The following is a 72,089-nucleotide window of genomic DNA, read 5'->3' as shown; positions in this document are numbered from 1 at the left end:
ACTTTGCAGACAAAGGTAGAGATAAGCTCCTCACTGTAAGAGAAGGGGATGCTGATGATTACCAAGTCTTGAAAAGTGCACTGATAGATGGGTTTGGCCTAACCACTGAACAATACAGGTTAAAGTTCAGGGATACCCAAAAAGCACAAAATCAAGACTGGGTGGACTTTGTTGACTGTGCTGCTAAGGCTCTGGAAGGTTGGTTGTTGGGCAGTAAAGTGTGTAACTTCATAGGATTGTACAATCTGATAATGCGGGAGCAGATTCTTAATAACTGTCAAAATCAGCTGTTGCACCAGTACCTGGTAGACTCTGATCTGACCTCTCCCCAAGAATTGGGAAAGAAGGCAGACAAATGGGTCAGAACCAGGGTGAGGCAGAAGGTACAGAACCAAGGTGGTGACCCAAAGAAGCAAGATTCTAAGAACTCTGACAAGGGTGGGGACAAGGTTAGAGACCAGAAGTCTTCACAAGGGCCCCAAAAATCTTCTTCAGGTGGGGATTCACAGTCCAACAAAGGGAAAGGCCAAAAGAAACCATGGTGCAAAGTCTGTAAGCAAAAGACACACTGGACCAGTGATTGCACCAAGTCCAAAGAGAATACTCCAGCCCCCACCAATGCCCCTAAGGCACCCACCCCCTAGTGCAGTTACAATTGGTGGTGGGAATACACAAGCCAAGGGTTTAGTAGGGTTGACCCTGGGTACTGAGTTGGGCTCTGGCCTAGTCAGAGAAACCACTCAGGCTGTTCTTGTCTGCGATGGGGGCATGGATATGACCCCCTCTGTGAGTCCCAGTAACTTGGGCAAGTCCGGGCAACAGCCTTTAATCAATGGAGTACAGGCTTTGGCATTCAGGGACACAGGAGCAAGTGTCACTATGGTGACAAAAGATCTTGTGGATCCTGGGCAGATTATACCTGGTGAAATGTACCAAGTGACCAATGCTAGCAATGTCAGAACAGACCATTCTCTGGCAGTTGTTAACTTCTCCTGGGGATGGGTAACTGGCCTTAAGAAGGTTGTGTTGAGTGCAGATCTACCAGTCGAATGCTTGCTTGGCAATGATCTAGAGACTTCAGCTTGGGCAGAAGTAGAGCTCAGGACTCATGCAGAAATGCTGGGCATCCCTGCAGATGTGTTTGCTGTGACCAGATCACAGGCCAAAACGTCTGAAACTGAACAGGCCTTGGATTCTGGAAGAATGAACCAAGTGCCATCCAAGAGGAGGAGCAGAAGGGTTAAGGCAGAGCCTTCCCCCCTGACTCAGAAGGAGGATCAGTCTCTTGAGGGAGATGATTACAGTCCTGAAGAAGGTACTGTCCCAGAGGAGCTTGAGCCTGATCAGGTTGAATTCTTGGGGACAGGGGGCCCTTCCAGGGCAGATCTGAGCCAGGAGCAGCAGAGCTGCCCCTCGCTTGAACCCCTCAGACAGTAAGCTGCTGCTGAGGCTGCTGGGAGTGCTAGTGGTACCCATAAGGTGTATTGGAAGGATGGACTCCTGTACTCAGAGTGTAGAGACCTCAAGCATGGTTCCACCAGGAGGTTGGTTATACCTCTGAAGTTCAGGGGCTTCCTATTGACCATAGCCCTTGATATCCCTTCAGCAGGTCACCTGGGCCAGAACAAGACTTGGGACAGACTTGTCCCTCACTTTCACTGGCCCCACATGTCTGAAGACACAAAGGCGTTTTGTCGCTCCTGTGTAAGCTGCCAAGCCAGTGGCAAAGCAGGTGGCACTACAAAGGCCCCCCTGATTCCACTACCTGTGGTGGAGGTGCCCTTTGAAAGGTTAGGGATTGACATTGTTGGTCCCATGGATCCCCAAACAGCATCTGGGCACAGATTTATCCTGGTGGTAGTGGATCATGCTACCAGGTACCCAGAAGCTATTCCCCTTAGGATCACTACAGCACCTGTGGTGGGAAGAGCCCTGTTGGGAGTTTTCTCAAGAGTGGGTTTTCCTAAGGAGGTGGTATCAGACAGAGGTACCAACTTCATGTCTGGTTACTTAAGGGCAATGTGGAAGGAGTGTGGAGTGACTTACAAGTTCACCACACCCTATCACCCACAATGCAATGGTTTGGTTGAAAGGTTCAACAAAACCTTAAAGGGCATGATCAAAGGTCTCCCAGAAAAGCTTAGGCGAAGATGGGACAATCTCTTGCCCTGCCTTTTGTTTGCATACAGGGAGGTGCCACAAAAGGGGGTTGGCTACAGCCCCTTTGAACTTTTGTTTGGTCACCCTGTCAGGGATCCATTGTGTTTGGTGAAGGAAGGATGGGAGTTACCTCTCAAGCCCCCAAAGCAAGACATAGTGGACTATGTACTTGGTCTCTGCTCCAGGATGGCTGAGTACATGAAAAAGGCAACTAAAAACCTTGAGGCTAGCCAGGAACTGCAAAAACCCTGGCATTACCAAAAGGCTGTACTGGCTGTTTACCAGCCAGGACAGAAAGTGTGGGTGTTGGAGCCTGTGGCCCCAGCAGCTCTCTAAGACAAATGGAGTGGACCCAACACTATTGTTGAACAGAAGGGAGAGGTTACCTACTTAGTAGACCTAGGAACTCCCAGGAGTCCCCACAGGGTTCTCCATGTCAACAGGCTAAATACATATGCAGACAGGGCTGACATGGGCTTGCTCATGGCTACTGATGAGGGACAGGAGGAAGAGAGTGACCCACTCCCTGACCTCCTCTCACAGAACCCTGATGATGGGTCAGTTGATGGTGTCGCCTTGGCAGGCAGCCTCACTGCCCAGCAGCAAACTGATTGCAGACAGGTGCTCAATCAGTTCAGAAACACGTTTTCTCTGAGTCCAAGTCAGACTACCTGGTGCACTCATGAAGTGGACACTGGGGACAGTCTGCCTATTAAAAATAATATTTATAGGCAACCTGACCATGTCAGGGACTGTATCAGGACAAAAGTCCAGAAAACGTTGGATTTGGGAGTTATTGAACCCTCAGATAGCCCTTAGGCTAGTCCAGTGGTCCTTGTGCCAAACCCTCACACCAGTGGTGGGAAAAGATTGATGAGGTTTTGTGTGGACTACAGGGGTCTCAATGCAGTCACTAGGACTGATGCTCATCCAATTCCAAGGGCAGATGAGCTTATAGATACTTTAGCCTCAGCCAAGTACCTTAGCACATTTGACTTGCCAGCTGGCTACTGGCAGATCAGACTAGCTGATGATGCAAAGCCAGGAACTGCATTTTCGACCCCCAGTGGGCACTACCAATTTGTGGTGATGCCCTTTGGTTTGAAGAATGCACCTGCCACTTTCCAAAGGTTGGTGAATACAGTTCTCGCAGGTCTGGAACCCTACAGTGCAGCTTATCTAGATGATATTGCTGTCTTTAGCTCCACCTGGGAGGATCACCTGGTCCACCTAAGGAATGTTTTGGAGGCCCTGCAAAAGGCAGGCCTCACTATCAAGGCCACCAAGTGCCGGATAGGGCAGAGTCAGGTTCGAACCAGGGCCACCTTGTAGATGGAAGCCAGGTTCAACCACTGCAGAGCAAAATACAGACCATCATGGACTGGGTTGCTCCAACCACCCAGACTCGGGTGAGAGCCTTCTTAGGCCTGACTGGGTACTATAGAATTGTCAAGGGGTATGGATCAATAGTGACACACCTGAATGACTTAACTTCTAAGAAAATGCCCCAAAAGGTTCAGTGCACAGCTAGCTGTCAAAAGGCATTTGATGACCTGAAGCAGGCCATGTGCACTTATCCCATTCTACAGAGTCCTGATCACTCAAAGAAGTTCATTGTCCAAACAAATGCATCTGAATTGGGGGTAGGGGCTGTACTGTCACAATTGAATGATGAAGGTCAGGATCAGCCAGTCGCTTTCATAAGCAGGAGGGTGACCCCTAGAGAGAAAAGTTGGTCAGCCATTGAGAGGGAGGCCTTTGCTGTGGTTTGGGCTCTGAAGAAGTTGAGGCCATACTTGTTTGGTACTCACTTCCTTGTTCAGACAGACTATACGCCCCTCTTATGGCTAAAACAAATGAAGGGTGAAAACCCCAAACTGCTTAGGTGCCCATTTCCCTACAGGGGATGGACTTTACAGTGGAACATAGACCTGGGAGTAACCATGCCAATGCAGATGGACTCTCTAGGTATTTCCACTTAGAACATGAAGAGTCAACTGGTCAAGGTCACTTTAATGTCCCTGCGTTTGGGGGGGTTGTGTAGGAGAGTAGGATCTGCTTCACATGGGTAACCCCACTTTTTGTTTGTGTCTCACTGTTTTTCGACCTTAGTCTGGCTGTGGCCCTGCTAATCAAGACCCCAGCCTAGCTGCTTCCTCTCTATTTGGTTTCCATGTACATTAGGAACATTTCTAATTGGATTCTGAAGTGCCTTATAAGCCCCTAGTATATGGTATACTATGTACCTAGGGCATAGGTACCTTAGAGGCCTACCACGGGCTAAAGCATGTATTATGCCACCCCTGGGAAGCACTCCAAAATGACACCACAGGTCTGCTACTGCAGCCTAGGTAAGGTGGTGCATGCAACCCTTACAGTGGTATAGGCTACCTATATCACTACCATTGCACACACATATAAAACCTATAAGTCACTCCTATGGCAGGCCTTGACAATCCTGAAGGCAGAGTGCTTGGTTTTTATGTGAGAGGGTGCCCCTGCATTAGCAGAGCCCCTCAGCAGCGTTTGGAGTACCTCCTCTGATGCTGTTTGTGGTGCAGCCTGACCATATACTCTTAAGTGCATTATAACCTCTTGGTAAATGTTAACTTTGGGATGGCTGCACAGAAACATGTCGTGTTTGGTGTCAAATGCTTTGGAATACTACCCCCCGCCAGTTCTGGCGGCAGGGGTAGCATTCCACCCTTCTAGAGGGAGAGACATGTTCACACTGGTCTAACCTGGTAGGACTTTCTACAGCCCTGGCATCACAAAATGGATGCCTCTGCCACAGACACTGGTCTGGCCTCCTGCTACTGACCGAAACTCCGGCAGGGGTGGCCTGAACAAAAGGTTTCCTGTCCCAGGGAGGTGTAACCACCTCCCCAGACAGGCCGATGTGTATTGGGGCTGGGCGGGAGCACTCTCTGGTGCTTTGAAGTCCTGCACTGGGGGCACACTTGGTGTCCCTGTGCATAGTCCAGTTCAAACCGGTTGCAGGGGCTACCTGTCCCTGCTCTGGCGCGAAACTGGACAAAGGAAATGGGTTTAACCACCCCTCGTTCCAAACGAAGGCAACTCCTCTTCTGATTGGGCTTTCCTGGTTGCTGCGGACGAGCCCCTTCACTGGTTGAGTCCCCCAGACCTTGCTGGTCTGCACCATGTCCTTTCTCTGCTGTCAAGTAACTTGCCGTTGCCAAGGCTTGTTGGGTCGAATCTGGTCGCTGACACCGCAGCACTCGACAGACTTCATGGGACAGCTTGAATCCAGCTCCTGGTCATCATCGGCGCCTCCTGGACCTCGTGGCTGGAGTCAAGACACCCGTCAACTCACCTGAAACACCCGACATCTGTGGGTATTGGTCCATCCTGACCTTGGTCGCTGGTAAGTGACTCAGACTCTGTCCCCTCTGCTTTCAGTTTCCTTCCATCCTAGATCCAGGCTTGGATCGCTTCGGACTCTTCTCCTCTTCACGGCAGCGGCACTTCTTCGCCAGCTTCCATTGAAATCGACGACGCGACCCAACACCAAAAGACACCTATGCACCCGGCTTCCCTGGGTGAGGTAACACGAGTACTCCAGTGATCCCGTTGGGGCTATCCCTAGAACTGCCTAAGTCCAAAAGGGTTTGGTCCTAACTCGATTCTAAGTGTCCCTAATCTTTTAAATTTCCAACAGCGACATTGCCCATAGAAGCTAATGGGAACCCGTGGTTGTGTTTACACACTGCACATGGCCCCGGTGGCTCCCCTGTGTCACTACCTTGGGTGGTTCCTTGGGGTCCCAGTGATTCTACAGGCTCTAGGCCTTGTGTCTAGTTCAGTCGTAGTTCTTATACCACTTTATTGGTATATGGTTTGGTACACCCCTAGGGCCCAAACGTGTATTTGTGCTATTACTGTTGATTGTTAACTTGTAAATTAAGTACTTCGAACTCCAGTCTTATAAAGAGACTAGAGCGGTGTGTTTTATCTTAAATACATATATTTTAAATATATACCTGGTGTGGTTGTCCTTTCATTTGGTCATTCCAGAGATTATAAACTGGTAAAACCAGCTGCTTTACATTCCTTCAAGACTTAGCCTGAAGGCTGCTCTCCATAGCTACCACTAGGATAGCTTTCAATAAAGGTTGTCTTTAACCTATTCACCATAAGGGGTTGTTTGGGCTGATACAAGGTGCCCACTATAATTAGTGGACAGCATATATCAGGCCAACTTCTCACAGCATCTATACACCATCTGAATTGAAAGCTCAGCTCAGAGTGGCATCTCAACAGGGCACAAGTCCTGAAAAACAGAAGTGGGGGGACACTCCAAGTTAGGTAGTATCACAGGAAGTGACATCATGGAGCCTGGCATTGCAGGAAGTGTTATCACAGGAAGTGCCATCACAGAAAGTGACATCACGGCGCGTGACAGGTTCCTTTACCCAAGGATTAACAAACTAACTCTGCTGCCAGCCTACCCCACCAGGCGTAATATTCAATATGCAGCACATTTCCATTTAGATGTGATTGCTTTAGCTGTCTGGTGGTTAACACATTTGATGGAAATATCTCATTTTGTCTAGTTCTAGTTTTGACTTAAAGTAGCATACAGGGTTGATGCGCCTCCTGCAAAGAACATCATGTAACATGCAGATGGCAGATTTTATTTTATGTATGTAGGTAAGTAGGTTACTGCTTTGAACACAGAGATCCTTTTGTTACATGCAGTTGCATTGTAATCCTTCTAGTATAGCACTGTGAGCTATGAAGGATGATATGTGACTCCAACACCCAGTAACCCTCACTGTCTTATGTAACAGATCCTGTACAATGATTTACAAACTTGTGCGATTTATTGGCAATATAATATGTATGTTTGCTGTAAAGTGATCTGGCACCCTACATTGAGATGAGTAGCGATGTAAAACAAATAAAAAATACTGGTATTTAAATTGTTATTTTGCACTACAACAGAGTAATGCACCTGACATTCTTACAGTGCATGAAAATCTATTATATATGGGGGTCTGAACCAAGTCAAAATCGTGCCTCTCTTATGCGCCTTTGAAGTGTTAACAAGCTGCTGCTTTTGTTTCTTTTCCTCGGCATTTACATCTAGGTGTGAGGCTACAGGCAGCCCCCAGCCTGGATACTTGGACAAAGAAGGCCAAATGGGCCCTTAAGTACGTCCTTTTTTATGGCCCAGCTGGAGTCTCAAATAACAAAACTCCCCTCCCTGTCTGCAGGTTGCTGCTCAGAAGGAAAGCAGATAACGAGCAGGCGCTGCTGAATAAAATCCAGTGTCTCAAACTTACACAGGGACGAGTTCAGCATATTTTAGAGTGGGGCTCAACTTCTTGGCAGGGTGGACGGCGTCCACCCTGTGAAAAGAGTGGGTGGACGCCATCCACCCACCTGTACCCCCGACTCTAGCCTTGCATCTCTACAACATGGAAGTTGATTCACCAAATGTCAGGGGTAGCGGAAGTGACATCATGCGCTCTTAGATTACCCAATGAGATCATAGGGTTGAATATTTGAACCATCCCGAGCCCAACAAGAGTATCCTATTTGCTGATGATTGTTTAACTGAATGGTAAGGAGGGGAACTACAGGAAGTAAACATGTCACTTAGGGGCATATCAGCAAGGTGAGGCGATAGAATTATCGCTGCTTTTGCGGACGTTTTCGGCCAAAAAGCGGCGATAATTGTATCGCCTAATTAGCAAGCTCACGCTAACGCGTGAAAACTTGCGTTAGCGTGGGAATTCCTAACGCCCAGCTTTGCATCTCTAATGAGATGCAAAGTGGGCGTTCCTGAAATGACATGACAGGAGAAATGTCGCTAAGCGACATTTCTCCTATCATCAAGCCCCACGCAATGAAGCATAGCGGCAAGAAAAGTAGCGATAACCCCTCTAATCGCTACTTTCCTTACGCCTGCTTCAGGACTGACTTAGCCATGATATCCTATGGAAGGTGGATATCATGGCTAAGTTTGTGAGTCCCTATCATCAAGCTAACACCACATTGCGTGAGATTATCGCTGGGTTTCCAGCGAAAATCTCACGTTAGGCAGTTAGCGTGAGGATTTTTATCGCTTTTTAGATAAGCGTTGCTAATAGCACGCTATCTCAGTGATAAAAATCCACGCTAGCCGGCGATAATTATCCTAGCGCTAAGTGCGCTTAGCGATAATTGTCGCCGGTTGTTGCTGATATGCCTCATAGCACCTTATTTTCTGCTCCTGTCTACGTCTTCATGACCCTGGGAACTGGGGTAGCGAGGACCTTCCTAGTGGTAGTAAAAGGAAAGCTGATACCTTAGTCTAATCACCATCCAAGCCTGACACCGGCAAACTTGATTTCGTTTCTTGATAAAGTTTATCCTACTTTCTAAACCTATACAGGCATTATTCATCAGTGTCAATAACTTCTCATCTCCCACGAATCTCTCCGGCTGTTCACAAAGGAGCAGAAAACGAGGTATATGCGAAATTCACTTAATTTGTTTTAATGACATTTACAAACTGCATTTTACGCAATAGGTTAGCGTGTTTATGACCCTAAATTAATCATTTTAGTGCAAAAAACACAAGTGCTTCAAACACCAACCACCCGCATTCTGATTGTTCACGTTGGTCCCGTGCACTCATGCCAAATGTTTGCAGCAAACTGGCACGTAATTACACTAGGTGAAGTAATATTGTAATTTCGGGAATTTTCCGTAACAAACATAGGGGCATATCAACAACAACCGGCGATAATTATTTCTAAGCGCACTTAGCGCCAGGATAATTATCGCCGGCTAGCGTGAATTTTTATCACTGAGATAGCGTGCTATTAGCAACGCTTATCTCATTAGCGATAAAAATCCTCACGCTAACAGGCTAACGTGAGATTATCGCTGGAAAGCCAGCGATAATCTCACGTTACCTTGTTGATAGGGACAGGCAAACTTAGCCATGATATCCTCCTTCCATAGGATATCATGGCTAAGTCAGAAAAATACCAGACGTAAAAAAGCAGCGTTGACCGCGGTTAGCGCTGCTTTTTTTGTCTCTAACAGGGTTAGCGACATTCTTGATAATAGGAGAAATGTCGCTTAGCGACATTTCTCCTATTATTTTACTCTGGAACGCCCCCTTTGCATCTCATTAGAGATGCAAGGGGAAGCGTAGAGTAAAAGGGTGCTAACATGCAAATTTGCATGTTAGCACCCTGTTGTTGATAGGGCGCTAGTTTTATCTCTCCTTTTTTGGCTTTTAAAGCCAAAAAAGCAGAGATAAAGCCCTTGTTGATATGCCCCATAATGCGAAATTAACGAAATTATCTCAAATTAGGTCGGCCTAATGGAAATTGCACCCAGTCCTATTGAAGACCTATCACTTCAAATTGAACTTTATGGAACTTCCCCTCGATATTTGTGTTGCGGATTGACTTTTTTTCAGGCCAACCGTACTGCATCCTCGAACATACTTCAAAACTTACATTATTTCGTACCTTCCCAAAATGATCTCTGCAGCGCATTCTTCTTTTCTAGAAAAGAAGGTGCTCCAAAAAACTCGATACACACATATGTTTTCATCTTTAAATCCTCACTTCTCAAAACCAATTACGCCCAGCTACGTAATTGCTATGAAAACAACAGCAGCAAACAGGCCCCAGAAAAGAGGGCAGAGCATTTTCCCCCTTCACCCCCCTGCTGGGGTAGGACATTATTTAATTGACTTCAAAATTTTCCCTTAATATATTTCTCCATGAAAGATGCCTTAAGCACTGGATCTGTGATTGCTCACTGAGGGTTGTGCCTCATTTGTTCCCGTAGATTGTGTCTAATTAAGGCTAACTTGTCTGTACATAAAAAGTACAATAGGCTGTCCTTTTCAATTTAATTCCGACAGTTTAATCGAATCTGTATTCTTTCAAAAATAATGAGATCATTTACACTTCATTAACATGTAATGTAATGTTGAGACATTCATCATAATGATTTCCTATTTTTCTTCTGCAATATTATCTCCTCTAATGAAACTGTTAACACCCTGCTTGTCTTAATTAGCTAAATCATATCGCTGCTGGTTTTGCAAGGATGCGACTGCTTGGTGATATGATATTCAATGCGTCTGGCAGGTGTCTTTCCCGCCACACCGACTTTCTTCAAAGAAACACTCGAGAACGACTAATAAAAAGGCAAAGATGACAATGGGGCATATTATCAAGACAGGCGATAAAATTATCGACGCTTTAGCAGCAGAAAACTTCCGCTAAAACGGCGATAATGGGCTTGATAATATGCTCTATGGAATTCCAATTGAAGCCCATGTTAAATGTGAAGGACATGTAACATGGGCTTCAATTGGAATTCCATAGAGCATATTATCAAGCCCATTATCGCCGTTTTAGCAGCAGTTTTCTGCCGCTAAAGCGGCGATAATATTATCGCCTGTCTTGATAATATGCCCCGATGTTCTTTTATAGAAAACATGCGGGATATACATGTTTGCTTGGTGTTCTTAACTTTCTAGAAATTTCCATTGCAGAATTCAGGCCCCCATTTCTGATGATATTTTATAAGACCTACCTGATTTAGAGAAATTCACAAATGTAAAACCTGCTGTCTACTGGTGGAATGTGGTAAATTTTCTACCACAGGAATTGCTGCTAGTGTAATTATGGCTGCCACACAACAACATGGTGCTGTAATTCTGCCAAAGGGATTGAGGAGATGGTTAACCACATATGCCGAAAATCAGTAGTTTTTATATCACCGCTTACCTTGAAATTATACACTAAGGCCGGGGCATATTTGCAAGCCTCTTTGCATCACTCTTGCACCACGCTATGTGATGCATGAGCAAGGCAACTTAAAAATATTAATGAAACCACGCAAGGCCACCTTGTCTGGCCCGAGTAGATTCCTAAATCTTGAGTAATGCAACGCAGCGTAAATCGCTGTGTTGCACTACTCTGTGCCAGGGAGGTATTTTCACTGGTGTTGCGTGGCTGTTCCCATGCACATTCATGAATTTTGATGCATTCCCAGATTTGCCGGAAGTAGTAAACTTGGGAGTGCGCCAAAAACCTACTTCTCTGCCTAAGCACAAAGGAAGCCAGCAAGATTGCCTGATGTTATATATATATATATATATATATATTTATTTTTTTCCAAACACAGAGTTGTCCCTTCGGTGAGATCGCACTCGCAGGTCAGTTGAAAGCTGATTAAAAGCAAACACCACAAACATGGACCCAGTCCTTCTAGAATATCCTGCCAACGTGTTTCGAGCATCACACCCTTCCTCCTGGGCCGTTTCAGCAAATGATGGCACACAGAGACCAGCTAGTATATCCCCTTATATTTATTGGCTAATTACACTCAGGTGAGTTTTCCCAATTAATTATGGGACTGGTAGTCCATTCTCCCCATGTGGATCGCCGCTGTCAAGTGCTTTTTTCTCCAGTTCTCAAAAGGCACCACTTAGTGTTTCACAAATAATATAAAGCTACAGGATGAAGGTATTTTGAAACCTGTTCAACTTTGGAGATGTTTTAGATTTGACATCAGCAAGGCATTGGCTGAGTGAGAGAAAAAAAGTTGTAATATTTTAACACTTTTTCAACTTGTCAGTGTTTTAAAGGTATTTCCAATAATGATTTTATACGGAAAATATTTCATGCACATCTGCACTTTATCTGTAGAATTTTGCACATTACTATTCAAAAGTACTATATCAATTTTAGGCACTTTACGCATTACAATAAGTCGCAATTGCTAGTAACAGTGAAAGTAACTGATATTATTGATGCATTGTTACTTTTGAAACAATGTTCAAACTCTAGGCACTGTTGTTTTGCACTGTCATTTTAAAATTTCAAAATGAGCACTGGCTACAAATTGGTGAGAAAATGGTGGTGATACAGGTTTGACAAAGACTGCCGAGGCAGTTGAAACGTGTTACCTGATTATAGTGGTTTTCAAATAAATCCGTTTGCAAGCTAACCTGAGCGTGCTGGAGTCTGTTTTCGCACACAGGAACAGTTGTTTTGAGGATATATATATATATATATATTTTTTTTTTCAAACAAAGGTTGCCCCTTCGGTGAGATCGCACTCGCAGGTCGGTTGAAAGCTGATTAAAAGCAAGCTCCACAAACATGGATCCAGTCCTTCTAGAATATCCTGCCAACGTGTCTCGGGCATCACGCCCTTCCTCCTGGGCAGTTTCAGCAAATGATGGCACACAGTGACCAGCCACTATATCCCCTTATATTTATTGACTAATTACATTCAGGTGAGTTTTCCCAATAAATGATGGGACCGGTAGTCCATTCTCCCCATGTGGCTCGCCACCGTCAAGTGCTTTTTACTCCAGTTCTCAAAAGGCACCACTGAGTGTCTCACAGAGTTGCTCTTGCATCTTACACAGCACCGCCTGCTCCGCAAAATGCTGCCCAAGAAATCAGCTGCAGACCCACTCGGGTATCATGGCGGTGCGATCTCCTGGATCGAGCAGACCACTAAAAATTCAAACACAGAGTTTCCCCTTTGGTGAGTTTGCACTCGCAGGTCTGTTGAAAACTGATTAAAAGCAAGCGTCACAAACATGGATCCAGGAGGAAGGAATGGTCTCCGTGTGCCGTCATTTGCTGAAACTGCCCAGGAGAAAGGGCCTGATGCCCGAAGCGCATCGGCAGGCTATTCTAGAAGGATTGGGTCCATGTTTGTGAAAAGTGCAGAACGAGGCAAAATTATGGTCAGAAACAATCAGAAAGAGGCAGAATAAAGGTCAGAAAACAAGCAGGGAGAGTCAAGGTAGAGGTGAGAAACAAGCAAAAAGAGGCAGATTAAAGTGTGAAAACAAGCAGAAAGAGGCAGACTAAAGGGCAGCGACAAGCAGAAAGAGGCAAGATAAAGGTGAGAAATGAGCAGAAAGTGGCAAAATAAAGATCAGAAATGAGCAGAAAAGGCAGGCTAAAGGTGAGTAACAAGCAGAAAGAGGCAGAATAAAGGTCAGTCACGAGCAAAAAGAGAGAAAATAGAGGTCAGAAATCAGCAGAAAGAGGCAGAAAAGAGGTCAGGAGCGAGCAGAAAGAGCTCAGAAATTAGCAAAAGGAGGCAGAATAAAGCTCAGAAATGAACAAAAAGAGGCCGAATAGAGGTTAGAAATAAGCAGAAAGATGCCGAATAAAGGTCAGAAACGAGCAGCAAGAGGTAGAATAATGCTAAAAAATGAGCAGAAAGATGCAGAAAAAAGCTCAGAACTGAGCGGAAAGAGGCAGAATAAAGCTCAGATATGAGAAGAAAGAGGCAGAATAAAGATGAGAAATTAGCAGAAAGGCAGAATGAAGGTCAGAAACAATCAGAAAGAGGCTCAAAAGAGGTCAGAAATGAGCAGCAAGAGGCAAAATGAAGGTCGGAAACAGGCAGAAAGAGGCAGAATAAAGGTCAGAACTAAGCAGAAAGAGGCAAGATAAAGGTGAGAATTGATCAGAAAGAGGTAGAATAAACGTCACAAACAAGCAGAAAGAGGCAAAATAGAGATCAGAAACTAGCAGAATTCAGGCAAAATAAAGGTCAGAAACATGCAGAAAGAGGTAAATTAAAGGCCAGCAACGAGCAGAAATAGGCAAAATCGCAGTAAAAAATTATCAGAAAGAGGCAAAATAAAGGTCAGAAATGAGTAGAAAGAGGCAAATAGGGATCAGAAATTTACAGAAAGAGGCATAATAAAGATCAGAAACGAGCAGAAAGAGGCAGAATAAAGGTCAGAAACGAGGAGAAGGATAAAGGTGAGGAGCGCTCAGAAAGAGTCAGAATAAAAGTAAAAAATTAGCAGAAAGAAGCAAAATAGAGGTTAGAAACCAGCTGCAAGAGGCAGAATAGAGGTCAGAAATGAGCAGCATGAGGCAGAATAAAGGTCAGTAACATGCAAAAAAGTAAAAAAATAGCAGAAAAAGGCACAATAAAGGTTAGGAGCAAGCAGAAAGAGGCAAAATAATCGACAGAATGAGCAGAAAAAGGCAAAATAGAGGTCAGAAACGAGCAGCGGGAGGCAAAATGGAGGTTAGAAACTAGCAGCAAGAGACAGAATAAAGGTGAGGAGTGATAAGAAAGAGTCAGAATAAAGGTAAAAAATTTGCAGAAAGAGGCAAAATAGAGGTTAGAAACCAGCTGCAAGAGGCAGAATAGAGGTCAGAAATCAGCAGCATGAGGCAGAATAAAGGTCAGTAACATGCAAAAAAGTAAAAAAATAGCAGAAAAAGGCACAATAAAGGTTAGGAGCAAGCAGAAAGAGGCAAAATAATCGACAGAATGAGCAGAAAGAGACAAAATAGAGGTCAGAAACGAGCAGCAGGAGGCAAAATGGAGGTTAGAAACTAGCAGCAAGAGACACAATAAAGGTGAGGAGTGATAAGAAAGAGTCAGACTAAAGGTAAATCATTTCCAGAAAGAGGCAAAATAGAGGTTAGAAACCAGCTGCAAGAGGCAGAATAGAGGTCAGAAATGAGCAGCATGAGGCAGAATAAAGGTCAGGAGCAAGCAGAAAGAGGCAAAATAATGGGCAGAACGAGTCGAAAGAGGCACAATAGAGGTCAGGAGCAAGGTGAGAAGAGGCAGAATAACGAGAAGAAAATGAGCAGAAGAGGCACAAAACCAAAGGCAGCAGAGGGTAGGTAAGCTGGATAGGAGGACTGCCACAGTGGGACCTGGCATGTGGACCTGGTACTGTGTGCCCCCCTAGATTTTTTTAGCATGATCCTTCTGACAGATCCACTCATACACTCACGCACTCATTCACATACCCACACAGAACACTCACACACCCACTCAGAAACTCACACACCCATTGATAGACACACTCAGACACTCATGCACCTACTCATAGATCCATTCAATGATTCATTCACCCACTCACAGACCCATTGAGAGACGCACACACATACTCATAGACCCACTTATGCTCACACACTCATGCACCTACTCACAGACCCCCTCAGACACTCATGCACCCACTCACAGATCCACTGAGAGACTCTTGCATGCTCTTACAGACCCACCGAGACACTCATTCACCCACTCACAGACCCACTGAGTGACTCTTGCATGCTCTCACAGACCCACTGAGACATTCATCCACCCACTCACAGACCCACTCACACACTTACGGACCCAATCACAGACCCACTCTGAGAGTCACACAACCACTCACAGACCCACTCACACACTCATGTGCCCACTCACTCACCTACTCAGAGATTAGCACACCCACTCACCTAACTATACAGCCACTCACACACCCACTTTCAAAGGTTACAGTTAAAATTCACACAAAAACTAAGGTTACAGGGACATTACAGTTGGGAAATATAATTTTTTTTAAACCTTAGAAATTCACAGAACCAATTACACATCTACTCACTTCCCATATAACCTCTCATGCACCCGCTTACACACCTGCCCAACAACTGACATACCCATTCACAAACCCATACAAATACTCATGCATTCATTAGCTTATGCATAGAACCACTCACACATCCACTCATGCACTCACACAGGCACTCACACAACCACTCACTCACCCATATAGACACACATACACCCACTCACTTACTCATACAGATAATTACACATGTACTCACTCACCCAAACAGTCACTGACAGAACCACAGACACTGACACACCCACTCACTCATCTATACACCCACTTATATATCCATTCACACACCCCTACAGCCACACATGTACCCTCTCCCTCATCTATACGAACACTCATGCACCTGCTCACTCACCCATACAGCCACTCATACAGCCTCTCATTCATCCTTTACAGCAACTCGCACACCCACTCACTCACACATACAGCCACTCATGCACTCTGTCATTCACTATTTACAGCCACTTACGCAACCACTCCCTATGGCTGCTGAGAGTAGTTGGGGGCCAAGAACCCCCATTTTTGCCACATGTAGGTCCCCCATAGTGGGATTTCTGAAACCTCATCGAAGGCCCCACCCCCTTTCTCAACCACTCTGCAAATGCACCTCTTGGTGCACTGCTGGTCGGGGGATGAAGTCCCCTATGCTGTTGAGGGTCTTTGGGGTCCAAGAACCCCCGTTGTCGACACAAGTAAGTCCCCCACAGCGGGATTGCTGTACATCATTGGAGGCTCAGCACCCTTTCTCAACCACTATGCAAACGCGCCTTCTGGCTCACTACTAGTTGGGGGATGAATGTCCTCTTGGCTGTTGAGTGTCCTTGGGGGCCAAGAACCGCTACTGTTGCCACCAGTAAGTATCCCAAAGTGGAATTGCTGAGACCTCATCGGAGCCCCCGCCCCCTTTCTCAACCACTCTGCAAACAAGCCTTCTGGCGCACTACTGATTGGGGAATGATGTCACCTTAGATGCTGGGGGTCATTAGAGGGTTCTTTCTGCTTGTTTATGACCTCTATTGTGTCTCTTTTTGATCGTTTCTGATCTACATTTTGCCTCTTTCTGCTCATTGATGACCTTTATTTTGCCTCTATCTGCTCATTTCTGATCTCTAATTTCCCTTTCTGCTCATTGCTGACCTTTATTTTGCCTCTTTCTGCTATTTCCTAACCTTTATGTTTCCTCTTTCTGCCAGTTTCTGACCTCTATTTTGCTTCTTTCTGCTTATTTCTTACCTCTATTTTGCCTCTTTCTGCCTCTTTCTGATCTTTTTTTTGCCTCTTTCTGCTCTTTTCTGATCCTTATTTTGCCTCTTTTGCTTGTTTCTAACATTTATTCTGGCTCTCTCTGCTCATCTCTGACCTTTATTTTTCTTCTTTCTGCTCATTACTGACCTTTATTTTGCCTCTTTCTGCTAATTTCTGATCTCTATTTTGCCTCTTTCTGTTAATTTCTGACCTTTACGTTGCCTCTTATTTATTGAGTTTTATATAGCGCTGGCTAGACCCGGAGGTATCAGAGCGCTTTATATAAGGTTCCACAAAGTTACAAAATTACATAAGTTACATCAGTTACTACAAAAACATTTCGCGAACGTAGAAGACAAGATAAGTGGAGCTTAGAAGGGAAAGGGTGTAGGGTAAAGGGGTAGGAGGGAAATAGGACGGAGAGACGAAGGAGAGTCTGCCCAAAGTCCGGCTGGGTAGGTGACGGCCCAGGGGGAAGTCCACAGTCCATCTCCTCTATAGCTATCAGGTAGCTCCACCGGTCATCGGTCAAATAACTAGGCCTCTAGCTGCTCGTTTCTGACCTTTATGGTGCTTCTTACAGCCCGTTTCTCACCTTTATTTGGCTTTTTTCTGCTCTTTGCCGACCTTTATTTTGCATCTTTCTGCTTGTTTCTCACCTTTATTTTGCCTCTTTATGTTCTTTTCTGCTAGCTATTTTCTTCTTTATGCTTGTTTCTAACCTTTATTCTGCCTCTCTCTGCTCATGTCTGACCTTTATTTTGCTTCTTTCAGCTCATTTCTCACCTTTCTTTTGCATCTTTCTGCTTGTTTCTTACCTTTATTTAGCATCTTTCTGTTAGTTTCTGATCTCTATTTTGCCTCTTTCTGCTCGATGCTGGCCTTTATCTTACCTCTTTCTGCTAGTTTCTCACCTTTAGCTTGCCTCTTTCTGCTCGCTCGTTTCTCACCTTTATCCTGCCTCTGTCTGCTCGTTACTGACCTTTATTTGCCTCTTTTTATTTTTTCTGCTCTTTTCTGATCACTGTTTTGCTTCTTTCAGCTTGTTTCTAACCTTTATTCTGCCTCTGTCTGCTAATTTCTGACCTTTATTTTGCCTCTTTCTGCTAATTTCTTATGTCTATATTGCCTCTTTCTGTTAATTGCTGACCTTTACGTTGCCTCTTATTTATTGAGTTTTATATAGCGCTGGCTAGACCCGGAGGTATCAGAGCGCTTTATATAAGGTTCCACAAAGTTATAAAATTACATAAGTTACACGTTACATCAGTCACTACAAAAACATTCCACGAACATAGAAGACGAGATAAGTGGAGCTTAGAAGGGAAAGGGTGTAGGGTAAAGGGGTAGGAGGGAAATAGGACGGAGAGATGAAGGAGAGTCTGCCCAAAGTCCGGCTGGGTAGGTGACGGCAGAGGGGGAAGTCCATAGCCCATCTCCTCTATAGCTATCAGGTAGCTCCACCAGTCATTGGTCAAATAACTAGGCCTCTAGCTGCTAGTTTCTGACCTTTATGGTGCTTCTTCCGGCTCGTTTCTCACCTTTATTTGGCTGTTTTACTGCTCTTTGCTGACCTTTATTTTGCATCTTTCTGCTCGTTTCTGACCTTTATTTTGCCTCTTTCTGTTCTTTTCTGCTAGCTATTTTGCTTCTTTATGCTTGTTTCTAACCTTTATTCTGCCTCTCTCTGCTCATGTCTGACCTTTCTTTTGCTTCTTTCCGCTCATTTCTCACCTTTCTTTTGCATCTTTCTGCTCGTTTCTTACCTTTATTTTGCATCTTTCTGTTCGTTTCTGATCTCTATTTTGCCTGTTTCTGCTCGATGCTGGCCTTTATCTTACCTCTTTCTGCTAGTTTCTCACCTTTATCTTGCCTCTTTCTGCTCGTTACTGACCTTTATTTGCCTCTTTTTATTTTTTCTGCTCTTTTCTGATCACTGTTTTGCTTCTTTCAGCTTGTTTCTAACCTTTATTCTGCCTCTGTCTGCTCATTTCTGACCTTTATTTTGCCTCTTTCTGCTAATTTCTGATCTCTATTTTGCCTCTTTCTGTTAATTGCTGACCTTTACGTTGCCTCTTATTTATTGACTTTTATATAGCGCTGGCTAGACCCGGAGGTATCAGAGCGCTTTATATAAGGTTCCACAAAGTTACAAAATTACATAAGTTACAAGTTACATCAGTTACTACAAAAACATTTCACGAACGTAGAAGACGAGATAAGTGGAGCTTAGAAGGGAAAGGGTGTAGGGTAAAGGGGTAGGAGGGAAATAGGACGGAGAGATGAAGGAGAGTCTGCCCAAAGTCCGGCTGGGTAGGTGACGGCAGAGGGGGAAGTCCATAGCCCATCTCCTCTATAGCTATCAGGTAGCTCCACCAGTCATTGGTCAAATAACTAGGCCTCTAGCTGCTCGTTTCTGACCTTTATGGTGCTTCTTACGGCCCGTTTCTCACCTTTATTTGGCTTTTTCTGCTCTTTGCTGAGCTTTATTTTGCATCTTTCTGCTCGTTTCTGACCTTTATTCTGCATCTTTCTGTTCGTTTCTGATCTCTATTTTGCCTCTTTCTGCTCGATGCTGGCCTTTATCTTACCTCTTTCTGCTAGTTTCACACCTTTATCTTGCCTCTTTCTGCTTGCTCGTTTCTCACCTTTATCTTATCTTGCGCTGGGATGCCTGGCTTCACCTTGGGGGTGCCCAGGAGTGGACATTTCACAGGGAAAAGCCAGGAAGGGTTCCACAGAAGGATGAGTACAGCGCCAGGACACCCTAGGGTAACAGTGCACTATACAAGTACAACACATTTACATTTACATCTTTCTGCTCGTTACTGACCTTTATTTGCCTCTTTTTATTTTTCCTGCTCTTTTCTGATCACTGTTTTGCTTCTTTCAGCTTGTTTCTAACCTTTATTCTGCCTCTGTCTGCTCATTTCTTACCTTTATTTTGCTTCTTTCTGCTTGTTTCTAACCTTTATTTTGCCCCTCTCTGCTAATTTCTGATCAATATTTTGCTTCTTTGCCTCGTATCTTTTCTCTATTTTGCCTTTCTGCTAATTTCAAACCTTTATTTTGCCTCTTTCAGCTCATTTCTGATCTCTATTTTGCCTCTGTCTGCTCATTGCTGGCCTTTATCTTGACGCTTTCTGCTAGTTCCTAAACTATATTTTGCTTCTTTCTGCTTGTCTCTCATCTTTATCTTGCCTCTTTTTGCTCATTACTGACCTTTATTCTGCCGCTTTCTGCTCATTTCTAAACTTTATTCTGCCTCTTTCTGACCTTTAATCTGCCTCTGTCTGCTAGTTTCTCTGTTAGTTGTGGACATTTCATTCTACCTGTGCCCTGGTTGTGTTTCTGGTCGTGCTCCTGGACCCACGCTCATACCTGCAACCTCCAGCGTCTCCCTGCCGCCGCCGCAGTCTCATCCCTTGCGGTCGCAGTGTGCAGCGGGACCACAGTCCCCAGGAACCCTTGCGGGGGAAGCCCGCCAACGTCATCGGCATTGCGCACAGAGGCGCATAAATTAACTGCTAGCCCCCGCGACGCGGGATCGCGCGCGGGTCGGCGCCGGGCGAAGCCCGGGCAAAGGGCGGGCCGTCTGAGGCCGTCCGAGGTCGCACAAGGTCGGGTTGGGCCATTCTCCTTGCATCCAGCTACGCCCCATTAGATAATCATTACCATTAATCCCTTGTTTTTGGGGGACTGTGCTGAGTGTGTTGGAATTCGATCTGGACTGAGCTCCCGTTTGTTATGTCAACTCGCTCCGGTAAAAGTTTGAGGGGGGGAGGGAGATGGGGGGAGTATGATTGGCACTATGGATCGTTTTATTACCCGCGTGGCCAATGTAATCGACAAGGAAATTGGCATGGCTGAGCGCCGATTGTCGCGAGGGCCCCCTGGTACTCGACGTTCATCGTTGGGACCGATAGCTTTGGTGCCTTCACCTGAACGTAGCCAGGAGCGCCCTTCCCTTGTCCCCTTTCCCCTGGACCATCCCCGGGTGGCAGCCCTGAGAGCCAATATAGATGATCTTGAAGTGCTGACAAATTCTGTACTTCAAGCGGAATATAATATGGACACAGATTTAGTGATTAATGAGGCGGACACCATGCTTTCGCCCTTGGCCAGTTCCCCTAACCATGCAAAAACAACTGTTGTTCCAGCCCTAGTGGTACAGGCGGAAACTCACCCTGTCCCTATTAAAAGGAAAAAGTTGCTCACCCCGCAGAAAGGTAATCTGGCTAAAGATTACAAGAGGCCCAGGCGGGCTGGTGCCAGGTTGGGTGGCCCTCACAAGAAAGTAGGGCGAGATTCTTGCCCGCCGCAGGGAGACACAGAGGAGGGCATATCAGGAGGAACAGCGAATACTGGTTGTGGAGTACCGCTTGGAGGCCTTTTAACACAACCACTCCTGGACTCCCTACTCGTAACACATTTAGAGAAAATGATGAAATCCTTACTTCTCCCGGTGTTAGACAAAATTGGGGGGCTCTTACAGCGGGTGGACAAAATGGAGCAGGTAACCCTGGATAATTTTTTCTCGCTAAAATCATTCATTAAATTACAGTTGAGAAATAGGGAGGATGGCCAAGGGAGAGGGGATGACAGTAGGGAGTCGTATATAGTGCCTCAAAGTCCAGCCTTTACAACAGGACCCCAACAGTTGTACTGGAGGCACCTGTTTGTGCCCCACAGCCTACCCCTACAACTGCAGGGTCGGGAAGGAAGCCTGGTCCGTTAGCAACTAAATCTGCAGATAAAACCAAGCCCACTAAAATAACCAACATTAAGTTAAGTAAAAAGAAGACCTGTCCCATAGCTTCTGGTATTGCTTCCAAAGATAATCCCATTACCCCTGCTTTTAAGCCTGCGGCTTCAAGCCTATCCATGATTCCAAACCCTGAAGCATCCAAGCCTGTAAAGGCCCGCACTCATCCGACAGGCGAGGGATTAAAAGAGGGAAGGGTGAATAATGTCAATCTCCCCCCTGCCTGCCAGCCTTACGTAGCTGTCTTGACCGGGGTGCCTGTGCTTAGCCCGGGCAAGCGGGAGACCTTCGAGGATTTGTACAATAAGACTCTTTTTTGGCTCAAAGAAAATAGGCCTTTGCCTAAACCTTTGGAGGGACGGATCATACACGTTAGGAGAGTTGGTTGGATTGGTTCTAAACAAAAAAACATAAATGGGGATTGTATTATTGTAAATTTTGACGACCCAAGGGTGGCTAGTTATGTATGCAGTGGACCCCAGAGGATGTATAGCCCACTCGCCTGTGGGGGTCAAATTGATATACATGACCTTGGTTATTTCAATTCCCCTAACTTGCCTGGGAAGACAGTTGGTTCTCATGGGTGGGAGGAGAGGGGCGGCAGTCAGTTCTGTGGACCCCTCCTCCACCCTAGCTTTTCTGATAAGCCTCCATACCAGCCACGAGATTGGCTTTTGCAACATTATTGACATCCTACCTGCCCAATATGGGAAACACACATTGAGGTAATAGAGGAGTTATCAAGCATTAGCCAACCGACTGGTGTGGAATTGGTGAGGTCTCCCACTTGTACTCCATCTAATATAAATCCCCCTAGGGAGCAATTGCAATCGCCTTTGCCATGTTCTAAACCACTTGCCCCGTCCTTCCAAATTAAGGCTGCTTTGAAGGAGGCCATTATATCTAAAGAGTCCATGTCGTTGCCGACTATTGAGGCAGTTGCAACTACGGCTAGCGCCCCCCTCGTTAGTAATTTGGAGCTGGGGTGGGAGGAGGGAGGCAGTGTCCCATTGAAGGTTGTTAGTTGGAATATAGCAGGACTCGGACGGAATTTAGGTATGCCAGATTGGAATGCCATGATTGAATCATATGGGATTTGTCTGTTCCAGGAGACTTGGTTCCTGGAACCTCAACACAAGATGGGCTATACCACCTATTCTGTCCCCGCCATATGCCCAAAGGGAGGGAAAGGCCGTCCTTCGGGAGGACTGACAATCTGGGTGAATATTTCCCTGCGATATTCTATCAAATTTATTACTACGAAGTCTCCTGATCTCCAAAGGCTAACAGTCAGAGGCCCATGTGGAGGGAAAGTACTCGAAATTTTGAACATTTACGTCAGAGGAGCACGGGGGGGTTCATCAACGCTATCCTCAACTGGCATTGATGAGGAACTCAGAAATGTCAAATCTGATGCCTTTATCTTGTTAGCGGGGGATTTTAATTGTATGTATGAACCCCTTGCCCTGGACGACGTGTTGGGTAATAGAGAAGATGATAATAGGAGAGGCATCCCAACATTGCAAATCCCACCAATCAGGAGATGGAATCAAGGTGTTATTGATTTCAATGCACTCTGTATGGAGTATGATCTTAGAGCCACTAATGGTAGATCCAACTCAGACCAAATGGGGGCCCACACGTTCAACAGAGTAGGGCATTCCTCACGGATTGACTGCATTCTGCTGAACTACTGTTTATGGCCCTACTTGTTGGATATGGTGGTCTTGCCGTCTACTGATAGCGACCATAATCCATTGTCTCTATCCCTGTGCCCCCCTTGGGTGGGCCACTCCCCACCTCGATTCCCTCACACGTGGAGAACTACACATGAAGTATGCCCCTCAAATTGTGGTAGGCGCCTAAAATGGAACAACTTTGCTGCCAGGGAGTGCAAGATGCAGGAGGTAAACTTAATAATGTCAAATGTTCCTCAACGTCTAGATTCTCCCCTTCCTAGTGCACAGGAGATCTCATTATTGTTTGACCAAACTACGCATGCACTAGGTGATTTATTTTTAGTCCACACTGTGGGAAAGAGACCTAATACAAGAGGCGCCACAAGGGGCAACGTCGGGTGGTTCACTCCAGTCTGCCGAGAGGCTAAAAGGGATCTAATTAAGGCGGTTAAATCTAAGAACAGAGGAGGGCGCTAGGTGGCGCACGGCGGAATGGCTGCCTCTGGGTGAAGCTCCCGCTGCCCAGCGCTGAAATCCTGAAGAAATCCTTCCTGAACGTCGCAAATCCTGCCAAAACTGGTCTCGGTGGGTGGACTGCCGCTTTCGCCACCGATTACGACCCTCGTAGCCCTGGGCGACCCGGTGGCCGCTGGGTGTGAGGCTGCTGCTGCTGACGCCGGCTGGCGCGAGAACCTTGCTGGAGCCAGGGCCGGGCTCTGGCCGCTACGCGAGGCCGGTGCTGCACACGTGGGCGGGGAGTCCCGGCTTCGTCCTCTGGGACCCGGATAATCGGACCTGCATCGGAGGCACAAGAAGTCTGCGGTGCCCTGCCTGAAGCCTGTGCCTGGTGGTACTACAGTCGTCGGGACGCTGAGCGAGCCGAGTAAACACTGCGGATATTGGAGGTTAGGGCGCAAGTTTCCTGCCCGGGGACGGAGAACGGCGCGACGCGGCCCTATCTGTCCCGCCCCGTTGTGACCGGCTGGCTCCTGCTGGACCTGGCGGCCTGCCTGCCCGACCCGTGGCCGAGAGTTGGTGCCTAGAGGGAGAGGCTGATGCTGCGCTGCCCCTGCCTGGAGGACGCTGGTGCTGGACCCGAGAGGCCCGCGTCGGCGATCACGAGAGAGTCTTGTCTGGTCTGAGGCGGTTGCTGCTTGCCTGGGGGCACTGGACGGAGGGCCGTGCTCTTCCCTTGCTGGATCCTGAACGAACCGCGGCGGAGGTAGGGGGCCTGCTGTGCGATCTGGGGAGACCTGGCTTGTGTCGCCCCGGCCCCACCTCCCCCTCGTTGGCTACCGGCGGCTGTGGGCTCGGAGGACATACTCGCTCCTGATATTCCAGCGGCGGATGGCCTGCTGAAGAGGTGCGTGGCCTGTCCGAGTGATTGCGGCTGATTCCCGGTGCAGGGGCCAGTGCCGGACGCCGCCCTAGCGTTACCCGCGGAGAGGATCCGATTGCCCTGTGGTGGAGATCATTGTGGCACGGGCGGACTGCCCCATATTTCTACGCCCACGATACACTGGGCCGTGTATCTCCGAATTCGCGCCTGCAGTGGTCTACCTGTCGGGACTGTCATGGGGAAGCCAGACAGCCGCCAGCCTCGCCTCACCTTTGAGGCAAAAAAGTCCACTAGATCCCAACCCGAGGATGGCACGGGAGGGTCAACCCAATCAGCCGCACCGCCGGTAGATGATGTCAAATCTATCCTACTTGATATGAGGCAGAGTCTGGCGACTATCGTGGATAAAATGGACTCTATGCAGTCACGTATGGACTCCATAGTCCACAAGGTGGATAGCCATGGTGAACGCCTCACAGAGACGGAGCGGCGTATTTCGGATTCAGAAGACCGAACAACACAATTATCGGCTACGGTGACGCGCATGGATAAAGTCCTCCGAGTAATAGCGGCCAAGAACGAGGAGTTGGAGGTGCGTAGTCGCAGAAATAACATACGCATCATCGGCGTACCGGAATCAACCCACACGGGTAAGATGGAGGATTATGTGGAAGGTTTGCTGCGAGCGGTGGTGGGCACAGACTCCCTCTCTCCTCAGTTCATTGTCGAGAGGGTGCATAGATCGCTTGCTTCGAAGCCGCCGCCGGGGGCTCCCCCCCGCCTCATCATCGCTCGCCTGCTGAACTTTCGAGACCGCGACACAGCGCTTCGGACGGCGAGGGAAAAAGGACCCTATCCTACGATGGTAACACCTTCACTATATTCCCGGACTTCACCCCCGTGGTCCAAGAAGAGCGAAAGAAGTTCATTATCGTCAAGCAAAAACTACGTGCTGCACAAATTGATTATGCGCTATTATACCCAGCCCGTTTGCGCATCACGCATCAGGGGAAACAGACCTTCTGCACGAGTCCCCAACAAGCAGAGGAATTCCTGAAACGTGTCAAGAAGCGTGAACTGGAGCGCCCCTCCACGCCGGCCTCGGACTGACGGCGCTGAGTCACCATTGTGCAACGCCGGGAACGGATGCTCAGCGGCTGGTAAGCTGATGCGCGTGAATGCTGATGTGAGACTTGGTATGATGGCCCGCGGGCCTGTCTGAACTGTACTGGGAGACAGTACTCGGAGTCCTGCTCCTACTCACTGCGCGCCAGACTTTCAGGACATTACGCTTTGCTGGGCACCCTCTGTCCATGGAGAGTACTTGGTTATCTACTGGGTATGCTCTAATGGCTCAGGGGGATACAGTGTCTCCACCTAGATTGCGCCCTCAAGGGTATTACCCCATTGTTCTTTCACGGTTTTATGTTGATCCCTTATGGCACTTACTATGGGGGAGTTCTGTTGGTGGGTGGGGGGCAGGGGGTTGATCCAGATGGCATGATTGGGATGCTGCTGTGGGTGGGGGGAGGAGGGGGGAGTTGGGGATTTATGGTGTCTGATGGTTCTGACTGGCAGGGGGTGGCATTTACATCGTTCTCCTTGCATCATTCAGGGGGCGGCGGGCGCATTGTGTTGTGCTATTTGAATATTGTGGTTAACAATGAGTGATCCGCCAACAGGTGGGGACTGTACTAGACAGCTCACCTTCCTAACGTGGAATGTGAGGGGTTTGGGAGACCCTAGAAAGCATAGGCAAATTCTGGCATACCTAGATAGACATCACATTGGGGTAGCATTCCTTCAGGAGACACACCTCGACCCCTCCAGGCCTTCGCTGTTTGCATCGCGTTGGGCCATTCACCGTGCTTTTTCCTCATATTCCACCTATTCGCGAGGTGTTGCAATCCTTATTCGGAAACACACCCCCTTTGCGTGCATAGGAGAGCGAACTGACAGAGAGGGCAGGTACTGTATCATTTGGGGACGTCTGGGTATGGATACGCTAACTCTAGCATGTTATTATGGCCCCAACTCGGATGATCCGCATTGCCTCCAGACGCTCTGGACTGAGATTTTAAGCATTGGCTCCACTTATCTAGTGTGGGGGGGAGACTTCAACACAGATGTTGACCCCACAAAGGACAGAGCGAACCCTGGCCCTCAACACTACTCCCGCTCACAGGCGTATGTCCACGGCCTCCTCACTGATCGCCATCTGTTAGACGCATGGCGCCATAGACACCCTGCGACTCTCGAGGGCACACATTGGTCAGCTGCACATTCCACGTGGGCACGATTGGATTACATACTGGTCTCCCCTGGGCTCGCTCCCAGGCTCTGTTGGGTAAAACACCTAGCTCGCACATACTCCGATCATGCCCCTGTCTCGATGGGTATGAACTTAGTGAACCTAGTTGGCTCTCCAATGGCATGGAGATTGCAGCCTAATGTCCTGCTAGACGAAGTCTTCCGGTCTGAAATAGCGCAGGAAATTGAGAGCTTCTTTCAACGAAATGGTGGGACGGTGGATAGTGTGGCGGTAGTTTGGGAGGCCTTTAAGGTCACCATTCGGGGGCTGTGCATTTCAAAGGGGGTGGGCGTACTCAAAGACCTACGTAACACCCTTCATAAATTAGAATCCGACCTTAGGGATCTGGAATCCCGCCCCACGTTCGCCAGTGATGCTGAAGCGCAAGCCAAATTTCGAGACCTGCAGTCTGACTACACGGCAACTGCAGACAGAGAGGTCCGATTCAGGGGGAAATACTTTCAGGCCCGACGGTATGGGGAGGGTGAACGGCCGGGTAAATTCTTAGCCTGGGCGACGCGGCCGCCTCGCTTTAATAATCATGTCCTCGAACTACGGGGACGCTCGGGAGACCTCCACAGAGATACCCGGTCCATACTGCATGCGTTTGTTACTCACTACACTGACTTATATTCCTCCGCTCATACACATCCACCGGAGCTGGGCCACTATTTGGGAGAAATCACACTGGGATGGCTCTCTGACGCGCACAGAAAGTTCCTTATGGCTCCTTTGGGCCTTGATGAAATTCGGGAGGCTATCATGCAAATGGCCTCGGGAAAGGCCCCTGGCCTTGATGGCTTCCCGATAGAATTTTATAAAACTTATGTTGATATTCTTGCGCCGATCTTGAAAGTGGTGTTTGACGAGGCCCATACGCTGGGAGTGCTTCCGCCTTCTATGAGAGAGGCACTGATCACTTCCCTTTTAGAGCCGGGTAAACCAGCAACCTCCCCGGATTCTTATCGCCCATTGTCCCTCCTTAATTGCGACGCGAATATCCTTTCTAAAACTTTGGCTAATCGCTTGACGCTCCTCATGGAGGGACTGGTTCTCCCGGACCAATCGGGATTTATACCTGGTAGGGCGACGTCGCACAACTTGCGCACGTTATTCGCTATTTTACAGTATGTGGATCCCGACTTACAGATGGTGGCAGTCTTTTTGGACGCCACGAAAGCATTTGACTCCTTGGAATGGGATTATCTGGTGGCTGTGCTGTCCCAAATGGGCTTTCCTCTGGTATTCCTGGGGTGGATAGCTATCCTTTATGGTAGTCCGCGCGCTAGGGTCTTAATCAATGGCAGAGTATCGGAGTCCTTCGGGATTGCTCGAGGGACCAGACAGGGGTGCCCTCTCTCCCCACTTTTATTCGCACTGGCGATTGAGCCACTTGCCTCGAGGCTGCGACAACACCATCAGAACAGGGCGCTGTTCTGCGAGCAGCGACAGATTCTGCTGTCGCTGTATGCAGATTACATTACCTTATATGTTCGGGACCCTCAGAATAATCTGAACCCTCTGCTTCGGGAATTTTTAGTCTTCGGGGAGATGTCGGGCGTACGGATCAATTGGTCTAAGTCCCAGATTTTCCATCTGACAGATGGCTCCCGGAAATTCTCGCTTGACTATCCCATAGAATGGAGCGACTCCGAAGTCAAGTATCTTGGCATTAATGTCTCTCGAGATAGGGAGGAGCTAATGCGATTAAACTATGGTACGACGCTGATGCATGTCTCCTCTTGCGTCGACCGCTGGCTTACGCTCCCACTATCGATGGCTGGGCGTGCCGCTCTGATCAAGATGGTGGTGCTTCCCAAGCTCCTGTATTTGTTCATGAATATTCCTTTTCCTCCGGGGAGACACTTCTTCTCCCGGTTACGTTCAGAATTGATACGTCTGGTGTGGGGGGGGAAGAGACCTAGATTGAAATGGGCTGTGATGACCTCCCCTTACTCCCGCGGAGGCTTTGATATTCCAGATTTGGAGCTATACTATTACTCTGCCCAGGCGCATTATGCGTATTACTGGTTCCGTCCCATTGCATTCATGCCCCAACTCGCTGCTGAGGACTGGCTGGCGGCGCCTTTGCTCCTGCCTGGCTTATTGCATAGTGTGCTCCCACATACCAACGCAAATTACAACGCCCTCCAGGGTACGGTGCGTGCGTGGATGGAGATATCACAGCGAGTGGGGAGCTCGTTTCTGTACTCGCCTCTCCTCCCCATTGCCTACCACCCTCGGCTCCCCCTTTTACAGGAGAGGCTGTTTCAAAACTTGCTTCGCAAATTGGGAATTCTGACTTGGGGTGATTTGTTCACAGGTGGGCAGTTTCGTGACAGGGACCACTTCTTTGTTGGTTACGCACCCACCCCTCTGGAGCTTTTCACTTACTTTAGACTGAGACATGGCATGAAGGCCATACTGCGGACGTTCCCTGCTGAGCCCGAGACTCTCGCTCCCTTACATAGGCTCCTACAGGCAACCTCACCCTCCCATTTGGTCTCGATACTCTACCATGCGGTTCGCTCGGATGCGGCTATCGATGATTCGAGGGCTCGTGGGGAATGGGAACGGGAGTTGGGGGTGGAGCTCGGGGAGGACAGGTGGGCCTACTGTTGTTTGCAGACGGAGCAAATCTCGGCGAGTAGTAGACACCGGATCATTCATTTTAAATTTCTGAACCGCCTCTACTGCACTCCGGTGACCAAGCACAAATTTCGACTGCAGGATTCTGATAATTGCGAGAGATGTCACGCCCCTCAGGCAGACTTCCTCCACCTCTCCTGGACATACCCTGCTATTCAGAGCTACTGGGGACGGGTGTACTCTGCTATTGCGCAAATGATAGAACTTCCTCTTGCGCCTGAGCCGGTACAGGCGTTACTAGGATATACCAAACAAATTCCACGCTCATGTCGTAGATTTGTCACGATGGCGCTTTTATTAGCGAAACGGCGTATTGCTTGCCGCTGGGGACGGGGACGTGCCCCGAAATTCAAGGAGTGGCTCAAAGATCTTATCTATTGTCAAGAGCAGGTACTGATATACTCCGAGCTGCTTCCCATCCGGTCCCGCCCTGCCGACATCTGGGGACCATTGCAAAGTTATCTGTTGCAGTGCCCGGAGGCTCTGGTGGAAGACGCCACCCCCCCTCTGGCCGCTGATGGCCCTACTTCCAGTACCCACGATTTGCATCCTGCATAGGGTGGGAGGTGTACTGCTATGGCACTATAGGTGCACCTGCTGTGTTTCTCCTGTTCCCCTGTGTGTTGCCTTGTGAGTGACGAGATTCTGATATTCTGTTCCACGTAGATTGTTTTTTTGCTTATGTGATGACGGTGCACGATTTCTGGGAGGGGGCCGTGCCTTGGAAGGGGTTGGAAAAACTGAAACGCTCAGCCTGGAGGCTCCCATGCCGATTCTGGATAACTACAATGTACATTGTTCCCCTACCTGATGTCTTCATTATTTGTATAAGCCACTGGCCATACGCACTATTGTGTAAAGGGACTCGCTCGCCCTCTGAGGAAGAGGTAAATATGATGCTCATATGATGACTAATCCACATTGTCACTTGACCCTGCATATGTTTTTCTGTATGTATGTGCAATTGAACCATAAAATCTCAATAAACAAAGTTTAAAAAAAAAAAAAATCTAAGAACAGAGCCTTGATTAGTGCTGCGAGGGGCAACCAAAGAATTATAAAGGAGGCTAAAGTAGCATGGGAGGATCAGTTTTGGCACGATTTAAAGGCCGCTAGCACAAGGAATGACTCCAAGGGCTTCTGGGATCTATTAAGAGCAAGGGATAAGCCCGCGGACTCATTAATAACATGCAATATACCAGAGGACGCGTGGTTTGACCATTTTTCCCAGCTCTATACTGTGGTTCTGAGTGCGGAGACATGCTTGGCAGAATGCTATTCTGTAGTACCCTGTGAACTCACTGAGGAGCATTTGTTCACTGTCAAGGAAGTGGTGGGGGCTATTACATGTCTTGTCCCCAATAAAGCTGCAGGCCCGGACGGCTTGCCAGGGGACTTGTTACGTATCAACCCAGTAGAGTGGGCGAAACTTATCGCTGCTCTACTGAATGCTAGCTTCAGTGGGGCAACTCTCCCAGGCTCATGGAAGGGCGCCGAAGTTGTTCCCATCTTTAAAAAAGGGAGTCGGTCCGACCCCGCTAATTATCGCCCCATAAGCCTTTTAGACTCCTCCCAGAAAGTGGCAGGCAAAGTGGTCTTAGGCAGGTTACTACAATGGATTGAGGAAAAAAGTATTCTTTCTGATTTTCAGGCCGGTTTTAGATCAGGTATGGGGACGATAGAGCAATCCTTTCGGCTTTTGATGCTCTATTGGAAAGTGGTTGTACTGGGCAAGGGCAGTCTGTATCTCGCCTTTATAGATTTGCGGACTGCCTTTGACCTGGTCCCGCGCAACCAACTTTGGGGTGTGCTGAATGACCTGGGCATTCCTCCATACCTTCTAAGTTTATTGGTAAAGTTGCATGCCGACAACTTTGCGCAGATCAGGTGGGGTAACCAGGGTCAAAAAACAAACCGAATACCTGTAAATAGAGGAGTACGCCAGGGGTGTGTTTTAGCCCCCACTCTGTTTTCTTTGTATGTAAATGGAGTGGTGGACTATCTATCGGAAGTTCCATCAGATGCACCATCCCTGGCCGGTAGAAGAATACCTACTCTCCTATTTGCAGATGATACCCTCCTGATCTCCAAAACCCCGATAGGCCTGCAGAGCCTGCTATCTAGCTTCAAATCTTTTTGTGATGTAAGGGGGCTAGTTATTAATACTGGGAAAACTAAGTATCTAGTTCTCAAACCTCCGAAAAAGACAATTAAACCGCCAACTTTAGATGCTGTTTCCCTAGAGAGGGTTACTGAGTTCGACTATCTTGGCATCCGCCTCTGTGATTCGATGAGTTGGGAATGTCATCTACACAAGATGTTGCTGACTCATAAAAGGGTATTGGGTGTCCTTCTTAAGGAACAACGTGCCTCAACCCTAAAACCCATTGCTCCAATTCTTGACATTTACAGGGCAAGGGGTGTCAATGCAGTTTTATATGGGGCCGAACTCTGGGGGACACACAAGGTGGATCAGTTATCTCGCTCGGAAAGCAAGTTTCTAAAAGATTTAATGGGGCTTCCTTATAGCACCCCAACCCTCCCACTGCTATTAGACATGGGGTTAAGATCAATTAGTGACCAGGCTAGGCTCCGCCCTCTTCTTTTATGGGCAAGAATCTGGAGAGTTCCAGAGCTGTCTTGCTTTGCGGATGGCCTAACTGATGTGCTGGAGTCGCCGGGCTGGTCCAAGATTCATTGGTTGAGAGAAGTCAAGCGTCTTCTCCTCAACATGGGTCTTGGCAATGCCTGGGTTAATAGAACTGCCCCCCCAATATCTGTGCTAAAGAAATTATATTGGAATTGGGTAGCTGATAGCAGATCCAGTAATTCCAAATTGTGTAGGACCTCCTTGGACTTCCTATTAATAAAAGATATGCCCCTCTGTGAACCATATCTGGACATCGTCACAAAGCGCTGTGATAGGGCATTGTATTTTCAGTTTAGGATAGGCCTACTTCCTGTCGGGGAACTTACTTCTAGGTGGAAGCACTCGACTCAAACCACCCCTATGTGCCCATTTTGTGAGCACAAGATAGAGTCAATCCCGCACCTGTTTTTTGAATGTTCGGCCTATGCCCTTCCCCGCAGTAGATGGTTAAAACCACTATGCAGAGAACTTGGGACAAGGCATTTTAAGGAGGCCTTACGTGTTTTAAAAAATGATCCACGCCCACTTTATGCCTGTGGCATAGCCAAGTTCCTGGGTTGGGCCTGGCGCATTAGATCATCTAGGCGTTCCTATCTTGTTTAATTTGTTCTTAAATGATTTTATCTAATTTATTGGGGTCATTTGTATAATGAATTGTATGTTAATGTACTGGCTCCTTTTATTGTCTTATTGTTCTGTGCCAAATGTACTGCTTTTTAAGATATTTTCTATATCGAAATAAAGCCTATGATGATGATGATGCTAGTTTCTGACCTTTATCTTGCCTCTTTCTGCTTGTTTCCCACCTTTATCTTGTCTCTTTCTGCTTGTTTCTGACCTCTATTTTGCCTCTTTTTGTTCATTTCTGATCTCTAGTTTTCCTCTTTCTTCTCATTGCTGACCTTTATTTTTCCTCTTTCTGCTTCTTTCTGATCTCAATTTGAATTCTGCTCATTACTGACCTTTATTTTGCCTCTTTCTGCTAGTTTTTCTCTCTATTTTTCCTCTTTCTGCAAATTTGTGACTTTTTTGCCTCTTTCTGCTGTTTTTAATCTCTATTTGCCTCTTTCTGCTTGTTTCTAACCTTTATTCTGCCTCTCTGCTCCTTTCTGACCTTCATTTTTCTTCGTTCTGTCAGTTTCCGACCTCTATTTTTCCTCTTTCTGCTCATTTCTGATCTCTATTTTGCCTCTTTATGCTCGTTGCTGACCTTTATCTTGTCTCTTTCTGCTTGTTTCTCACCTATATTTTGCCTCTTTCTGCTTGTCTCTCATCTTTATCTTGCCTCTTTCTGCTCATTACTGACCTTTATTCTGTCTCTTTCTGCTTATTTCTGAACTTTATTCTGCCTCTTTCTGTCCTTTATTCTGCCTCTGTCTGCTAGTTTCTGACCTTTAACTTGCCTCTTTCTGCTCGTTTCCCACCTTTATCTTGTCTCTTTCCTCTATTTTGCCTCTTTTTGTTAATTTCTCATCTCTATTTTCCCCTCTTTCTTCTCATTGCTGACCTTTATGTTTCCTCTTTCTGCTAGTTTTGTATCTCTATTTTGCCTCTTTCTGCAAATTTGTTACTTTATTAGCCCCTTTCTACTGTTTTTATTCTCTATTTGCCTCTTTCTGCTTGTTTCTAACCTTTATTCTGCTTCTCTATGCTTGTTTCTGACCTTTATTTTTCTTCTTTCTTCTAGTTTCCGAACTCTATTTTGCCTCTTTCTGCTAATTTCTGACTTTTATTCTGCCCCTTTCTGCCCTTTTGCTCGTTTCTAACCTTCATTCTGTCTCTCTCTGCTCATTTCTGACCTTTATTTTGCTTCTTTCCGCTCATTTCTGATCTCTATTTTGCCTCTTTATGCTCGTTGCTGGCCTTTATCTTGTCTCTTTCTGCTGATTTCTCACCTTTATTTTGCCTCTTTCAGATTGCATGTTTCTAACCTTTCCTTGCCTTTTCTGCTCGTTACTGACCTTTATTCTGCCTTTTTCTGCTTTTTTCTGACCTTTATTTTGCCTCTTTCTGCTCTTTTCTTATCTCTATTATGCTTCTTGCTGCTCGTTTCTAACTTTTATGTGCCACTCTCTGCTCATTTCTGATCCATATTTTCTTCTTTATCCTCGTATCTGATCTCTATTTTGCATTTCCTCTCTTTTCTGACCTGTATTTATCCTCTTTCTTTTCATTTCTGATCTCTATTTTTCCTCTTTCTGCTCATTGCTGACCATTATGTTGCCTCTTTTCTTATTTCTGAATTCAATGTGCCTTCTGCTACTTTACCATCTTTATCTTGCCTCTTTCTGCTTGTTTCTGATCTCTATTTTTCCTATTTCTGCTCACTGCTGACCTTTCTGTTTCCTCTTCCTGTTTATTTCTTATCTCAATTTGCCTTCTGCTCATTTCTGACCTTTATTTTGCCTCTTTCAGTTAGTTTTTTATCTGTATTTTGCCTCTTTCTGCAAATGTGTGACTTTTTTTGCCTCTTTCTGCTGATTTTTATCTCTATTTGCCTCTCTCTGCTCGTCTCTTACCTTTACACTGCCTATCTCTGCTCGTTTCTGATGTTTATTTTGTTTCTTTCTGCTAGTTTCTAACCTCTATTTTGCCTCTTTTTTCTAGTTTCTGATCTCTATTGTGCCTTTTCCTTCTCATTTCTGACCTTTTTTCTGCCTCTTTCTGCCCGTTTCTCAGCATTATTATTCTTCTTTCTGCTCATTGCTGACCTTTATTTTCCCTCTTTTTGCTCATTTCTAACTCTTATTTTTATCTTTCTGCTCTTTTCTGATCTCTATTTTGTTTTCTGCTCATTTCTAACCTATATTTTGCCTCTCTCTGCTCATTTCTGACCTTTATTTTCTTCTTTCCGCTCATTTCTGATCTCTATTTTGCCACTTCCTGCTCATTGCTGACCTTCATTTTGCCTCTTTCTGCTTGTTTCTGATATCTATTTTGCCTCTTTATCCTCGTTGCTGGTCTTTATCTTGCCTCTGTTTGCGCGCTCGTTTCTCACCTTTATCTTGCCTCTTTCCGCTTGTTACTGCCCTTTATTCTGCCTCTTTCTGCTTTTTTCTGACCTTTATTTTGCCTCTTTCTGCTCTTAACTGATCTCTATTTTGCTTGTTTCTCACCTTTATTCTGCCTCTCTCTGCTCATTTCTGACCTTTATTTTGGCTCTTCTGCTAATTTCTGACATTTATTTTGTCTCTCTCTGCTCTTTTCTGATATCTATTTTGCTTCTTTCCACACGTTTCTAACCTTTATTTGCCACTCTCTGCTAATTTCTGAGCTTTATTTTGCTTCTTTCCACTAATTTCTGACCTTTATTTTGCCTCTTACTGCTCGTTGCTGATCTCTATTTTGCCTCTTTATGCTTGTTGCTGGCCTTTATCTTGCCTTTTCTGCTGGTTTTTCACCTTTATCTTGCCTCTTTCTGCTTGCTCATTTCTCACCTTTATCTTGCCTGGTTCTGCTTGTTACTGACCTTAATTCTGCCTCTTCTGCTTTTTTCTGACCTTTATTTTGCCTCTTTCTGATCTTTTCTGATCTCCATTTTGCTTCTTTCTGCTTGTTACTTACCTTTAACCTGCCTCTCTCTGCTCATTTCTGATGTTTATTTTGCCTCTTTCTGCTAATTTCTGACACATATTTTGCTTCTTTCTGCTCGTTTCTAACCTTTATTTGCTTCTCTATGCTCATTTCTGACCCATATTTTGCTTATTTCTCCTCATATCTGATCTCTATTTTGCCTTTCTGCTCATTTCTGACCTTTATTTTGCCTCTTTCTGCTCATTTCTGATCTCTATTTTACATTTCTCTGCTTGTTGCTGGCCTTTATCTTGTCTCTCTCTGCTCATTTCTGACCTTTATTTAGCCTCTTTCTGCTCGTTTCTCAACTTTATCTTGCCTCTTTCAGCTCATTACTGACCTTTATTCTGCCTCTTTCTGACCTTTATGCTGCTTCTTTCTGACTTCTATTTTGCCTCTTTTTGCTAGTTTCTGATCTCTATTTTTCCTCTTTCTGCTCATTGCTGACCTTTATGTTTCATCTTTCTGCTAATTTGTGATCTCAATTTGCCTTATGCTCATTTCTGACCGTCATTTTACCTCTTTCTACTAGTTTTTTATCTCGATTTTGCCTCTTTCTGTAATTTCGTGATTTTTTTGCCTCTTTCTGATGTTTTTTTATTTCTCTTTTGTCTCTTTCTGCTACTTTCTGACCTCTATTTTTCTCTTTTTTCTAGTTTCTGATCTCTATTTTGCCTCTTTCTGCTCATTTCTGAACTTTATTCTGCCCCCTTTCTGCCAGTTTCTCAACTTTATTCTTCTTCTTTCTGCTCATTGCTGACCTTCATTTTGTCTCTTTCTCCTCATTTCTGATCTTCATTTTGCCTCTTTCTGCTAGTTTCTGATCTCTATTTTGGCTCTTTCTGCTAGTTTCTCATCTCTATTTTGCCTCTTTCTACTCGTTGCTGACCTTTAGTTTTTCTCTATCTGGTCATTTCTGAACTTTATTCTGCTTCTTTCTGCCCATTTCTCAACTTTATTGTTCTTCTTTCTGCTCGTTGCTAAACTTTATTTTGCCTCTTTCCACTCATTTCTGTCCTTTATTTTGCCTCTTTTTGCTCTTTCCAGATCTCTATTTTGCTTCTTTCTGCTAGTTTCTAATCTTTACTCTGCCTCTCTCTGCTCATTTCTGACCTTTATTTTGCATCTTCCTGTTCATTTCTGTTCTCTATTTTGCCTCTTTCTGTTAGTTTCTCACCTTTATCTCGCCTCTTTCTGCTCATTTCTCACCTTTATCTTGCTTCTTTCTGCTGGTTACTGACCTTTATTCTGCCTCTTTCTTCTTCTTTTTTACCTTATTCTGCCTCTTTCTGGCCTTTAGTCTGCTCTTTCTGCTCATTTCTTTCCTTTATCTTGCCTCTTTCTGCTCGCTTCCCACCTTTATCTTGCCTCTTTTTGCTTATTTCTGACCTTTATTCTTTCTCTTTCAGCTCATTTATGACCTTTGTTTTGCCTCTTTCTTCTCTTTTCCCCGGGACTGCGGAGGGAGCCACAAGGTCCCTGTGGTCCCAGCTGGCTCCCTGGGACCACGAGGGGAGCCTCAAGGTCCCCGCGGTCGCAGTCCGCTCTCCGCCTCCTGTGGGAGCCTGCATTGCTGCTGCAGGAAGGGAGCTGCTGGAAAGGCAGCCCCTCTGTGCAGTAGCAATCTGTTTTATCACTTTCTCTGTCCACATGTCTGAGGGCAGGGACAGAAATGAAACCTCTACTTCAAGCGGGTAGAGCACTTTGACAGCTCCCGCCCACTGGAACCGGAGCGTTTGCTTTAGGTGGGAGCTATCAAAGCTCCCACCAAGCAAAAGCGAAATGCTATGTCCTGGGGATGTATATATGAATTTTACGCTACTAACAAGCAAGAAGAAGGCATATGTGGTTGATTCAACCACATACCTTGGTGCTAAGAGTAATAGCTGTGTACTTAATATTATACAACTTAATTATGAACAAAAACAATGTCTACTTAAAATGTGTTTTTGCAATCGACTAACTATCAATATTATTGCTCGATGTATTATCATTAAAATGAATACCCTTACCAAATGTCTTTACTTATTTCATGCAATGTCACTTCATGTACCATATTCTGTTTTCAAACCACTAGATGTGGAAGTTGATAATTTTATTTTGTGGTATTATAGGGTACAAAGCTTGACTAAATATATTAAGCTACCTCCCACAAGAGGGGATGGTCACTGATCAATTTTCAGATATGTTTCTCAGCAACTTTTGGGGCCTTTTCATCGATAGCAATGACATTAAGAACCAAATTGATGTGTTAATTAGCCACCTGCACAGATAGGAGGTATCTCCTATGCAGATGCTGATTCTGTAGGCAGAACACAGTATTATAGTGGATTGAAGTGCATCAGCCAATTATATGATGAACATAGATTTCACACCTTTTCTGATATATAAGCTGAGTTCAAATGAGCTTTTCCAAGTACTTACAAATACGGGAACACATGATTAGAAAATTAGGCCTGGACATGCCATGAACAATGCATGATTTACCTGCACCTATATACTCTAATAGAAAGACAGTATCTAAGATCAAAATTGAAAAAATAATGAATTAGAATATACAAGATAATAAGGTACAATTGGCTCATTAATGGAGTATTAAAATTGGCCAGTTAATACAATCACAAGATATAGAAGAAACCCTGATTCTAACTAGCTCTCTTGTGACCTCTGTTAACTTAAAGCTATAGCAATTTAAAACTGTGTGTAAGCTATATTATACTTTAATAAAAATGGCAAATTGTTGCACTAATAACCTGGATAACAAAAATCAAATGTTTCTAAGATGTGGGCTGCAAGTGGCTGATATTGTGAGCATCATTGTTACCTGCTCACAACAGAGAGAGTATTGGCCCAATATTATTCACTACTAACCGGAACAATTCTATTGTGACCTGGAACTAAAAACAATGAAAATAATGTTGGGGATGAAATCAGAAGTAAATAGCCACATGTCTGCAATAATTTTCATAGCTGGCATTGTCTCACGATTATGCATTGCACAAGCATGGTTAAACAAGATACCTGCATTGTTAACAGATTAGTGGACAATTATGTGTCAGGTTTTTGAAACTGAATCAACTATCCTAAAACTAAAAGGGAATAAGGAGATTAAACATTATAATCAGATATGTCTACAGTAGCTTTAGAATCAGGCTATATAAGGGACAGGTTACTCTGTTGTGGATATAATTCCATTTGTATATGTTATTATTTTTTCTCCATGAAGATCCCCTTTTTCAAAAATTAGGAATCATCCTCAATGTAGTGCAAGAAAGAATGTAAGAACATAATATTTTATAAAACACTGCTTGAGTTAAGTTAAAAATTGAATAAGGGTATCTCAACACAATATGACCATCTATCACTATATTTCTCAAAAATAAAATATGTTTAAAAAAGAAAAGGATTTTACGTGTGGCTAGCAAAAAAATAACAAACCTGCAGCACCTCAAGTCATTACAAGGGATACCCTTGAGTCAGCTACAAAATCCTCAAATGATTTTCAATATTCCAAGCTGTTACTAGTTGTTGCTTTTGAGTCATCAGCAGTTGAAGTCTCCACAAGCATACACTATCTCTAGTCATTACTAGAGTTCCCTATCAACTTGAATGCCAAATTCTTGTAAAACATTTAAGAAGCTGCAGTATCTTAAGAGATCACTAGGTGTCGTGCGAGCCAGATGTATGTGTTTAAAATGACCATCACATGGCCAAGGGGGTGTGGCTTCAACATAAAATTTGCAAACACAGTATTGCTTTCTTAATGATTTGTGCTTGTTTGTACTTTATGCTAAGACCCTTTGACTTAAAATTGTAACACCAAATGAAGGCATCCATCTTGGGTTTTATTGTTGTTGCACTCTTTTGTTTTCCTAATACAATGGACACCATCTGACAAATCTGCACAATGCATGTCAAGAAAAAATAAATTTGATTGCAAGTTTAATGAAGATCCATAAAGAGGGCTGGTAAAAATAATCTGAGAGTCAAAACTCGATTTTCCATTTTAGCTCTCAGAAGAACTTTTGCTCTCTGCTACAGAAAAAAACACACTTGATGTAATAACACCAAACTTTGCATGAGACTAGAACTTTACTTCAGAAAGTGCCTTTGGTTGGTTTTGTGCAAATCCATCCTGTAGTTTTTGAGAAAGTAGCTTTACAAAAAACTGTGGAGTAATCCTCAAAGGGTTAAAAAGTTTTGGATCTCTGGACCATTAGTCCATCACATTTCATGAACCTGGCTTGGAGCAGTTTGCAGACCCATGTTTAAATAATTAACAAATTTGAATGGATAACAATTATTTTCCTGTCCTCCACTTTAGGTCCAGAAACTCACCCAAAGGCTCTGATTGGCTGGCCACAAGAGGAAATGTTCTCTTGCAGACACCATTACACAAAGAGGGGCATGGTTCCCCTGTACTGAAAAACATGGTAAGATCACTTAAGGGGGAAGGAAGGGCACCCTTCTCCCTGCCCCCATTTCTAAGTGATAGAGGGGCCCCAAATTGCCCACTGTTCAAAATTAATAAAACAACTTTGTGTCATTAGGTCTGCAAAGTCTTCTTGTGGTTCACACACCCTGACAGGCACAGGGCCATTTAGCCCATGGTCCAAAGTCCGTGGACTCATTATGAGATCATGGACTATGAATCTCGTAAACCCGTGTTGGATCCCCTTCCATAGTATCAGTTTTAGTACTGAGACTGTAGAATATAAAACTTGTGGATCCGCCCTGCGCATTTTCTTTGAAGGTTTTCAGTCATGATACCAAGACCATGGATTATAAAACTCATGACCTCTGTTGGGTTTCTTTTTATAATTTCCTATTTCAGTACCGAGATCTAGGATGTTGAAAGTTTGTGGACCAGTGTTGGGTCTGCTTTGATAATCCACAGTCTTGGCACTGAGACCACCTACCTGGGCATCATTGGAAGTGTGTTGTGTATTTAACCCTGATTTATAGTCCATATGGGAGCAAGAAACTTGAACTGTTTAGATTTGGTATGGCCGCTCCTTTTCCAGCTCTTAGGAATGGCTGACCTCACACAGCAAGACGTTGCAGGACCATCTTATGAATATGCTTCTGTGCCTGTTGAGGAAGAGTGATCTGCACAAGGGAAAAGATTGAACCTCGGAAAACTATCAAGGATTCTGTCCTTTAGGAGTCCTTCAGTCATCCCCAGGTGAGAAGAAGCTTAATGCCTGGAGTGATACCGACAAGCTTGTGGTCAGAAACTAAGCAGGGGCGAGGAGGACTCCACTTCTTTGGCACATTGACCGTGAGAGCACAGCTCAAGTTAAAGCATGACGGGAGTACTTGAGGTACCGGCATGCAACACAGATTGCTGAAGAAAAGGATTTTCTACTTTTGCAAAATGTTATTACAAAGGCACTGGAGGAGATGGAGTAGATGGAGGAAGAGCCCAGACCACGCCATAAAATCCATTAAGTGTATAGTGGGTGCTTACGTTTATTGTTGGTTGGGTTTCTAGTACAGTGTTCAAACGATGACTGGCTGACTGGACTACAGCACTCATGGGACACTGGACTGAACACAAAGGCTAGCAACTACTTCAACAACTTGATCTTTGCCTGTGCTGGCACCCAACACTAATCAAGCACAGCAAAGCAACAAGATTCAGACCTTAAGACAGTTGGCACCTGGAGGAACTCAACATAACAAAACAGCACTGCAAACAACTGGAGTGCAGATGGAGAATGAAGCAAGACAACTTGGACAGGAACACCTTCAAATCCGTGAGAAATTGCCACCAATAGACTTGAATTATGAAACGCACCACAATTGCAATCTGTTTTGACACTAGCAGCAAAGAGATCATCATTGAGAATGATTTCACCACGCAGGTGGATGCCTCCAAAAGCATCACCCCCTCAAAGGACCTCTGCAACAAGCTTGCAGAATTATTCTGCAGCAAGATAACCTCCATAGACAAAAACTTCGACCATCAACATGACTAAAAGACCTTGGAAACGACCTTGACCAATGGCCCACAGTCACCATGAATGAAACCGCTGCCACCATGAGGGCCATCCACTCAGGGGCCACAGCGGACCACCACAATCACCAGGCCTTCACAAGAGGCCTTCAACCAATCAGTGAAGTATTCACACATACTCTGAACACCTACCTCTTCTCAGTGACATTCTGGGACCAATGTCCTCCACATGATCAAGAATCCCTCCTATGTCCGATTGACACTCGCCAACTGCTACACATTGATTGCCCTGCTACCATACCTGGGTAAAGTCTTAGAGAAACTTATCAACAGATGCCTCACCAAACAACTCTGGGGCCATCTGCAGGATTCTGGACAAAGGAGATGTGGCTGACCTCATCCTCATGGACCTCTCTGCAGTTTTTGACATGGTGTCCGCCCCATCTTCATCTGACGCCCGCACAAGATTAGAATCCAAGGACTCACTCTCTGCTGGATTTGCTACTTCCTGACTGGGAGAACACAGTCAGTCAGCCTTGCCCCATACTCTTTGGATGCTTACAACCTCATCTGTGGAGTACTGCAAGGATCTTCACTCAGTCCTACCCCATTCAACATATACATGATCCCACAACCAAGAATCATCCGCACACACGACATCAATGTCCTTTCCTACACGGACAACACCAAATTTATACTCTCTCCGCTAAGACTAGACTTCCAACACCTGGAGCAAGTTCTCCTCCTGCATGATAAAATTCACGGACTGGATGAAGACCAAATGACCCAAACTTAACTTTGACAAGACAGAAGTTGTGGTTTTCAGGAAGAACACCTCACTGTGGGACTCCACTTGGTGGCAGGTTAACCTAGGACCCACAGCCACCTCCACCACCCATGCCAAGAACCTTGGGATCATCATCTACAGCAAACTCAACATGAACACCCAGGTCAATGCCATTACAGCCTCCTGCTTCCACACATTGAAGATGCTGATGGCAATTTTTTAATTGCTCCTGACCAGCACCTGCATAATCGATAACTGACGGAATCAGCAAACAACTCACTAGATGACCATTCAGAACTTGGAAGCCAGAATCACACTCAACCTCCAGAGCCGCAACCACTCATCACACCACACCTCAAGAAGCTCTACTGACTCCCGATAAAAAACTGAGCACAGTTGAAACTCTTCAATCACACCTTCAAAGCACTATAAAACACTGACCTGCCTACCTGAATAGATCCATCTCTTCCCACAAACAATAGCTCTTTTGTTTGTCACACACGTCCCTTTGGATGCTTTAACCTGTCATGAAAGCACAGTGTCTTGCACAGGTCAATTCTTTCACTTTGCTGGTACAGTAACATGTTGATTGATTTGCAGTTTGTTGACAAAGTAAAGAGATGAATGCACACAGACTCATAGATACAATGATACAACACAATTGCTGGTTCTTTATCAAATGTATCTAATAAATAGTAATTTGCTGTGTAAGCCTTTTAGGCTTACCATTTTCAAAACACAATCTATCTTCTGAATCCTTTTCATAACTGTTGCAATGTCATCCTTGTGCCATGGGCACCCCTTATTTATTTTGCTGACAGACAGATACTGGTGGTAACTGACTCTGACTGTCCCTGGGCTCTGTTTAACCAAGCCCCGGGCCAGTGTTATGCTGAAAGGGTACTTAGAATGCAGTGAAAACACCTACATACACTAGGGTACACTATGGGTTAGGGTACCCCTATGATTGGCATGACCTCCCCCATAAGGCCCTAGTACATAATATGGCAGGGAGAATAAACATACCTTTAAGACCCCAGCATATAATAGGCCATGGCAGTTTGAAGATCAGCAGCTTTTCTAAACTTGCATGTGTGCACTGCTGAAGCCTGGGGTTAGTTGAAACGCAGCCCTGCGTTGCAGGCCGGCTTTTAAAATGGAAATTGTGCCCAAACTCAACTTTGGTGTTTGTGACACTTAAAAACTTGATAAACTGCAATGTTTAGGCATAGTAGGTACCCTCAGGGTCTCCCCTGGAGTCCCAGGGGTGGGGGGTAGGTATTTATAAGGAGGACCCTTGTAAAATGAGTTTTATATGCCCTGGGGTTAGTTAGATTGTTCATTTCCCTCCCAACAATATGGTAAAGTGCTTCCCAAAATCGACTTTTATACTAGGAGCACTGTGGAGCGAGGATCTGAAATATTGTGTTTATTCAGAACCCCTAAAGTCTCCCCTAGGTGATCCAGGGGCGGGAGGTTCTGTAGGTGTAGGCAGGGTCACCATAAAAGATGTTTTTGATGTTGGAGAAATTGCCCAGTTCTGGCAGGGCGGGGGTGGGGGGGGGTTGTATAACATCCTCTTCAAAGCGAGAGGGGGACAGATATTGTAAGTCAGGTCCAGTTACAGCCATACCCTCTGAACCCAGCCAGCTTAAGGCTGTAATTACCAGAGGAAAGGTGGGGGAGCATATGTAGATGAAGCCATCTTGTAGGCTGGTTTAGTTAGCTCTTCTCCCGCTGCTGGAAAATCAGCCATGATGAATTTTGGAGAAATTTTGCTCTCTGGGAAAACATAGTGCCACACGTTGGAGGATATTTTCAAACCCTGGGTGTTGCCCTGCACCTAATTGGACAGGAGTGGCCTCCTGCTTGACCCAGAGAATTTGGAATAAGTATCTGAGAAGGCTAGAGCCTCTCAGATCTGCTGCACGAAATTAAGGAAGAGGAATGGTCCATGCTGGAAGTTTGATTTGCACCAACCAGTCCCTGCACTTTGACTCACTGTGCCTGCTGCAAAATCTGGAACTACAGCCCTGTGGATCAAGCCTGCTTCAAAAACACTAAAGAGTGGACTTCCTGCAAGTTACAAGTTATCAGAACTCACCTGGACCATTACCACCAAGAACCCTCAGCCTGCAGTACTACAAGTGGAATTATAAGGGTTTTGTTCAGGTGGATTGTGGGAACTGGTGTTCCAAACTTTCACAGACCACCTTGGAGCTTCTAGACCCTTTTAGTACATTTTTGACACTTTGGGGCCCTTTGAGGAATTTCAGGAAGAAGTTCCAGAAGTTTGGATAACTTTGGAAGCAACTTTAAAAAAAAGCTTCATAAGTGCATCGATTCGACCTGGCCAGCCAGGCCGGCAACCCTCAACAGCGAGCTGTCTAGATTCGTCCCACAGAAAAGCTCAGGCGGTCCAACTTCCAGGGGTTAACAGGGAGTAGGCTGAAATCCAAGCCAGCAAACCCTCACTGAATACAGCCTGGTAGAGAGCTTCGAAGGACCCCGCAAGAGAAAGCTCTGTGAAAGTTTCTAAGTCCGAACGTACAAAAGGGGACCGGTACCAACCGTGAGAGTCAAGGGCAAAGCTGCCCACCTACAACCGTGAGCTGGACTGGATCTCTGGTTCGACAAGTTTGACTGGGAGATTCTCGCAGGGCAAGCGGGCAAACCCTCACTGGCTGAGAGCTTTGAGGGACCCTGGGAAGAAAAGCTCCAGAAAAGTTTCCAAGTCTAAAAGTAAAAACTTTGAACGAGACCTACCACGATGGGTAGTCGCACAGGGCTCCATCGCGGTTGGCCTGAAACTTTGACTTTGTCCCAAATAGGCACTATACGTTTCTATGTGCTATATAGTGCTAAATCTTTAAAAACCCATATATTGGATTATTTTCGTTTTGGTGTCATTTTAAAGATATAAATATTTCCTAGTTTTATAAATTGGTGTTGGATTTTTATTGTGTGTTGTGTCTTAATTATTTACTGAATTGGTGTTTTTTAATGCTTTATATACCTGTCTTTGAAGTTAAGCCTGCCTGCTCAGAGCCAAGCTACCAAGGGTTGAGCATGGGAATAATTTTCTAAGATTTATTTTGAGCCCTATATTGTGTTAGTGGTATTATTGCCAGTGGTAAATGGATATCTGTCGCTACTAATAATCCACTGTCCAACAATAACACTCATCTGTGAGGTCACAGCTTGCCTCTGCCAATGCAGTCTGGTTAGCAAAGTGCCCTGCTCCCAACATCTATTTCATTGTAGTTCAAGGTGTTGCTTCATTATGGTATTTTCTTTTTAGGACAGATAGGAGCAACACATTCAAAGCCACTGATCTATAATCAAATACTTCCCCTGACAAAAAGTCAGACCTACTGACTTTGACAATGCCTGTTGCTTTATGCGATCACAATTGACTCCAAAGGAATATTGAACAGGGCATAGCTCTAAAAACACCCTACAGCTTCCTTGCGCCCTGACTCTTCTTCACCCAAAGTGGAACAACAATTGAGAAGGTCAAATATATTTTTTGAAGGTGGAAAAAAATGTTTTAGAAGATGCAAAATTATAGGTTGCCCATTATATATATATATATAAAGTCCTTCAAATGGTTTTTAGTTTTCTATATTGAAAGATAAACAAATAAAGAAGTCTTCTATATTTATAGCTGAAAAATGTGGTTCCACTTTGTGACATCATCCTACTCATGTGTTGAGTACATATTCACAATGAACAGTTAATAAAGAACCTTTGCAATGGCCCAGTGGCTTGCTCTAATTGTGTTATGCAGTTCTAGGTTGGCCCTCAATGAATTCTAGTGCCATGTTGCACTTCATCTGCTTTAGTATTCATTGGTCCCAAGTGCCACATAGGTGGCAGGTTAGGGACCTGCTGTTTTCTTTCTACCCACCCACATATTCAAGGCAACATATTTATCTATATGGGCCTTATTGAGTCCATCTAGGGAAATGTTTAGGATTGCATTGTTAACTTCAATTTAAGGGTGGGAATGGGATCCTCTTTACCAAATATCGCGCCAGTGTGGTGTACTTGAGAATACAGGCAGAGAACATATATTTTGCTGTACTTGTTTCTACATTTTGTTATGCTTTGCTGATTGAATATAAGTAGTTTAATCTAGATTAAAATCACTAAATAAAAGATCTTATTTGCAGTATAGTTCTAAAAAGAGTTGACGAGTTCCATAGTATCCATAGCATGGCAGATCATTCCAAGGCTTTTTTTTACAGCCACAAGAAAAGCTCAAAACACCTTCAGCAGAGCACAGCATCCTGCTAGTATTCTATTAGGGAAAATGAATACACTTAAGTAGTATTTCGTTAGTCTGAGATTTAACATGGCTCTGTTTGGAATGGGTTACTTGTGTGGGAACCTCAGAACTAACTGGGAATTACAAAGGCCGCCATGAGAACAAGCTGGAGTGATTGAATCAGTTGGACTGGCGAAGCCAAAGAGACAGAGGGACAGATTTACAAACCCCTTGTGTTGCCCTTGTGTCATGCAGGGTGACGCAAGGCAACGCAAGGGCTTCAGTGAGGTTTACTAAGCCACGTAAAGCCATCTTGCATGGCTTAGTAAATACAGAGTAATGCCAGACCGCACAAATTGCTGCCTTGAGCTACATTGCGTATGGATGGCGTTCCATGGGTGGAGTGTGGGCGTTTCCACCCCTTCACTCATGGATTTTAGCAGAATCCCAGATTTATATGGGGTAGTAAGCCTGGGAGTGCGTTAAAATGCTTTGTTATCCTCACAGAGGTGTAACGAGGAGAAATATCTTTATTTTTCCTTGTTATTTTCTCTTTCAACTAAAAAAGCTGCCTAGCACCAACGAAGGCACCCTTGCACCACGGTGCAAGTGTTCCTGTGTTGCAAGGATGATTGTGTTTGTGCAGGAAGGGATACCTTCCTGCACAAAAACAATCATTAATGTCTTTTTGCTCCTTCTATGTGTGCTGCAGAATGCAGCACATATTGAAAAAGGCAAAAAACATGGAGCAATAAAAGTACTTCTCCTTGTTGTGCCACATTAACGCCTCCTTTTGAAAGGCTTTAGTATTTATCATTGCCTCAGATGTACAGATCCTTGTAAATCTGGAGCAGTGTCAAAAAGCTATGGGTGTTGCTGGAAACACCCACAGTAACGCCCATTGCATGGCCCTTTGCCGCAGAAAACTGAGTTGCAGTGGGCCATATTTAAAAGGGCGTGTTAAGCCACGCAAAGTGGCTTAGCGCGGCCTAGTAAATATGGGCTTACATAGAGCACCACCAGAGGTCCAAAAAAGTGATGCTCCGGTTGCGCTACAGGCTTGTAAATATGCCCAACGGGGTGCCAGCGCTGTGAGGAAGCAGGATTGTGCCATATCTTAGTAAGTATGGTGCATTCCTGCTCTCTCCATTTGACGGAGCACAGCAAGTTGTCTTGCTGCATTGCATTGTGTCAAATGTTAGTAAATCTTTTCCAGAGTTCATATAATCTAGCCTTGATGGGATTAATGAATTTGCTATGGAGATGTGGTGGTGATCTTTCAGAACAGGAAGCATTCTTTCTAGCAGCCTTAGCTTAACAATGCAACTGCTGGCCATATTGGTCGCATGGATATCCAAAGAGCAGGAAGAATCTATGGTAGATTCACATATTTTCTACAATGCAATATTTGCAGCTTTTGGATGCGGACCCAAGAGAGCTAGCCAGAGGATGTTATTCCACTGATTGACACCGGGTGTGCATTGTCCAGTAGGATCCTTGCCGAAGTCAATGACTCGAGCATGGAAAGGGAGGCTGCAGAGTCTGGCACATCTCAAGGGAAGGGGGAGCTGGAAAGAAAGCACACAGTGAGTGAGCAAAGCCAGGATCATCTCATGGAGAAGGACAGAGGTACTTGGCCCTGTCCCTGCAACAGTGCCCGAGCCTGACCCTACTGCAAATTTTGGGCAGGGCTAAATGTTTGTGAACACTTCAATTTGCTCATCTGTAGCACAATGTGGCACTGATCACATTCTTTTTCTAAATAGACTCATCTGTGAAAAAATGATGGGGCTTATTTATGAGTCCTTACAACTCTTTTGCGCTGCCGGTGCGTCACTTTTTGTGATGCACCGGCGGCATAAAAAATGCGGCATGTTGCGCCCTATTTACAAATTGGCGCATCTAGGCAGATGCATCACTTTGTAAACCCCTGCGCCACATTACACCTGCACCAGGTATAATGTAGGCAGGGTGGGCGTTCCCGCAAAAAGCCTTGTAGAAGTGGTGCATTGATATCTATAAGATTTCAGTGCGCCACTTCTATGATGCCATTGCATCAATATCTTACGCCTGCCTTACAGCAGGAGTAAAACTGACGCACGCCCTTTCAAATGGGGCTTGCCCCATGTGAAAGGAACATTGCTGGACTCGCATCACGCACCCGACACAACTTCAGCAAAGTGTCAGTTTTGCTCTGACAGATGCGTCAGTAATACTGACGTATCTGTCATTCCTTGCGACATGATGCATCATACAGTAAATATAACGCTTCGATGGTGTCGCAAGGAGAGAACACTGAGAAGTGTCGCAGCGATGCAACACTTCTCAGAAATAAGGCCCCATGTTTTCCCCCAGCAGTGGGCATGTGAAAGTTGGGAAAAAGCATTTGAAATTTAAGACCGTTATGACTAAGGGAGCATGTGAGTACCCTCTGATTTTTGCTCCTTGTGTTCACATGGATACCAAAGCATTCCAAACAAGTGTACTAAACGTATGGGATCAGGTTTAAATGGCGGGCTTGTTTATCAAATGTAAATACAGAAAACAGCTTCTAAACGAAGTTTTCTAAAGTCATCAATTTTTGAAAGGCACATACATTTATTTTCTGGGGAGCCAGGACTTTACAGAAAAACGAAGATTATAGTGAGAACAAAAATTAACCCTGGGAAACTCTGAGAAAGCCTGCGATTATACAAAACATTGATCCTCCAACGGATTTTTGTACAATCCTATGTTGTGCTCACAACAAAAAAATCTGAGCCCACTTCTTACAGCGGAAAACAAAACTCAGCTCCGGCTATACATCTGTGAGTTGTGAAACAAAGGTTTGTTTGTGTGCCTCAATCACTCTTGCCCATGAAAGCAGACACTTACTTGAAAAACTTTTCAGGGCAACACTCTAAACCAACATCCTGGTATAAATTTGCAAAACTCAATACAGGGCTGATTGTCTCTGGAGTGGACGCAGGCCGCATACGAATAGCTCTTTCTGAAACGTAACGTCCTTTGCATGGCTCAGTGGCTAATGTACAATAAATCAACAAAGGAGGGCTTCAATGCAGCCATTGGGCAGCGGCAAGGCCACTGTTATTTTATCTTTTTACAGTATTTAATTGGAAGCTTTCCCTCCTGAAACTTTAGCCAGCTTCCAAATTACCAGACTCTGTAAAGACATTGATAAAATGACATTTTTTTCTAGCATTGTCGTTTTATTTTTTTTTATTTTTTTTACAAGAGAGCAAGTTTTGTGGCCGTAGAATAAAGTTACAAGTGTCTAGCGTTTTGCTGCCGGAGAATGAAATTAGATGCTGAATGGGGTGGTTGGGAAAGGCTGGGAAAATGCAAAGTTGGCAGTAGTAGTGGGTCAGTGTGGTGCACGCGCTGCCTGCTTACTGCACCAGGTGTCCCCTGCATTCAAATGATACCATTATTCATGGACGGGGGAAGAGCATTAGCCCCCACCGCCTCCCGAAAAACAAATAATTTGCAAGTGAATAAAGATATGACCCTGGAAATATAACTCCCCATTAGGGCTTCCCTAAAGCAACACAAGAGCTCCATTGTGGCCAACTTATGTTTATTTATCACGTTTTTTTGGAAGAAGAAACCTACCGCGACGTCCGCCTTAATAGAAAACTTGTATAGCTCCGGCCTTGCATTCAATGTACAGCATCCATTATGCTTAGCAAACAGAGAATTGTAAATAGTAGAACAGATCTCAGTGAACAGAGTGGCTAATGTTCCCTCTGTGAGTTAAAGGTAGCTATAAAATGTACAAAACGTGCCTTTTTTATTAGTTTACATATTTAGGGCTTTTAAAGCGAAGGGTGACTCCCCTCTTTTCATTTTACCAATTAACAGAGAAGTTATGGCTTGCATTTATTGAGCAACAATTCTTTGCTTCTGCTCTATGCCAAGATAAGGCGCAGCCGTAATGTCCTATTTAACACATATTATTTGGGTGTGAAAAAGGTGCCTGTAAATAGCTCCTTCCACTGAGGGGCGTGATGTGTGTGAGCCATACCAATTACGTTTATTTTGCGAATGTATGCCCATGTAACAATATATCATATAGCCATATGACATGAATATACCGTATCACATTTAGCATCGACGCAAGGTGTCACAACAATACACTTGTCCTCAGTAACACTGCAACTGCCGCTGTAAGATGCACATGTATACAGCCACCTTCAAGCAGCATTGTTCAGAAGATGACGTTCTGGAGTCCATCAACACAGCAAGCTTCCATGGCACTGACAGGTAAGAAGCAATCATACCTCATGTCTACGGGCACATACCAAGCACCAGATATCCGTATATATCAATTAAGGGTGGGCGTAGTTCGCGAAGTAGCACTTTGCGAAGCTACGCAAAGTGAAGTTCGCACTACGCGAGCTACGCGTAGCACTTCGCGAACTGCGTAGTAACATGTTCGCACTGTGCAAGATGTAGTTTTCAATGATTGCACAGTGCGGACAAGCAACCGGCACTGTGCAATCATTGAAAATGGCATCTTGCACAGTGCGAGCTGTAGTTTTCTGCTGCTCGAGTAGATATTTACTCGAGCGGCAGCTTTCTCAACGCGAACTGGTAGTTTCTCATCGCGAGCGGTCGCGAGCATACGCGACCCCTCGCAATGAGAAACCTGACCTCCTCGCGTTGGGAATCTCGCCGGGAGGTTTATTTTCCATGCTCGCGATCGCGAACAAGGAAAAAGTCTCGCCGGGATGTCATTTTGCTTGCTCGCGGTCGCCAACTTGACGTTGAGGACCGCGAACAAGCAAAAAATGACCGCAGCACTACGCAACACTACGCTACGCGTGTTCGCACTGTGCTACGTGCAGTTCGCGTAGTGCGAAGTAGCGCGAACTTCGCAAACTACGCGAGCGTAGCGTAGTGCTTCGCCCAGGCCTAATATCAATGTTATGCCTCATTTGTCTGTGATGAAGAGTCACTTATGTATTTAAGTTACAGGAAAACATTTCTTGCTGTTTAAGATAGTATGGGGCTTATTTACAAGCCCCTTGCACCACTTTTGCGTCATTTTTAACATGGAAAAATTGACGTACGGGTGGTGCAAGGGGCTTGTAAATAAGCCCCTATGTCTCGACACCCTCTCACATTTTACAGTTCCAGCTGTCGTTTTCCTTCCCATGCAGCACCTGTGGATAGTCAGTATGATAATTATGTCAATGCATATGTGAGAGAACATGGCATGATATTTTGGGAGAAACTCTCCCTGCTCATGTGAGTTGCCATCTCCATGCCACTGAAGTCAAGATAGCATGGCTGATGACAGGTGATACCCCAACACCGGTCTGTGAGAAATGGGGCTCTCTAGTTGGCAGAGGCATGCACCTTGTCCAAGTAGGGACCCTTCTGTCTAGTCAGGGTAAGGGGATTACACTTGCCAAATAAACCCTGCTGACCCCCTTGGTAGCTTGGCACGAGCAGTCAGGCTTATCTCAGGGGTAATGAGTAAAGCATTTGCTTATATTGCACACACAGTAACACAGTGAAAACATTACAAAAGGACACCACACCTATTTTAGAAAAATAGGCAATAGGTATCTGTGTAAAACAAGAACAGAATGATAAAAATCAAACATGTAGTAATCAAGATACAAATATTGCAATAATAGACTTTAAATACAGTTCCTTGACGTCGATAGCTCCATCCGGGGCTATAACGGGGCCGTGAACAAACAAATCCAACAGTTCGGGCCAACCTCAGCATAACTGTCCAGATACGGTATCGGGAAGACACACAAAAGGTACATTGGAAATGCAGTGTGTAGTGGATTTTGCAATGAGCCCCAAAGAGGTGTCACTGTCGGCTCCGGAGGTCAGTGCAGGAGTCATCGGGCCCTTGAAGTCACACGTATTGCAGATTGAACTCCATACGGTTGAAGTCAGGCACGCCGGCATGTGTGGGGCTTCAGTGCAAAGTGGAGCAGTGCGGCTTGCGTTGCCCTCTGCTCACTGTGTAGGCAGCACTTGATGACTGCATCAAACAGAGTCGGTTAGACCAGAGACTCATTGTGAAATGGGGCAGTGCTCGTCACTGTGCTGGCGGGTCACAGTGGAAGGAGCAGTGGTGTCGTTGCTGAAGTGCTGTCATGGGTCGACGATCTGGAGTCGATGGTGCCCACATTGGTGGACCAAGGCTGCCTAGGGGTCCAGAGGTTGAACATTATCCATTCCCACCCTCTTGAGAGGGGTGCCTAAAACCGGCAAAGGTTGGAGAGGAACCTTACACTCCCACTCTTACCACTTGCCTTGCAACTTTGGCAAGACCTACAATGTGCATCAGACTCCTTCGCATTTGTGGCCAAAAGAAGTAGGTGACAAACCTGTCAAACGTTTTGCCTCACCACAGATGTCCTGCCAAAGGCACGTTGTGAGCCAGACCCAGTAGGAAGGTCCTGAAGCTCTGGGGTACCACCAGCACACAGGCTGACCCCTAGGCTCAGTGACCATAGGCTTGCTCTATAGGACACCCTTCTTCCAGTAGATATAATGTGATCCAGACTGATCACCAGCTGTCTGGTTTGCAACCTGTTGCTGCAGACCATCCAGAGAAGGGTATTTTCTCTGCTCCCTGCAGAACACTTCCCTGGTGGGACCCCCCTCTTGCTGCCAATGGGTCAGCTCAGATAAGCCCCCCAGTTCAACCACTTGTTCCCCATGTAGGTTCTGGGGTGTCCTTCTTGAGGTCAGGCTCCTCTCGTACTGCAGGAACTTCAGGAGCAGGTTTCCCGTGCCCCTTGCCCTTTCTCTTGGGAGGCACCTGGGCCACTGTTTCAGGCTCCAGGTCCTTCTGATCACCTTTTCTGGCTGCCATGGACCGGGTAGTCACACATGACCACTCTTGCAACTCAAGCATCTCCAAGTGAGACCCGTGCTCCACATCCTTCAAAGGACTGCTCCAGGTTGTTACCTAGCAGGAAATCTACAGACATGGTAGGGCTCACAACCACCCTCAAGGGACCTGAGACCCCCCCAAAGGGAACCTTCACCACCTTACATTGGCACTGTGAGTTGTCCACAGCAACTAGTTGGTAGAATGCACCAGGGACTACTTGCTCCTAAGATACCAGGTGACACCGGACTGAGGTCACACTGGCTCCAGTATCTCTGAGAGCCTTAATACTTTGCCCATTGATGGTCACCCAGGTGCAGTACTTCTTAGTGTCTGCAGGAACTAGGCTTCCATGGACCATCTCACTGTACTCTAGTGAGACAAGAGTAATTTCTGCAGGATCCCCACCCTCAACTGGGACCCCCTCCTCCCCGAGCGCTACACTAGCCAACACCTTGGACTGTCCACCAGTCAGGGGCTGTGCCCACTTGGGGCATTTGTGATCCGCACTGATGTGACCCACCTAGTCACATGCAAAGCACTTACCGGGTCCGGTCTCTGTAGGCTTTCCAGATGAGACATATGGTTTCTTAGCTCCTGGGGGGGTGGAATCCTTACCCTGGTTATTAGTTTGGGACCCTTTAGAGAACTCCTTTGCTTTACATTTGTCCCCCCTGGGGACCCTGCCCACCTTTGGCAGAGTCTTTGTCATACTACTTCTTGTGAACCCTAGTACTCACCCAGCGGTCCACCTCTATAGCAAGCTTCCTGGAGTCAGTTAGCTTTCTATCTGTCAAGTGCTGGTGCAGCTCTGCAAAATATGGACTAGACAAGTGCTCCCACACTATCAAACTATACAGCCCTTAAAAATCTGTCACATTGTTGCCCTTCACCCAACCATCCAGTGACCTATACAAATATTCTACATATTCTACCATGTCTGGGAATCAGTTTTCTTACATCCTCTAAACTGATCCCTGTACTTGTCAGGAGTGAGACTATACCTAGTGAGAAGGCCTCCTTCATGTCAGTGTAGGTGAGGTTGTACCCCTTATCCAAAGCCAACAATGTGTCCCTCCCCTCCTCTGAGAAGTTGGTCCACAATCCGGCTCCCCCATTCTTCGCAGGGACCCCATTCGTATGGATAGATGCCTCTTAGCCCTGAAACCACCTCTGGATATCATCTCCCTTCTTGCACTCTTTCCCTACATTCTTGGGAATATGTACTATTCTATCTGAGTGCACTGAGGAATTTCTGCCACCATCTGAGCTGGGCATAATCCTCTGATCCAGCTCCTTTAGTCTAATGCCCACTGGCATTTCTATCTGCTACCCAGGCCCTCAGTGCCTTCTGTAGCTCCTCTTTTCTGGTGAGGCCTCTGATTTCGAATTTCAGGTTTTTGCAAATAGCCTTCAACTCCTTTCCGTTGTAGGATTACAACCTTTCCTCCTCAAAAGCCACTTCTAGGGATGCAACTGATGATGCTCTTGACTCATGAATGATGCAGTAGAATGTTCAAGCTCAACCAAATGGAAAGATCAAAAATAGACCAAAACAAAAACAGTATGTGGTGTATAGTGGTCTGCGATATGGTAATGGTGTATGCCAATCACTGTAGGTCAAGTGCAAATGCAAGTCCTATCCTCACCGCTGACAACCAATGTTAGAAATAGGGGTCTCTAGTTGGCAGAGGTATGCACCTTTTCCAAGAAGGGACCCTTCCATTTAGTCAGGGTAAGGGGATTACATTTCTAAAATAACCCCTGCTCACTTCCTTGGTAGCTTGGCATGAACAGCCAGGGTTTTCTCAGAGGCAAAGTGTGAAGCATTTGCACATATTACAGAGTAACATAGTGAAAACACTACCAAAGGACACCACACCAGTTTTAGAAAAATAGTCAATATTATCTGTGTAAAACAAGACCAAAACAATAAAAACCAACACACATTAATCAAGATAAGAATAATGCAAAAATAGATTTAAAATACAGTCCCTTGAAGTCGATAGTTCCGTTCGGTGCTAACACGGCATCATAGACAAACAAATCCAATAGTTCCGGACGAGCGCGGTGTCGCAGGCCGGCTACGGTGTCAGGAAGATCTGCAAACAGTACCTTGGAAATGCAGGGCATCGTGGACCTTGTGATTAGCTTTGAAGAGGTGGCGTCATCGGTATCAGTTCTGAACATCTGTGCAGGAGTCGTTGGGCCCTTGAAGACACATGCATTGCAGATCAAACTCCGTGAGGTTGAAGACAGCAGCACCTGCGAAGTGGAGCAGTGCAGCATGTGGTGTCCTCAGGTCATGGTGCAGGCAGCAGCTCAGTGACAGTATCCAGTGGAGCCAGTGAGACCAGGGCTGTGGTGTGGAGTGGAGCAATGATTGTCACAGTGCTGGCAGGTCATGATGCAAGCAGCAACATCGTCGTTGCTGAAGTGCTGGTATCAGTGCAAAACCAAAGGGGATGATGGACGGAGTGTTGAACAATGCAAGCACTCACCCCCAGTCAACTGATCTGGGTTTAATCCATCATCGTTCTTTAGCTCACTCCGCCACCCCAGTTCAGACATGGGCATATGCAAATCAGTCTGACCCTGTGCCTCATGGGAACAGTCCAGCCCGAACTGCCAAGCCATGTCTTCCCTGGACCGGAAACAAGCATCCTGGGACCGGTTTCTGGCTAATCAGCCGTCACCAGCCAGGCTAGCTTGAATCCAGTGGCAAAGTGAGCAAGGGACCCACGTCTGGGCATACCCTGCCAACTGAGGGCGAACAAAGCAAAACCAAAGGGGATGATGGACGTAGTCTTGAACAATGCAAGCACTCACCCCCAGTCAACTGATCTGGGTTTAATCCATCATCGTTTTTTAGCTCACTCCGCCACCCCAGTTCAGACATGGCCATATGCAAATCAGTCTGACCCTGTGCCTCATGGGAACAGTCCAGCCCAAACTGCCAAGCCATGTCTTCCCTGGACCGGAAACTAGCATCCTGGGACCGGTTTCTGGCTAATCAGCCGTCATCAGCCAGGCTAGCTTGAATCCAGTGGCAAAGTGAGCAAGGGACCCACGTCTGGGCATACCCTGCCAACTTAGGGCGAACAAAGCAAAACCAAAGGGGATGCTTGGTTCCAGTTCAGGGAGGACCTGGCTTGGCAGTTCGGGCTGGACTGTTCCCATGAGGCACAGGGTCAAGACTGATTTGCATATGGCTGGGTTCTAACTGGAATGGCATGGTGAGCAAAAAAACGATGGATTTAGGCCCAGATCTTTACACTGGGGTGAATGTATGGCATTGTTCTGCATTCTGTCCATCAACTGTTGTTCGCGCTGGTATCAGTAGACTAGCTGGAGTCGATGGCGCTGCCATCGGTTGACCAAGGATGCGGTGTGGAACGGGGTGGTGATTTGAGTAACTTATGAACGGTACCCCCAGGCCACGGTGCTGGTAGCGGAGTCAATTTTGGCATGGAGCGGAATCGTCGGTGATACTAGGGCGGTGATGTGAAGCGAGGCGGTGCGAAATGTGGTGCACTCAGGCTACGGTGCAAGCAGCAGCTCCTGGCGAGTGTTGTCCTCAGTAAGATCAGAGGTGCGATGCGAAGCAGGATGGTGCTCTAAGTGGTGCCAACAGGTCATGGAGCTGGCAGAGTCTTTGTTGACGGCATCAGGGTGCTTTTTCTTCTGCTGTAGCACAAAACACACAGTTCCCAGGGCTGGTAGCAGATGATATTGAAGTCTTTGCTGAGACTTCTTGAACAGAGAGCAAGTTCTACCTCAAGCCCATGGAGAAACGTAGGAAAATAAGTTGCAGAAAGTCCAGTCCAGTCCTTTCACTGCCCAAGACAGAAGCAGCTACTGCAGGCGAACACAGCAAATCACACAGCAAAATGGTAGTTCCTCCTTACAGCTTCTCCAGCTCTTCTTCTTGGCAGGTTCCTTACCACAAAAGAGTTCTAAAGTTCTGGGGTCAGGGCATCAATATTTATACTACTTTTCCCTTTGAAGTTTTAGGCAGAAAGTATCTGAGTTCATTAGAAACCAGTTCTGTCCTCCCTTGTCCATCTTCACTACAGGAGGTGGAGACAGCATTGTGCATAGTAGACACAGCCTATTCAGGTGCAAGCGAAAAGTCCTTCCACCACTCTAAATGCAGAAAGGCCTATTCAGCCTGGCTATGAGTCACCCAGGAAAGGCAGGACACACCTCAGCCCCCATTGTGACTGTCTAGTGTGAATGAACATCTCCAGCTCCTCTCACTTCAAAACCAGATGGTGAAAACACAAACAGGCAGAAACACACAGTATGGTTAAGTAAGAAAATGCCCACTTTCTAAAAGTGGCATTTCCAAACACATAATTTAAAAACCACTTTTACTAAAATATGCATTATCAAATTCTGAGTTCAAAGAATGTAAACTCCATCTCTCTCTCTTGTCCTAACGAAAAGTTACACTTGTAAGATGTTACATGGCAACTCCAATGTTACCCTATTGGACAGACAGCTTTTCAATAGTGAAAAACACAATGCACAGTATTTCACTATCAGGACATGTAACACACACGACTACATGTCCTGGCATTATTCCTTGAATTTTATTTATTCTGGTAGGTACATTTGCCTGATTAAAAGTCAATAGAGTGGCGTAAAGCTAGGGGTTAAGCGCCTAGATGCCTACGTCCTACTCTCATTCGGTCGACATGTTTCTTGCCTTGACAACAGAGGCAAGAAACATGTCGACCGAATGAGAGTAGGACGTAGGCATCTAGGCACTTAACCCCTAGCTTTACGCCACTCTATTGACTTTCAATCAGGCAAATTTACCTACCAGAATAAATACAATTCAAGGAATAATTGACCTGTTTTAACTCACTTATACTACATCTCCACTACTGGGCCCCTCACCCCCACAGCACCAAACGGCAGGGACAAAAGATCTCCGACAAAGAGCCCCATTTATGGGAGCCCGTCAGGCATTGCAGCGCCGGCCCGACGAGGCGCAAGCCCAGATGACGAAGCATGACACCTAGCTTGCTGCGTGTGTGAGGGCTCCAGTTCCGAAGAGGGGTCTCCCCCTCTCACTTTGAATAATAGGATTCACTTATTGAACCTACATATCGAACCTAGTACTCCCTGACCTTATATGTCTCCTCACCCTTAGGAACTGCATACCCATCTTTATACAAAGTGGGTGCACTTGCCAGGTTGACATGGCAGAAAAAGCTGGGTGCAGACACTGCAGTGGCAGGTCTGAGACACCTTTGAAAAGCTACTTGTGTGGGCTGCACAACCAGTGCTGCGGCCCCCTAGTAGCAGTTGATTTACAGGGCCCCGGTGGTCACAGTGCACTGTACTAGGGACTTAATACTACATCAAGTATACTAACCATGGAAACCCAATCATAACACAATCTATAGTAGGATGACTCGCACTTTAGCACTGAATAGCTGTGAAAAAGTGCAGAGAGACACTACACTAGCAAAATCAAAGTCCTGGATACCATCAAAAACACGAGGTCTGAAGTCAAAAAGACAGGGGAAACATGCCAATAGATGCAAAACTTTCACATGGTTCTAGGATACTTGTTTTCGGTCCAGGGAGGACCTGGCCTGGCAGTTGGAGCTGGACTGCTTCCACAGGAAGCTAGGTCAAGACTGATTTGCATATAGCTGGGACCAAACTGGAATGGCATGGTGAGCCAAAAAGCAATGGCTTTAGGCCCAGATCTTTGACATTGTTCAGCATTCCACCCATCAATTGCTCTTTTTGAATTTGTCTTACAGACCACTGGAGTCAAGCTAGCCTGGTTGATGAGGGGGTGATACTCCAAAACCAGTCTCAGGATGCTTGTTTCTGGTTCAGGGAGGACATGGCCTGGCAGTTTGGGCTGGACTATTCCCAAAGGGAGCAGGTTCAAGACTGATTTGCATTTGGCTGGGACCAAGCTGTAATGGCATGGTGAGCAAATAAACAATGGTTATAGGCCCACATCTCTGTACTTGGGGTGAATGTTTGACATTGTTCAGCATTCCATCCATCAATTGTTCTAGCATTTGTCAAGTTGAGTGGGACGGGTATGTCAAGATGTCCCATTCTCTCCATGCCACTGGAAGAAAGCTAGCCTGGCTGATGAGGGGTTATACCCCAAAACTGGTCCCAGGATGCTTGTTTCCAGGCCAGGGAGGACCTGGCCTGGCAGTTCAGGTTGGACAGTTGCCATAGGGAGCAGGGTCAAGACTGATTTACATATGGCTCGGTCCAAACTGGAATGGCATGGTGAGCTAAAAGAACAATGGATTTACGTTTAACATTTTTCAGCATTCTACCCATCAATTGACTTTTTGTATCTGTATCCTCCAGCACTGTAGAGTAAGTTGAGAATGGTACCTCTCAGACAACCTCACTGCTGGCAAACAGTCACCCTCACAGGTCAGTCTTTCTGGCTTAAAGTCCACAGGCACTAGCAAAAAGACCATGACTGCTAATTGTGGCTACTTGTGGGCTTGCCTACAACCACCCCTCAGGTTGAGGATTTGTCTGTTGCTTCTCCTGTTCTACCCTTCTACCCAGTTGTCACACCAGGCTTCTCTCCTCCCACTCACAAAGAAGAGCCCACAGGTGAGGTAGACTCCCTTCTATTGGACAATCTCAACTCAAGAACAATGTGTTATCCTGGCTCTCTCAGATGGTCAAACATGCAGCAGGGGGAGGTGTCATGGGAAAGAACAGCACTCTTGGGTGAGAAGTTTTTTTGAATAACAGTACTCTTTGCAATGTGATGCCCATGAAATGAGGGGCCAAGCAAAACGTTTCCACCCATGTGGAATGACATTTGAGGTTGATGGAGAGACAGACCCTTATCTTGCAGAACATAGAAAAATGCCTCCAGGACATCTTAAATTTCCATCAGGAATCTCCCTGGTTGTTGAGGCGGAAGGATACTCAAACAGCAAGGCCAAGTCAGTCACCTCAGACAACTGTGGGTCAACAGCCACATGCATGGCCCACCACCTGCACCTTCCAATGTTTTAGTTCACAACGTAACATTCAAACCAATGTGGCTCAAGGGTTGTATGGGCAGGGATGTGAATGACCAGCCCAAAACGGTAGACAAGAAACACCATTCAATGAACATTTCACTGAACATTACTGGCCCAAACCCCCACAATACACTCCTAAATGTGTGCTCACCAATCCCATCAAAGGATAGGTGTTAAACCTGACACCTTTGGAATGGTTTTCCCCCAGACTTTTTGCCTTGACTACCCTGTTTTGAGGACTCGTTTTTGTTGGCATTAGACCTCTGTGCACTTTAGCCCTGCTAACCCGTGGTACAGTGATTGTGTTTTCTCCCTTACCCACTGTTAAATTTGCATATACTAATTTGGCACATGTAATTTACTTATAAGTTCCTAGTAAATGGTACTACATGTGCCCAGGGCCTGTAAGTTAAAAGCTACAAATGGGCTGCAGCACACTTTGTTCCACCCACTTAGGTAGCACTGTAAAATGTGTCTCAGACTTGCCACTACAGCCGGTAGTGCAGTTTTAAACTGGCATTTCGACCTGGCAACATTGGTATTTTGCTAGGCATAAACCTTCCATTTTAATATTTATAAGTCACCCCTAAGGTAGACCCTAAAGGTTCACAGAGCAGAGCGCATCGTATTTAAAACATGTGTGTGCACTTAAGTTTTATATGTCCTGAGAAAGATAAAAACTCCTAAGGTCATTTTTCACTGTAGCAAGGCTATCTCTCCCATACACTAACACTAGGTTGAAACATTGCACTTAGTAAGTGATAACTGTAGCTTGGGAGCAGATAAAGAAGTACTTTTTTCCACTCATTTGAATTTAAATTTATAATCCTCTAATGGTGAAGATGTATTTCAATCAATCAATCAGGTGTTTGTTAAGCGCGACTACTCACCCGTAAGGGTCTCAAGGCGCTGGGGGGTGGGGGGGTCGCAGGTTCCAGTCCATCAAGGAGGGGGTCTGTCGAAGAGCTAGGTTTTGAGGTCCCTTGCGAAGATGGGGAGCGATGTTGTCTGAGGTGGAGCGGAAGGTTGTTCAAGGCTCTGTCCGCGCAGAAGGAGCAGCCTCCCGATCTGGTCTTTCTGGTGCGGGGGACCACAACGTAGGAGAGCTGGGCTGATTTTAGGGTCCGTTGGGGTGCATGGAATTTGAGTCGGCTGTTCAGGTATGCTGGTCCGGTGTCTTGGAGGGCCTTGTGAGAGTAGGTTAGCATCTTGACGGTGACTCTAGCTTCGATGGGGAGCCAGTGGAGTGTGTGCAGGTGCTGGGAGATGTGGCAGTGTCTTGTCAGGTTGAGGACCAGTATTACGGCGGCGTTTTGGATGTTCTGGAGCTTGCGGGTGAGGTTTTTGTATATTCTGGCATAGAGTGCATTGCCGTAGTCGAGCCTGCTGGTGACCAGGGCGTGAGTGACGGTCTTTCTGTGTTCTAGGGGGATCCATTTGAAGGTCTTACGTAGAAGGCGGAGGGTGTGGAAGCAGGAGGACGAGACGAAGTTGATCTGGCGGTCCATTTTGAGCTCTGAGTCCAGGATGATTCCCATGTTGCGTGCGTGGTCCGTGGGGGTGGGCGGGCTTCCGAGGGTGGGGGGCCACCAGGTGTCGTTCCAGGCGTCGGGGTTTGGGCCCATGATGAGTACTTCCGTTTTGTTGGTGTTTAGTTGTAGGCAGCTGTTTTTCATCCTATTGCGACGGCTTCCATGCCTTCTCGAAAGTTGTGTCTGGCGGTGTTGGGGGGCGTTGGATAGAGAGAGGATGAGTGGGGTGTTGTCTGAGTATGACACAATGTTGAGTCCGTAGGTTTTGACGATGGGGGCAAGCAGAGCCATGTAGACGTTGAAGAGCGTAGGGCTGAGGGAGGACCCCTGGGGGACTCCGCAGGTGGTAGGTGTAGGGTCTGAGAGGAAAGGGGGGAGTCTGACCCGCTGCGTTCTGCCGGAGAAGGAGGAGTGGATCCAGTCGAGAGCCTTATCTTGCATTCCTGCGTCGTGGGGTCTGCGATTTAGGGTGCAGTGAGAGACTGTGTCGAACGCCGCTGAAAGGTCGAGGAGGATGAGGGCTGCTGTTTCTCCAATGTCCAGTAAGGTACGGATGTCGTCTGCTGCGGCGAGGAGAGCGGTTTCCGTACTGTGTTTTTTTCTGAAGCCGGATTGGGAGTTTCTATTCTGAAAATGCCACTTTTAAAAAGTTAGCATTTTTGCTGCCTAAACCCAATATGCTTTTCTGCCAGTGTCTGGGGTCTCATGACTGAAATGGCTCTCCTGAGGTGTGATGTGCTTCCTTCCAGACGGGTGACCAAATAGACCCTTGGGTGTGGGGAAGGGTGTTATTGAAATGGCTCTCATGAGGTGTGCTGTGCCTTACTTCCAGATGACTAACATAATGGGACCTTGGGTGTGGGGAAGGGTGTTCCCCTCCTGAGCAGGATGGCCTTGGAGGGTGTGCTCAGTCCTTCCTGAGCTTCAAAGTTTAGCCTGAGGGCTGTACTCACCCCTTGCTTGATGTCTGAAACTGCCTGCTCTAACACTGGCAAATGAAGCTGACACCTGGGCTTGCCTCCCCTTTGTTACCCTATACAGTGTGCAATCAAACCCAGGAGAAGAGGAAGCACTGACTAGAACCAGTTTAGGGGTAGACAATGAGAGTGACACACATAAACACACCCACACACACACACACAGTCACTGGGTGTAAACGTGGCACCCTCAGAACGTATCTTCAGAACACTCCTGGAACTGTGGAAGATTCAGAAGAAGGACTGCCCTGCTGTCTGGACAAGTCTCCAAGGGTTAAATTGGCTGACCTCCTTTGAGCTGACCAGCACCAACTCAACCTGTCTGAGCCCTGCTGCTGGAATCTGCTGGAGGGAATTCTGATCCCCACAAGGTTACCTGCAAGTACTGGACCCTTTTAGGCACCAGAGTGTACTCCTTCTTCAAAACTGCAAGAACTGGGCTCCTGGTGAAAATCCAGAAGGTTCATTTGGGGCTCCTTATGACTGCGAGTGACTGCCAACATCTCCAACCAATATGAAGGTCCGATGGCGACCTGCTCTTCACTCCTGCAACGACCGCCCACTTCTCCGACCTACGCGAAGCTCTAGCAGCGGCCTGCTCTTCGTACTGTCAATGATTTCCTTGTGGCTCCCACCAGCAAGAATCTCCAGCTGAGGCTCCTCAAGAGGACCTGGATTGTGTGAGGAGGTAAAACTCTTCACCGGGACACATCTAGTACCTGTATCCGACCCATGCGCAACTGGCAGCATCTTCTGACCTCTAGCGCAACTTTGTGCTTTTTGTCCTTATTTTCAGCTGTAACTTTAAAAAATCATAACTCCAGTTTGTCATTTTGGTGTCATTTTTGTTTATTAACATTTACTCTTTAATTTTCTGAATTGGGCTTCTTTTTTGATTGTATTTTCACTTTATCACTTTTTGTGTACTGAATAATACTTGACACATTGCCTTTAAGTTAAGCCAGACTTCTTTTGTGGGGAGCTACTATAGGGTTAAGCACAGGTTTATTTAGTGACTTTTGTGGTTCACCCTGCCAGGGGTTGTGCTTATTACTTGAGTGGGACTCTCAACCCTCTCAAATAATAACCCAATTGTCTTACAATATGCATTAACATTTTTGTTACAACTTATGAATAAAAACAAATAGCATCCACAGTCCACCTGTGTTTCATCTCATGTGGGCCTGGTCCTGATGAATGCATGTGACCAATGTCATTGAATTTGAGAGCCTTGATCATATAGCCCATTCATCCTTGGGTTACCCTATAAACACCTACATCCATGCGTCCTCACCAATTCATAACAGAGGCCAAAGGCATCCAAGTAGGTTTTAAAAATAAAAATATATCTAATTTTAAAAAACACGGACGTTGGTCATGGGTGACAGGATTGGTCGGAAGTGTTGATATGTAGACCATAGGGGTGAAATAACAAAAATAGAGCCTGAATTGAGTGAAGGAGAATCAAGTTGTAGGGTGGTGGGCAAAAGAAAAAGGCATGTTAGAGGATGTCATGGGAAATGTTCCTATCCACTGTCCAATGGAGAAAATTAAGCAAAACAAGCAAATGTCCTAATGAAAAGTGCAAACAAATATCCAAAAGTCTCAAAGTAAGATATAAAAATGGAAATGAATGTTCAAATTGTCCAAGTGAAATACATTTATGACAATGATGACTACTGACCTGGTTTGAGGGCATGAGTTTCTAGCCATCCACAGTCTGACATTTGTACCATATGGAGCTCTGGCTCAGGCTTTATAGTGTGCAGTTTAACCAGACAGGTCTTGAGAATTAACATATATTGATGATGTTTCAGGGCAGAAGAGGTGTTAGAACTTGGGTTACTGGTTGACAGGGTGTGAGCCCTGGTCAAGCAGCAACCATATTCCTCGTCAATGCACAAATTAACCTGTGCTCACCCTCTGGTAGCTTGGCACAGAGCAGTCAGGCTTAACTTAGAGGCAATGTGTAAAGTATTTGTGCAACACTTCAAACAGTAAAATATTGAAACCACTACACAAAAAGATCCCACACCAGGTTAGAATGGTGGGGCGTAATTTAATAAATAAAACAAGACCAAAAGGACAAAAATCCAATCAGTAGAATCGGAGATATTGAATTAAAAAAAGTATAGTGTAAATTGCACCAAAAAGCGATATTGGATATATTTGGTCGCTCCGAAGAAGGAAAAAGTCACAAGTTCAGACCAACAGCTTCGAAGTGCAAGACAGATACAGGGACTCAGTTAGGCTGAGGCGATGTGTCGATATTAAGATGGGGCACAGCTGTGGTGTGAGGTCCTATTGCATCGACATCAAGGATCTCGTCGAAGGGGCTTGCGATGTGAAGTCCGGTGTCAGGGATGCAATGCGCAGTTGAGGCAATGTGTTAATTCTGATCCCCATTGAAGATGTGATGCAGAGTTTTGTCGTCATTGTCTAGGCTGCTGTCAACAGGAGATGTGAGGAGCTGCCGAGCGGGAAGATGCAGGCTGCCCGCTTTCTAAGCTGTCAAGGGCCTAACGTAGGGGTGATGTATATGTATTAAAAAGGAAGGTTTGGGCCGGGCAAAAGGTTTATTTTGCCATGTTGGAATGGCAGTTTAAAACTACACTCACAGGCAGCTGCGGTCCGTGCAGGTAACAGCGGTGGGGCGGTGGGGCCGGGTAAAGGGGGAATCCGAGGGACAATGCAGAGGGAAAATTAAATAAATAATACATCTTCCCTCTGCATCGTCCCTCAAAATCCCCCTTTACCTGGCCCCACCGCTGTTACCTGCATGGACCGCGGCTGCTCACAGGCTCTACAATGGCAGGCCTCCGACATGTTTAAAGGGCAACTTAAGTGGGTGCACAGTCAGTGCTGCAGGCCCACTAGTAGCATTTCATTTACAGGCCCTGGTCAAATATACTGCACTTTACCTGGGACGTATAAGTAAATTAAATATGCCAAATGTGGATAAGCCAATATTACCATGTTTAGATGAGCAAGCACAAGCGCTTTAGTACCTTTAGCAGTAGTATAGTGCATAGAGTCCAACTACCAGCAAAAACGAGGTCAGAAAAAGTGGAGGAGGAGGCAAAAAGTTGGGGGGAAGACCACTTCAAGGCTTTCAGGTCTAACAGGAGGGATGTAATGGGGCTCACAGAGTCAGCAGATTAGTAGGTGTAGGTTTGGTGATGGACTGGGAGTGCAGATGGCCAGGATGTCTAGAATCAGCAGGCCATCCTATGCTGATGAGTTTGTACCTCTAAGTGGGTAAAGCTTCCTGCCACCACCACCCTACATAACCTGCTGACCAGTTAGCAACTCGCTCATGGAAATAAGCTGGGACACTGTACTGAGGGGGTGACAGGAGGGGGATAAACGGTGTCTAGGGTGAATCTCACCATCAACTGCTTCTCTTCCTGGAGGGAACTCTTTGTAGGAGGAGGGCTGATAGGGGTTGCAACTGCAGATCTTGGTGTTGTGGATTCCGGTTCACTGGTGGCGGGGCAGATCCAAATCCCAATGTTGTTTGGACCTGTTCCAGGGATGCTTCTGAACATGTTTCTTCTTGGATACACTGGAGGCCCATTGTCTGATTCCTTTTGGTATTTGCTCCCCATGTCTATCATCTACCACTCCCTTAGTTGTTCCTCGTACTCTGCCTGTATTATCTTGGCTTGTGAGCTTGACAGATTCCAGGTGGGCGTACTCTCCCTGTCATTATTCTCTACCTCATCTTCAGTAATGGTAGTGTGCCCCTTGTCCTGATAGTCCCTGCCACTTCCTTGCATGTGCTGAAAAGGAATGGTGCTGAGTTTGAGTATCCCCACACTACCTCAGAGAAGTCTGTTACAGCTTGCCACCACTATCCTGAGAGTCAAGCCTGGTAGTATTGTACTTGGCCCAGTTTGCACAGCCATAGTAGGACCGACACAGTAAATCAGTGGCAAACAACCTGGGCTTAATTGCCCCTGCCTGTCCCGTGGCCCACCCCGAATGGTGTCTGACATTGACAAGTCCAGGAAATAGTTACAGTGATCACTCCTCTCAATTAAACTTTGTACATGATGCTACAACATACAGATGGCATGATGATTACAAGAACCAGAAGAATATAGTAAACATGACAAAACAACACTTGTAATCCACACGTGAAGGAGTAGAATTTCTAAATCTACTGATTTACCACTGTGCTGTTGAACCTCAAACTGAACATGGAGGTCAGCAAAGTTTTTTCAGGGCCTTCCAGTCTAGTGGGCTGAGCCAGAGACAATGCAGATGTGAATGGGAAGGGAAACCTTACATGTCCTAAGCTTTTCGATGTGCATAGCGCCAGAAGACCTCCCACTATTTCCTGCACTACCTCGCTCAACAAGTGTGAATATACACTGCACTGCAATGTCTGGTTGGTGCTTGCCCAAATTACCAGGCACATTGCATTGCTCAGCTGGGTCTCCGAGCCCCATACAGCTGAGGGCATGATCTCTACTTCCTCTGAGGTAAACTTTCGGGCCTTCTTATCACATTCCACAGTAATTTTGGGAGCTTCTAGGATGGATCCAGCAGCAGTATAGAGAAGGATTGTGCTGAAGTGCAAGGAAGGATCAGGAATGGCCATAATTCCTCTTCATCACTTCTTGTTTGATATAGTTGGTGGAAATCTGCACTTCTGCTACATAGGTCTACATATATGTAGAGACTGGGAAATCTGCCTCCGTGATGCAGTTCTATGCTGCATAGATGTAGAAAGTATTGAAAAGGAGAATTGGTAAATGGGACAACATTCCTAGGTAATAGGTGGCATTCTACTGATACCACACAAAACTACCCAGTGACATTACGCACAGGACATAAATATGTGTGCAAGGTATGTAGGTGTACTCCTGCATGTTTTAGGTGTATTTCTATACACGCAACATGTAGGGCGCCTTGATTTCAAGGCAATATTACAGGTGAGAGTGACTCAAATATACAGGTTTAAGATCGAATATGTACATGAATAGGTGTGTTTTATGGAAATATGAATATTATGTTTACAAGAACATGTTTCGTTATGCATCATGGAGGTGTAGTACTGGTGTTGCAGGATGGTATATGTGAACAGTGTCACAGTCCATATTTAATCATTGACTTAACACTTTCAAACCACTAAGCTGTAGCAAACAAACTAGCAGCTCAGGTGAAATGTGGGACCGCTAGTCAGTCACACATCTGCAAACCTGGAACTTTGGACGGTGGCCCACCCTTGGAATGAGGATGGATCCATAGTTCAGGGGTAAGATGCAAATGTAAATCATGCTACATGGTTAAGTGGGTCATACACAATAAGTTACAATGATCTTGCAAACATCTTCTGTGGCATATTGGAACACCCACCCATGTGAATAAGGATTCTGAAGCTAGACTTGAGGATGCCAATAATGTGTTCTTTGATGGCTTGCCTACATATTTGTGCACTGTTTTACTTCTGTTAACACAACGTGATTGGGCATTCGAAAGGGTAAGAAGATACAGAGAGAGAACTTAACTGACATCATCTGCAACTGAGACATGTGATATTTGTTTTATATCTGTTTACTTGGAAATGCTGGAGACATTCCAAGCATGCACAGTTATAAATGTATTGGGTTGGAGGTGTAGTCATGAGGTAATATCTTCTATTGTTATGAAAAATTTCTCCTGGTCACATGAATTACTATGGGAGTTAAGTAAACTTGCATAGCAGATCTATGCCACAGAAATGCTCTGCAACCAACTGACACGTAATAGCAAACTGTAGGAAACTATAGCTGTCGTGTATGCACCCATTAAAGGCAGCATACATACTGGTAAAGAAGCAGTTAGCATATTAGCCAGCCTGCACGCAGCAGTACAGTGATGTTGTTAGACCTGGGATCCCTGGTTGGCTGAGGTAGGTACCTTAGGCCAAGTAGGGACCCGCGTTCCAACGTCAGGGAAATTAAGTTCACCTTCTTAGATAGCCCCGCTCACCCCCTCAGTAGCTTGGCACGAGCAGCCAGACTTATCTTCAAGGCAAATGTGTAAAGTATTCGCACCCACGCTCACAATAATCCAATGATGACACCACAAATAGACTCCACACGAGTTTTATAAAACGAGTATAAACTTTATGTAAAAAGATATATGATAAGGCCACACGATATAAAACCAACATATGAGGTTGTGTAATTTTTCTCCTGGCCGGTTGTTAGGCCTGCCAGCCCTTGTAAGTTCGGGCTATGTCAATGTGCGCTTCTAAACATTCTGCTGCAGTTCTAATATCATGTAATACAGTTCGTAATGCTAGAATCAGGCACTTTTGCGATGTAAAAATACTGTAATGCGTAACATAGCAATCAGACACTCTGCAATGAAAAGAATGCAATGCGTAACGCAACAATCAGGCACTTTGCAAGATCAAATAATGCAATGCATAAAACAACCACCAGATATGTTGTTCTGCAAAAATAAGGCAATACGTATACACTATTCAGGTAATTCGTTATGCAGGAAGAATGCAATGCGCAATACGCTAATCAGATAGTTCGTTATTGAGAAACAAAGCAATATGTCAAACGACAATCAGGTTGTTTGTTATGCAGATAAAAATGCCATGCGACATACACTAATCAGGTAGTTTGTTATGCAGGAATAATACTATGCGTAATACTCTAATGAGGTACTCCGTTATGCAGAAAGGATGCAATGTGTAATACGACAATCAGGTACTCCCTTCTGCAGAAATGGAATAATGCGTAATACACTCAGGCTCGATCAACGGGCCTTAGGCGTTCTCTCCGCCTCTCCTTCTGACTTGCAGTCATCCTCTCACAGTTGCCCCAAACACAGTACGATGTAATCCCAAAGTGCAGCTACGCACTCCGGTCCCTGTACCGCCACTCCCTAGGTAATACGGTCCGCAACATGAGCCGAAGCAGAGGCTCGTGCTGCCAACAAGGGAGAAAGGCCGAGAGCGTCTCCCTCCGAGCCTGCGCCCCACCCCAGGAGTCGACACACATTACCTGGGGGGCGCAAACTCACTCTCCTCTCCTTGTCCAGCAGCTGGGCCTCCAATGCAGCTTTGTGAAATGGCAACGGCAGCTCAGGCCGGCAACTCAGCTCCTCCGGGACTGCCTGTCCGGGTCCGCTTCAGTTACGAAGATATCAGGCTGCCACAAAGCACACGCACACAGCTTCGCAGAGTCTTCCTTCACTCTGGGTGAACGATCACTGGGTACTCCACACACAAGTCTCAGGCTGCAGGAAGATCACGCGCACAGCGTCGCTGAGGCTCACTTTACTCCGGTGCACACGATAACAAGGCAAATCCTCACAAAGGTCTTCTGGTGCACAACGCACCCGCACACAGCAGCAATGAGACTCACTTAGATTCCGGTGCACACGATAACAAGGCAAATCCTCATGAAAGTCTCACGGTGCACAACTCACACGGCAAACACAAAGATATGATGGAGTGCTGAAACTTTTCAAATACTCACCCCCAGTCACAGATCTGGGTTGGATCCATCATCATTCTTGAGCTCACTGCCCCCCCAGTTCAGACCCAGCTATATGCAAATCAGTCTTGACCCTGTGCCTCAGGGGAACAGTCCAGCCTGAACTGCCAGGCCATGTCTTCCCTGGACCGGAAACAAGCATCCTGGGACCGGTTTCGGGCTAACACACTGTGGGAGCCGGCCTCGTGGCGTGGTCCTGTTCCCCCTCGCTAAGCCGCACGAGGTCCCATGCACCTCGGGGCTCCTCCATTTTGGATTATACGTCACTCCACGTGACCACCTGCGTGACCCCGGCCTCTGTCCCAGTGAGGCCCGACATCGAGGCGCCAACCCCTGGCCCGGGGGATACCACGTGAACCCTTCCCACTCCCGGTGGAGGGCAGTATCGATGGGACCCCCAACCGTCCTTCCACACCTAGGTGCGATCACCCCACAGCTCTCTGGGGCCTGGCGCCTCACCTGCTGGGCGTCTGGCCGCGCCCTACCCGGCCTCTCCGCCCCTCCGGGCGCAAGGGTCCGGACATCAAAGAGCTCCAGTCCTATATCTGGGGCGACCCGACGACAGGACAATAGTTGTATCCCGGAGTCAAGAGCCCTGCGGATCGGATCGCGGCTGACCCTACGGAAGAAGACTCATCCCGAACCCACACTCTGAGCCCTGCTGACGACGTCGCGGCTCCACCGTCCTTAAAGACCTTCACGAACCTTTGGGGCCCTGCTGACGCCGTCGCGGCCCGACCTTGTTGAACCTTACCATCAGAGCCCAGCTGACCTCGTCGCGGCTCGACCGAAGCGGACCTACCACCGGAGCACTGCTGACTGTGTCGCGGCTCGACCCGAGCGGAACTACCACCCGAGCCCTGCAGACGCCGTCGCGGCTCCCCACGTCCGAGCCGCTCTGAGACCAGCCCTCAAGATCGGGCACAGAGCCCTCCCGTACCTGGTTGGTACTAAGACTGTCCCGCTACCCTATCCCTCTTACAGACATTGAGACTCTTACTGGATCCCTCGATCCCACTGTAAATATTGAGCGTACTACTTTTGATAAAGAACCAAGTCAAGCAACTGATACTGAGTCCTGTGTGGTGGTGTTACTGGGCCTGGTGCGATCATAGGAGAAGGACCTCCCCGAAGGGGGCTTCTCAGCGGCGCTCGGCTATACCTTTGCGGTAGGAAGGTGCCCCGGAATCGTCTCCCCGACTCCCCGGTGGTCCTCCCTCCAACATTTGGTGGCCAGCGACGGGATCCGAGCTAGACGCTATCGTACAGGCAAGTAACGCACCCACTACCTAACCAGACGGAAAAAGAAAAGGGAACCATGGAAGGCCAGGAAGCAACCGTGGCCGCAACC

Source organism: Triturus cristatus, chromosome 5_1 (genome assembly GCF_964204655.1).
Source record: "Triturus cristatus chromosome 5_1, aTriCri1.1, whole genome shotgun sequence".
NCBI lineage: Eukaryota > Metazoa > Chordata > Amphibia > Caudata > Salamandridae > Triturus > Triturus cristatus.
Note: the sequence above shows the minus strand (reverse complement) of the source record.